At 28.6% G+C, this 72,089-nt stretch overlaps 1 long non-coding RNA gene and 1 pseudogene across 1 annotated transcript; one reads left to right on the plus strand and one right to left on the minus strand.

The window, feature by feature from the left end:
• The first annotated feature begins 33,907 nt into the window (after nucleotides 1-33,907).
• Nucleotides 33,908-35,317, plus strand: LOC132937993 (uncharacterized). The gene is made up of 3 exons (XR_009663863.1): nucleotides 33,908-34,272; nucleotides 34,839-35,013; nucleotides 35,112-35,317. It is a non-coding gene; the product is annotated as an uncharacterized LOC132937993 (long non-coding RNA).
• An 11,001-nt stretch (nucleotides 35,318-46,318) lies between these two features.
• On the minus strand, nucleotides 46,319-48,397 carry LOC132938959 (uncharacterized; annotated as a pseudogene).
• Between the last annotated feature and the right edge of the window lie 23,692 nt (nucleotides 48,398-72,089).

The raw sequence follows: 72,089 nt of genomic DNA on the forward strand, positions 1-72,089 counted from the left end.
CACACATTTTATAAAACCAAAAAAACTGGAAAAAAAGTGTATAAGAATAAAAAAGTTCCGTGTATAGAAACTTTTCATTCTTCCAACTAAATGATATGATATTATTTTTTGTAATTCCATACAATATTTTTACGTCTTATCAAAGTTACCGAAACATGCAACATCAATATTTATAATGAAATTTGTTTTTACATTAATTTAATGTTTAATCGAAAACAATTATTAAAAATTTGAGTGAATAAATAATTAAACTGCTTAATGTACCTACCTAATTTTATTATTTTAATTATAATGCAGATTAAGACTACATTATAATGTATATCCCCGCCAATATTATAACTATGATAAGTAATATCACATTATCACATCATCGTTGACACGTCTTAAAAAAAGATTAATACAAAATTATAAACATAAATTGGTGGCAATTGAAATTGATAACATAGGTACTAAATAATTTTTAAATTCAATTTTTAATAATAAGATAATATATTATTAAGTCGATATTATATTATGCCTACTTTTACAAAAATATTGTACGATATTATTGTAATTTTTGTTTTTATTGTATCATTGACATTCGACATGTATTATTGATAATACCTTTTAATACTAACCAGCATTGAATAACATGACGGTAGAACCTTTTCATACTTACGTAAACTTAACAGAATAAAAAAATTCTATCGAACTACAGCTATAATCATGATTCAGTAATTTTTCATGACAGAACCTTTTCATTTTCTGTATCTCACTAAGTATTGTATGCAGAAACACCGTTTTTGGACTAAAAGATGCACAATTTTAAATTAAACAAATGTATGCAAAACAACGATTTTTGAAAAAAGTGGACATAGAACCTTTTCATTCTCAGCCCGCGAATTATATTTGTCACTACAGAAACATAATAATATTCTGTGCTGTAGCAACCAAATATTACGTCCCGGGAGAAACTTCAAAATTACCTCTTATATGTATTGCAAATTATTATAAATGCTCAATGCCCAAATTTTTAAATTAATAGTTATAACTAGGGCCCGGATTTATATGCAATAAAAATCTATAAAATATGCAGATTCATATCATGAATATGCAAAATGAATTTAATATACTATGTATAAAAATTGTTTATTAATAAAAATGAAAAAAATTAATGACATTGTGTAAGTATAAAAGTGTTATAAATTAATTAAAGTATTACTATTTTCTATTTGTATTAAATTATTATTTATTAATTATTATTATTGGACGAGTACCAGCATGAAGTAACAAATATGGATTTCAAGTTTTCGAATTGGAAACTCATACGATTATCTTGAAGCATACTTTTGTACTTGGAAAAACTTCTTTCCACGTCGCGTCACAAGATACAATTGGTGCATATTTAAAACTTGATAAATCTTCAACTAACAGTTCCTCACAGTTACCTCGCCGTTGATTATATCATCGATTTTTTTCAATGTAGAATATCCACGATTTTTTGACAACACATTTGTAAATTTAGATCTAGCGAAATCTATTCCTGGCCCTCCTTCTTTGAATTTAATTTTAATATTTTCTATGAGCAATAAACTATTTCTTAAAGTAACATTCGATTTCTCTAGTTTTGTTATTGTATCTATTAAACACTGAAAGTGTGTTGTAATAACGGCGAGCTCATTTTTTAACTCTTTATTATGAAATAAACTACGTGCGTTTTCAATACACTTCGCTTCATTTTGGTTTAAAGCGTGAATAACACATTTTACCTCATTGAAATATTTCCCATAATAAATTGCTGCTTCAAGCCATGTACCCCAACGAGTTAAAATTGGTTGTGGAGGTAAACTCAAATTGGGATATATTTCTTTGAAAGTATTTACACGTGAAGGTGCTTTTAAAAATATCTTTTTAGTATTTGAAATTAATCGATCGACATTTTGATATTTTTATCTTATGGCTTCAGCTACTCTGTGTAGTACATGAGCCATGCACGTTGCAACTTTATAACTTATAACATATTTGTCATAAAAAATCGCAAACAATATAGTTAAAATTTGATTTTTGAACGCTTGTTAAAATGATTGAAATATTTGTACTATTAAACACAAATAAAATGAAGGGCCAACAATTCATGAGGAATTTTGAAAACCTAAAAGGTTATAGTGATTGAAAATTAATAATTTTTAATTTTGAGTGGATTGAAGAAGCTAGTGGTTATAAATTAAAAATAATGTCTATGTATTTTCGACATTTTCGTTTAACAGTTATAACTAATAACAATGCATCAGGATATTTGTATTCAATTTTCATATAATTATTTTTATCGTAAAAAAATATTTTATCGACAAAAACCGAAAAAAATATTAAGAAACTCGTAAAATACAAATATACATTAAACATTTTGGAGTTTATACTATTTTATAACAATATAAGTATTCGATAAAAATTTCAAATACCTAGGTACGTTTATTTTTTTAGGATCGCTGCACACGTATTTGTCATACGTCCTAGATCAATAAGCGGTGATAAATTACACATACTCCGGAATGTTTAATTTTTTGTACACGTATGAGTTCTCTGACAAAATATCTAGGATCTTAAGGAAGTTGATTTAAAATTTTTAATTTTTAAAGACCTTAAAAATAAGATTCTGTTTTGAATGTCCCATAAAATAATTGCATTAAATTGGTATTTATTTTGGGCACATCTGATTTTAAATCAAAAAAGTGATTTCTAATGAGGATAGGCTAAAAATTTATTAATTTAACCTTTTTTTCGAAATTGTAATGGAACTTCAGGATTAACCATATTTAATTTACCACAGATTTTATTAGTTTGTATAGTTATGCAAACAAGAAAATATTTCATTTTTAGCGAAGTACCTCCTATTGATAATAATATGTGTGTGCACGTGCGAGAGTTGCGGCGATTGCCCGACCCGGTATTACAGCGATTCTCGGAAACAGGCAATGTTCATAATATTCACGCATAGACATAGTTCAAATTTTCATGTCATGTGAATTGCCTAAATATTACTTCTTAAAACATGATACACTGGAGCTCCTTAGCTCCATGTTTGTTTGTAATAATTACGTATAAGTATAAAATAAAAAATAGCTACATGTTTTAGAGTTTATTTTGGTAATTTTATTGACTATTACCTATTTTAATACAATTTTATTGCGATAAGTTCCAAACCCTAACGACAATTTATGTTATACCGAGAGTATCTGAGCGACAGTTTGATGCTGATTAGTGATTATATAATATGAACACCATTACACCAATACTAGTAAATAGTAATACTATGGAATCACATAAGATTATAATAGAATTATTTCTAAAGTGTAAGGACTTTCTCTGCATTGATAGATTGTATTTTCTACCTAACTATTATTGGTTTAAAATTTTTTATATAAAAATATTTTAACTATTAGATATTATTTTCAACAATTTCTTCAATTAGTTTTAAGAATGTTGAAGTTTTTGTAAATAAACTATTATACCATATTGACCGTTGTAATATTTAACATAAAATTCACATTTTTCACTTTTGCACCCTGTTAGGAATTTCGCCTGGGGTATAGGCACCTCTCCCCTCCTTCTATGGCCATGATAATATTGTTATACACTAGCAATTGGGTTAACTGCTTAGTTTATAAGTTGCAGGTAGCAAGACCGTTGGTAGAGGATTTCTTAGGTAGAGTTGATAAAATAATTAGACTGGTTGAAAGTTTAAGTTGTTTATTGAATTCTTCTGCATAATATATTCTAAGTCTAATTTGACAAAGTTGTTATGTTGTCTTTCGTGAAGGTGCTCGTCTGTACTATGGTGTCACACGTCTGATCTACAGGCCGTTTCGGGTCTGGTTTTATAGGGCCTCCTGCTCTCCCATTTTCCCCTAGTGGCCTAGTCTATCGACTTATATGTGGACTTCACAGGACGTTTTTCAATTAATTATCGATATATTCCCACGCCTGGTTAATCCGAGAATCGTGTCCTGTTGTGTTTGCAATATAATATGTTATACGACATCCGTCAATACTTAGATACTATGCATTATATTTATATATAGGTATATTTCGTAAGCAATTTCTAAATATTATAATCATACATTTATGATTTATGATTAAGGCGAGGTTGTAGAACCTATTGTAATGCGAGTTCAAGATCGCATTGCCCTCTCGTTATATTCCCATAGGTTTTCTAATCGGATATATGACTTTGATTAATTTAGTCGAATTTCTATGTGCTGATATTTATCTAATCTTTATATTGCCAATCACAATTATATATCATGCGTATTATCGGGTTCGTTACAATATTATATATATTATAATATATACTTATAACTTATATTATACTATTATACCTCTATGTATTTACCTATAATCTATAAAATAGTCTTGAACCATCATGTCTGCGTAAAACACAGTAATGTATCTAGTAAGTAGCTAGGTATTATACGAGTCGTATATGTTTATTTGATACTGGCGTTTTCAGAGTTTCATAAAAGATAATTTTCCAAGCTTACGTACTTGTATAATAATATTTTTTATGTAGGCTAGTGTATGAATAGTTGGTACTTTTTGGGACGTAAAAATTAATAAGGTGGGCAAGTGGGTACTGCACTATTGTACGGTAATCATTGAAACTCATCACTGTAACGGATGACGTGTTAAATTTAAATTCAATCTTCTAAAATCATTATATACGAAAAACGATTCTGAGCGAAGACGGTCAGTGTATAATATTATCAAGTATGTATTATATTTTATGATAATATTGTTATTAGAGTAATTTATTATACAATTAGACATTAGTAACACAATAGGTAAGCTAAAAAATATGCATTTGAAAATATCATTGTGTGTAAAAAAGGATAGCTCATGACGACGACGGTAGTTGTATATTACACTAGACGACCAACTCGTATTTAATAACCAGTGTAATTTTACGAAAAATGGTTGGACCTCTCTACAGTTAATGCAGCACCACTCTGTAAAATAATGAACTGATTGACATGAAATTTACTCGGATTGATCAGTATAATATGCTATGTAGATGATACATTTCAAGTTGATCGGAAGATCATAGCTTAAGTAATATGCAAAAATATTAGCATAGTTATTAATCGAAACGCTATTTTTTTTTTTTTACAATTTCTATGTTGTACGCACCATCGCGTCTGTGCCGGCCGCCTATATTTCCCCTACCGGGTCCCAAACAACTGGACTATGATTTCGGACTATGCATAATTTCCGCCAAGCGTCGGTTGCCATTGCTATTTGAACAGTGCGTGGTATCGTCGCCACAGTAATGTGACATTAACGGTGTCTTCACATGTGCCGTTTTTTCCAATTTCCAGAAATTCTATACAATTTTGCAATTGTATTTCATATTTTAGTTTCTACCTTAATATACAGATAATTATAATAATACATTTCCAGCATGATGCCCATTTAAGGGGGTTGATACGGTGTAATATATTAATGAAAATGACTTCAAAGGAAAACAAATATTGTAAGATTTACAAACAGCTAGTGTATAAACTAAGAAAACAGATATTTTTAATTTAATGTTAATTTAATATAAAAATAATTAAAAAACTTTTAGATTTTGAGCGGAGCAATAAATGTTATGATTTTATTTGGATGTTTTATTTTTTTTGGTGTATGTCGCCTCTTAAAACACACAAAAATTAAAAAATTAAGAAAAATCTGAGATTTTACAGTAAAACCAATTAAAAAAAAGGTGGATAAGTGGATGTCGCTCTGCTGTACAGTAGGTTACAAGTGGATCACTGAAATGGATGGTGTAAAATTTGAATTCAATGATATAATATCATTGTATAAGAAAAACGATTCTGAGCGAAAACGGTCAGTCAGCTTATGATTTTACCAAGTATATTTGATGATATTATTGTGAATAAAGTAATTTATATATAACCTATTTACGTGGAGCCTTTATAATTTTTATTTATTAATTATTAATTTATAAATTTTTAACCACAAAATAATTAATAAATTATAAATTTGATAAATGTTGTCAAAATTTGAACTTTAATGCTTATAAAAAAAAATTGTGCCTATGTATTTTTAATATTTTTCAACTGCTATTAGAACGATATATCAGGAGCCTTATATTAAATTTTCACGCTTTTTTACCCAACAAATAAAAATTTATTGATATTTATAGAAAAAAAAAACTAAAAAAATTGAATACTGACAATGTCCGTAAACAGCTCAAAAAGAGTCAAAATATTTTCAAAATTTTATGGTGCAAAAAAAATGCTAATATAAACATTCAGTGAAATTTTTAAGTATCTACAGTCATTCGTTTTTTAATTACAATAAAATAAGAAAATTGTTACATGAGAAATCGAGTGTAAATATCAAATGTTGTAAAAATATAAATTTCAGACGCTCATAAAAATTTAATTTAAGTTTCTTCTAGACATTTTTTTTTTTGATAGAGGTAGACAAACTTATGAGTAATCTTATATTACATTTTCAAATCTTAGATTTAAAAAGAAAATTTTTTATGAATTCTCAACTCAAAATAATTTGCTATTTTTCGTGATTTTTCCGTATTTTGTCAAAATTTGAACTTTAAATGCTTATAATTAAAAACTGTGACTAAGGATTTTTAATTTTTTTCATCCGCCTTTGAAACAATAACCTAGAAGCCTTCTATTAAATTTTCAAGCTTTTTTACTGAACAGATAAAATTTTATTGATATTTATAGAAAAAAAAACTAAAAAAATTGAAAACTGACAATGGCCGTAAACAGCTCAATAAGAGTCAAAATATTTTGTAAATTTTATGGTGTATAGAAAATGCTAATATAAACATTCAGTCAAAATTTCATGCCCCTACGGTCATTTGTTTTAGAGTTACACCAAAAACCAAAATCGATTTTCTCAAAAACAGATTTTGCGTAAAAATTCCCGTTTTTCTTTAATTTTTCTTTTGTTTTTCACGTCGCTTGTGAAAACTACTACGAACCCCTTTTGACCCTCCCAAAGTACCAACTAGATTCACTTTCCTATCAGAAAAGTTACTATTGAAGAAAATCCAAGCACTTTTACTGTCCTAAAAGGTGATGACAGACACAAAAATAAAAAAAAAATTACAAAAAAAATACAATAAAAAAATTAAAAAAAATTAAAAAAAACACACATCATTGTAAAATCAATACATTCATCGCTTCGCTCAGAATCTAAAAAAAAATTGATATTGTTTTTTAGCACTTTTTTAAATTCTAATTAATATTTTTACAAAATGTTAGTTCCCTATTATTTTGTAGGTACTAATACAAACAATAAATTATTATTCAAAAACACAATTTCATATACCTACTTATTATTATATACTAAATCCCTAAAACAAACATATGATTACACATACTGAGTGCATATAATATAATATTATATATGAATCTTAATTATGAATAATTATCGTTTACACAGACCACAAGAAAAAATATTTAAAAATAGGTGGGTGAGTGGATGTTGCTCTACTGTACAGTAGGTTACAAGTGGGTCACTTTAATGTATGGTGTTAAGTTTGAATTCAATGATATAATATCATAGCCTTTGATATTACCAAGTATATTTGATGATATTATTGAGAATAAAGTAATTTATAAATAACCTATTTACGTGAAACATTGTTTTAAATTTTCAATCCTTAGCTTTAATAGTTAAAAATGTTATACATTTTGTACAATGTTATACCTATGTTATACATTTTTAACTACAAAATAATTAATAAATTATAAATTTGATAAATTTTGTCAAAATTTAAACTTTACATGCTTATAAAAAAAAATTGTGGCTATGTATTTTTAATATTTTTCAACTGCAATTGCTGTTGTAACATTATATCAGGATCCTTGCATTAAATGTTCACGCTTTTTTATCCAACAAATAAAATTTTATTGATATTTATAGAAAAAAAACTAAAAAAAATGAAATAATAAATAATAATAATAAAAAAATTTAAAATTATATCAACTTCTTATTTATTTAATATGCAATAGCTTTATCGCGGCAATCCCCGAATGCCACTTGACTTTTTTTTTTAATAAAGGTAGACAAACTGATGAATAATCTTGTATTACATTTTCAAATCTTAGATTTAAAAAGAAAAATTTTATGAATTCTCAACTCAAAATAGTTTGCTAATTTTCGTGATTTTTCCGTATTTTTTCAAGATTTGAACTTTAAATGCTTATAAATAAAAACTGTGACTAAGGATTTTTAATATTTTTCAGCTGTATTTGAAACAATAACCTAGGAGCCTTCTATTAAATTTCCAAGCATTTTTACCCAACAGATAAAGTTTTATCGATATTTATAGAAAAAAAACTAAAAAAAATGGAAACTGAAAATGTCCGTAAACAGCTCAAAAAGAGTCATATTATTTTGAAATTTTTATCGTGTATAGAAAATATTAATATAAACATTCATTGAAATTTTTAAGTATCTTCAGTCATTCGTTTTTTAATTACAACAAAATAAGCAAATAATTACATGAGAAATACTCGATAGTTATCCATATCAAGTGTTTTAAAAATATGATTTGACTTTCTTGTAGACATTTTTTTTTTTTGATAAAGGTAGACGTATTTTGTCAATATTTAATCTTTAGATGCTTATAAAAAAAAAATTGTGACTATGGATTTTTAATTTTTTTCATCTGCTTTTGAAAGAATAACCTAGAAGCCTTCTATTACATTTTCAAGCTTTTTGTACCAACAAATACAATTTTATTGATATTTATAGGAAAAAAAAACTAAAAAAAATGGAAACTGAAAATGTCCGTAAACAGCTCAAAATAAGTCAAAATATTTGAAAAATGTTATGGTGTATTGAAAATGCTAATATAAACATTCAGTCAAAATATCATGTACCTACCTACGGTTATTTGTTTTAGAATTGCACCAAAAACCAGAATCGATTTTCTCAAAAACAGATTTTGCGTTAAAATTTCCGTTTTCCTTAATTTTTCTTTTGTTTTTCACGTCGCTTTTGAAAATTACTGTGAAATTTTCACTTTTGACCCTCCCAAAGTACCAACTAGATTCACTTTCCTATTAGAAAAGTTACTGTTGAAGAAAATCCAAGCTCTTTTACTGTCCTAATAGGTGATGACACACAAAAAAAAGTAATAAAAAATAAAACACACATCATTGTAAAATCAATACATTTATCGCTTCGTTCAGAATCTAAAATTAAAAACTAAATCAAGTTTCATAAATCCACGAATACCCACTATTTTTAAATTACAACAAATTAACTAAAATGATTATTCTTGGTTTTAAAAATATTTTTTTATATTTATATACTTATATAGTTACTAGCTGATCCTGTGCACTTCGTTGCACGTTAAATGTACCAACTCTATATGGCTCAAACTTTGTTCAATTCGTTGCTTAAAATTCGGTGTACGGTGTTCAAAATTTATCTTAACTTTTCTGTTGCCTGGAATAAAAATTCTGATTCGCAGCAGTATATTATCAGGTAGGCAAACTATAGATTGAATTTGCGGTAGATCGCGGACCCAGTGCGGTTTGTACGTAAGTGTATGATTTAACTCTAAAGTATCAAAGTTATATGAAGTTTATTTTGATATAATACGGTGGATTAATGTAATCAATTAATATACATAATCCTAACCTAACCTAACCGTACTAAATTCTGACGAATAAAAAGACCAAATTCAACCCTTTTTAAATATTAAACTATCTTCTTCCCAGAGATCTGCACACAAACATTAATTTATATATAATAAAAGCTATAGCTGATCCTGCGGATTTTGTGGCCCGTAAAAAATGACAACTATTTTGTGATTGTTCAACTCCTTTTTGGTGTAACTCACTGCAGTAAGTGCAACTCAGCCACCCTGGCAGGCAATGTGTGAAAATTCGATTTGATGCATGCTTGTACCTGATCTGTCCAATTAACCAATAGCAACCAATAATAAATAAATACTATTTCTTTTAACTATTTCTCCTATAACCAATAACAACCATTTATAAACAAATATTTCTATCGTAAATCTCAAAATCCCTGTTTGAGCACTTATATTAATTGATCGTAGCGTGATGTTATATAGTCTTTAGCCTTTCTCGATGAATGAACTATCCAACAAAAAAATAATTTTTCAATTCAAACCAGTATAGCCTCTTACAGCCCCTTACAGCTCTTTTTTAGTATTAAAAAGTAACTTATGTTTTTTTCTCAGTGTCTAAACTATCTATGTACCAAATTTCATTTAAATCGGTTCAGTAGTTTCGGAGCCTATTCAATACAAACAATCAAATCTTTCCTCTTTAGATTGTAGGTAAATAATACATACTGTTTAATTGCAATAATCTTACAACTTCCATAACATTATTTTTATTTAAATTGATCTTAACAAATGTAATAATAAAATAACAAGTCCCAGGGCATGCACAGTATACATAATGGTCGGGTCTCTTATCAATACCCAGATAGCCGGGTCTCTATACACAGAGATATTTATATTGGACAAACTAATATATATATACATAGGTTTTTTAATTACATTTATAAAAAAAAAAAATTTAATTTGTTGCAATGATTGATATGAAATCTTAAACTTGTTTCAATCGCTTATCACAAACTGCTAAATTTTAAATCACATTGCTGTTCGCGATAAGCGGCCGACCCAGTTATTTCACTGCAGGTGCCTGAAAATATTTAAATTGAACTAATATAAATATATATTATATATGTATACAAATGTTTCTTAATGACCGATAAAAAAAATATCAAATTGAAATTTGTTGCAATCTATCAGACGAAATTCAAAACTTGATTCGATCGCTTATCGCGAACTGCTAAATTTTAAACTACATAGCGGTTCGTGATAAGCGGCCGACCCAGTTAAGTCGCTGCAGGTGCCTGAAAATAATTTTATTTGGACTAATATAATTATTAAATTACATAGGTACATTGGTATTTAAATTACAATTATAAAAAAAAAGAAATTTAAATTGCTTGCAATTAATCAGATGAAATCCAAAACTTGATTCGATCGTTTATCGCTGTAGTGATCCCTCACTGCTCGCTTATATTTTGAGTTCGTCGACGTTGATGGTTAATGTAGGAGAGAAGGTTGGAGAGAGACAAGTTGTATAAGTTATTTATAGTACTTTATTGTTAAGACAAAATAATAATAATTAAACATTTATAAAGAAATTAGATAAATTTGAGGACAGAGCGAAAAGCATCTGCCCGAGAAGTTAGTGACTGCGTGGTGCAGACTCTGTACTAAATCCTAATTTGCTATAGACTCTATCTTATATTTATATAAAATCTATATGTATAAAAAAATGTACACGGTAGAGCCCAGGAGGTGGATATCTGAAAGGGAACCGGAGCTGGACGTTGTTATTGCAAAACAACCCGAATGTACGATTGGCACTCTTCTTTATTGGCACTTAAATTATTATAGGTTTGTTTTGCAGATATTTGATGTCGAAGTTTTAATTACGTCGTAAAACTCTAGGTACGTACATGTACGCGATTCTTGGAATCGAATAGTTGAAAGTTAATCTCCTTGTTGTTGTTGTCCTACCGCGGAAAGGTACTTAATATATTCGTAGAAACGCAGGTTTACTACATTCCTCCCCTCGAAGATGGAAGTCCCCGACTTCCACTAATTCAAGAATGTTCGCAGTGTTGGGTAGCCGGTAGGGCTGTTTCTTGGCGCGAGTGGAAACTCGACCATGTCGACTCCTCTTAATGACATCACTGGGTTTGCATTAAGTTCCTCTGTTTCTTCCTGTGACTGTGCTACTTCCGTGTGGTTTGTTACTGTTTTTGTTTTAACCATATTTATTATTAATATGATTACTGCCATAAAAATACTACTTGTTATTACATATAGTATATAATCGTTACGTTCCTGTGTGTCTTGTAGCTCGTTAATTTTATTGTCGACTTTTTGTTGTTTTTCTAATTGCTTGTTCGAACCTGACACTTTATGTAGGTCCTCCATGTTATTTGTTTTAACATGGTAGTTTTCCATTAAGTTGTCGTTGTCGGTGAACGGCATATCCCTTATGGGTTCTAAAGCTGATTTTGGGTTGAAATCCATATATTCTGATTTGTAATCGACTTTTCCTGGTAAGAGTACGTCTCTAGCGGCGTATCCTTTACAAGTTTCGTTTAGTTTTAAGATACCTACACCTTTTAGTGTATGGCTGGTGGATTCTTTATCTTCGTCGCAGGTGATGAATACTAAATCGTAGTTAGTGACGTAGATCCACTCGTTTTTGAATCGTTTTTTGTGAAAGATGGATGTACCCATTTGTACGTGCATGATTTCGCAGTTTGTTGGAACTTTTATAGGATCTTGGAGTAATTGTACTTCGCATGCTGGTCTACTAGCACGTGGATGTAACGGATTACCCTCAGGACACAAAAGGAAGTCTCTAGCGTGTTTACAATGTGTGTAATACAATTCGTCATAAAGAGCATAGTGTTCTTTCGTTTTACTTATAGCTAGATACTTATTACTAGGTTTTATATAAAAACAATCGTTTCCGGTGCACACTGGCACAGGTATTAAATTATACAAACTAAAATCATTTTGATAAATTAAAGGTAAAGAAATTATAAACACTAAGTTGTCATTTGCATAGTATATAGTAATGTCTGAGAGCTTTATCAATTCGTAAATATTTTGTATGTCTAAATCAGTTGGTAAATCGGTGCCCCCAGGTAATGATACTTTAACGTCTTTAACGTGTTCTAATAACTCTTTTGGAGATATTAAACTTGGATGAATAATTCCCATTTTAGCTTGTTGTATTACCTCTAATAGTGTGTTTGTTTCTTCTATCTGTTTTGTAATTAATAAATTAACGTGTATAAAATGTTTTGTCAAATAATTTTTTATTTGTTGTTCCCTTGTACTGTTTGTCGTTTCGTTCACCATTAATGTTAAAGGTACCGAAGATATAATGTTGTGTGACACTATATTATTCTGTAGTTGTACTACTTTAATTTGTTCTTTTATTAGTTTAGATTGCGAAGTGCTTTGGCTTTTTGCTATATTAAAATTAAATTTTTGTATGCATTCTAAATTGCATATTCCGTATATTAATTTAGCTGCTTTTGTAACGAGTTTAGTTAAAGCATTACGTTTAGTAATTATGTGACCAATAGAATCTAAGACTTGTGTCTTTTTATTGTGTAAATTGTCAACTATAGCGGTGGCTGTTTTAAGTAAGTTGTTACAATTAAAGTTATTGGTAACTGGATCGTGCATGTATGCAACACACAATTCGTTCGTTTTATCTATTACTTCGTTTATGTATTCGAATTCTTCGTTATATTTAGTAAGATTAATGTATGCAGTAAGATCCCATTGAGATGTTATGAGTTTCAAAGGTCCCCTGTTTTCGTAGTATAGACCAGAATGTTGTTTTAATGGTTCGTCAGCGTATCGAAAAGTTCCTGACGTGAATGGTATGATAAGTAGTATAAGTCTGAAAACCGTTTCAGCTTATTAGTTAAAATATAATTTTAAAATAAAATTCAGCTTAATAGTATTTAATATACCCGTTCCATTTCTTAGAAACTACTAATAAGAATTACTATAATGATAAAAATAAAAAAAATTGATAATAAAATAATATTGTAATTAATACAAAAATATCCCGTAACCCTCATAAATAAATTGATAATAAAATAATATTGTAATTAGTACAAAAATATCCCGTAACCCTCATAAATAAATTGATAATAAAATAATATTGTAATTAGTACAAAAATATCCCGTAACCCTCATAAATAAATTGATAATAAAATCCTAATACTAATTGTATACTATAAATCATATTGGTGCGGGAAGAATATTCCTTTTCCTTTCTTGTTTCGCCCACACCGCTTCGTTAATGATATCCCTATGTTTTTTATATAGTTGCAAAAACAGGCACCTTGTCCATTGGACATCGGCTCGGGGGTCATGAGCTTCAAGCCCCCCGTGAAAATAAAGATCGCTACACATAAGGGTATGTGCCTCGTTGAGTTTAAGCGATCGCCCGTTTTTTCTGTATTTTCCTATCGGAATGGAAGCTATGGGTTGATTGTCCCCATAATCGGTTATAAGTAAAACAAAATTTCCGTCCATATGGAGATCCCACCCACGTAGTGAAAAAATGGGTTTGGTTATGTCAAGCAGCTGGAGGATTTGTTTATCTGTGCTACCCTCCCAGGTTAATATTGCGTCGTATTTGTCTAGCTGTTGCTTAATTCGTGGTTGCGTAAGATTTGGTGAAACAGTGTGGTCAGAATCATAAAGTTGGGCAAGTACTGGATATAGTAAGTTAAGTTTGTCTTTAAATATATATTGCAAGTGTTTCACTAGGTGTTTCCACTCTTGATCGGTTACGGCTCGATTTTCCTGTAAGTGTAATGCGCGCCCCTCTAATTTTGTAATGATACCTGGCTGGTATCGCCCCATGATGGCGCCCGATATTAATATTAAGTGGTCCCGGTTGTAGCTGCAAAATTCGAAATCTACTGTCGCGTACTCGGGTATTTTACTGTAAAACAGATCGATTATATAAGTAAAAAGGAAAGAGAAAAAAAAAACTTCATGCTTAACAACAGAAACCGTATTAGTTATATTGTTAATTTAAATACGTACGTAATAGATATTTAGATCATTGACTGTTAGTGATTAACGGAGATAAAAAAAAATTAGTTGTGATTAATTTATGAAAACGTTAATCGTTTGTAAACGAGTAAGTCCGTTGGGTCCTCCGTGTTATCAATGAATTCCTTTAGTACTAGGCACATTGGTTTCCTAAGTGGTTGTTTTCCTTTCACCAGGTCATGCGAGAAGTGATTGAGCGTACGAGTAATTCCCAGTAATTCTGTGGGTGAGTACGGTTGAAGTAAGTTTTTGTTTGCTGTGTCGATATGACATATCAAACAACTTGGTATTTCGTCATGATATAAAGCGTTAGGATTATGTTGTTGGAACCTGATTACTGTGCTAAGTTCCTTAATGAAAATGTGTTGTTTTATTCTAAAACCATGAAATAGAGAGAAAAAAAAAAATAAAAAAAAAATAAAAATAAGAATAAAAAAAATTATAGTTTTATGATACTAGTTATATATTTACTCAGTATCGTCGTCGTCATAATAGCGTTTAACGTTATTTTTATGAATACGGTATTCGCGACGGCCTTTTTGAATCGTTATATTTTCATTATCATGTACTAATAGTATCTCGAATGGTCCTGACCAGTTGAAACTAAGAGCATTTTTTTTATTTTGTTCTTTAAGTAGAACTTTATCGCCTACGTGTAAATTGATGGCGTTCGACGTTTTATCGTAATATGTTTTATTTGTTTCTTTCTTTTTAATAAGATTTTCCCGAGCTATTTTATGCGTTTCTTGCATAATTCTTTTAAGGTCGAAAACGTAATTATCGTAATTATATTGTGCTTCGGGTTCTTTATGAAAAGCTGATGGAACTGTGGGTTTTGTTCCGAATACTAATTCATATGGTGTAAAGTTAGTCGACGTGTGAACCGTCGTGTTATAACAGAAAGTTGCGTAACATAAAAGTTTATCCCAATTATTGTCCTTGTCTACAAAGCTGCGTAAGTACGCTTTTAGTGTTTTATGTGACCGTTCTAAAAAACCGTTTCCTTGTGGGTGCCATGCAGTCGTCTGAATTTTTTTAATGTCCAACAGCTTACACATGCTTTTAAAAATGTCGGATAAAAAATTGGTCCCGCAATCGGTTAAAATCGATTTTGGAATTCCGTATGTGCATACGAAACATTCGACGAAAGCTTGTGCTACGGTTGGAGCGTCAGTGGATGATAGTGCAATAGCGAGTGCATAACGCGATAACTCGTCTTGTAATGTTAAAATATATAAGTTCCCCATCACGGTTTTGGGTAGTGGCCCTACGATATCGAGACAGATTCGTTCGAAAGGTTTGACTACTGTACTAGTAATCATCATAGGTTGCTTTGTTTTAACATGGGATTTATTTTTCTGACATAGTTCACAGTGTTTAATATAACGTTTAACGTCTTTCTTAATGTTATGCCAGTCATGATTAAGTTTTAATCGTTTGAGAGTACGCGATACACCGGAGTGTCCGCCTAGAGGTGAGTTGTGATGCTCATAAATAATTTGTTGTTTTTCCTCGTCGGTAAAACGTTCACCTGTATATATTTTTATTACGATGTCGGTTTGTCGAAATACGTACCGAAACATCGTACGAATTCTCAAGAAATTTGTTAATGAGGTAGGTCCATTTAATTTGACCGTGGAAAAAGATTTAATTCGATTTGTCATACAATAGTCGCGTATATTTTGTAACGCTCGATAAATGGATTCCGCTTCAAGCGGTGTTGTATGTGTTTTGGTGATACCATAGAATATAATTAATTTTGATCCATTGGTGTGCGTATAGAACCGGTTTTCGTCGGTAAAATGTATTTCGTTAAAATCAACTTTTTTTATGATCTCGCGCACGACTGGATGTGTAATTATTTTATCTTCGGGAATCGTTACTATAATAGTTTCGCTTTCCGTGACCTTGTTAACGTCGCCTTCGATTTCGAGAATTTTAGAATTGAATATTGGCTTACTCTCAGCGGCACGGAATTCGTTGAACTCTGTATCGGCGCTAGTCGTATTCGTTTGTACTACTCGGATACGTGATAAACAATCGGCGTTCGAGTGTTCGGGCCCCGCCCTATACGTAATAGTGTAATCGTAATCCGCGAGCTGTAAACGCCAGCGCATAAGTTGCGACGACGCGTCCTTAATACCAAACAGGTATGTAAGAGGTCGATGATCGGTAATAATATTGAAATGACGTCCATATAGATATGGTCTAAAATATTTCACGGCCCATACGATGGCCAATAACTCTTTTTGAACTACGCTATAGTTACATTCGGCTTTATTTAATGTCCTACTTGCGTATGCGATAGGTTGGTCTTTGGGGACTGCCCCCTGTGATAAAACGGCCCCTATTGCATATTGACTCGCGTCGGTCATCAAGTTAAACTCCCCTTTTTCCCAATCCGGATAGACTAGTAATGGAGGGTTCATTAAAGCTTTCTTTAGTTCCTCAAAGCTATGTTCACAGTTATCGGTCCAGTTGAATGGTACGTCTTTTTTAAGTAAGTAAGTTAGCGGTTTCGCCGTTTTTGCAAAGTTATCGACAAAACGTCTGTAATAATTAAGAAGTCCTAGAAATGATTTAATGTCCTTTGCGTTTTTCGGTTTTGGGTATTCCCGAATGCATTTTAATTTACTAGGATCCGGCGATACCCCGTTTTCGTTAATAACATGTCCCAAATATGTGACCTCTTTCCGTAAGAAAGAGCACTTTTGGGGTTGTAATTTTAGTTTATGTACGCGTAACCTATTGAATACCTGTTCTAGCTTTTTCTGATGGTCATTTAAACTGGAACCGTGTACCACTATATCATCTAAATATGCGGTGCACATTTCCTCAAGACCCATAAGAACAGATTTCATAGCGCGTGTAAATGTTGCTGGGGCTGAACTCAGCCCAAATGGCATACGTAAATATTCGTAATGACCGGATTTTGTAGAAAAGGCGGTTTTGCGGGTATCGGCTGGATTCACATGTAACTGATGATATCCATTTGCTAAATCTAGGGTAGTAAAGTATTTGGATGACCCTAGGGATTCTAGTATTTCAAGTATATTTGGAAGTCCATAGGCTTCATTTTCCGTTACTTCATTAAGTTTACGGAAATCTACGCAAACTCGTAATTTCGGTTTCCCTGTCGCGTCTAAATTTTTCTTTTTGACTACTACGAGTGGAAAGTTAAAAGGTGATTTGGAATCGCGTATAATGTTATTTCGTTTCATTTCTTTAATTTGTTTTTCAATTTCTTCCTGGTAAGCCCAAGGTAAACGATATGGTCGTATATTAATTGGTTTAGTGCAACGCGGTGTATTAATTTCGTGTGTCACGACGTCGGTGGCACTCAAATAGTCCCCCGGTAAATAAAATAAGTCCGCGTAACTACAACATAATTCTAGAATGCGTTCGCGCTCTTCGTGATTTAAATTGTCCGTGTTAATTTCGTTTTTTAATATGGTTATGCGATTGTTAATTTTCGTGTCTACAAAAGAAGCTGTTAAAGCTGTTTCAAGGTATGGTTCCCACTCGATATGTTGAGTGGTTAACTCGTCAATGACAAAAGGTTCCTCTGAAATATTTATTATGTTACTTATAATTGTGTCACTATTGACTGGGCTAATGCTGTTAGCTATAATAACGTTTTCGTTCACGTCTTGTTTTTTAATAGTTATATTTTTATGCGTGATGTGCTCATCGTTTTTAATTAATAGTACGCAGTTGCTACGAGGCGGTAATATAATTTCCCTCGAACTGGTTTGTTCGGGTATGGTCAATAAATTTTGACTATAGTCCATAATGACCTTGTTTTGTTTCAAGAAGTTACGTCCTATAATACCTGATTCTGTTATTGGAAAGTCGCCAAAAACGACGTCGAATTTTATGAGAACGTCTACTGCGTTAATTTGCATCGTCGTCACTATAGTTCCTATTGTAAATATAGGTATTTCGTTTATACCTTTAATTGTGCGTTTTTCGTGTTCATTTACGACTACCTGCCCGTTGAGTGCAGAAATCTTAATAAGATTCATTTCTGCCCCGGAGTCAATTAATAATTTAATGTTATGCGGTTCGAAATTGTGAGACCCACATATTATGTGTTCCTCTTGAAAGTCCGCTACCACTCGTACGTGATTCTGATTAATTTCGGCTACGGTACGGCTGGTGCTAGGACCTTCACCGTCCTTACTACTTGTTTTTTTACTTTCGTTATACATGCGCTTCCTACAATCTTTAATGTTGTGGTTAGTTTTTTTACAGTACGCGCAAAATCGGACTTGACCCTGATATTCGCGTTTGACTATACTAGTTTTGTCATCGCGATTATTTATGGGATTTCTAAAAAATGTGTTGGACGAAGTACCGGTGTTACTGCGGCATTCATTTGCGTAATGTCCTAATTTACTACATTTATTGCATTTAATGTTTTTTTTATGGTTTGCATTGTTTTTTACATAATTTTTATCTGCGTTAAAACGACGGTTAATGTGTTGGAGGTCTTGTTCCTCCTCAATCGCGATAGTAATTGCTTTTTCGAGAGAATCTACGTCACGCGCCCTTAAAAATGACCTGATTGCTGGTTTTGCTCCGTTAACGAACGCAGTAAGTGCTCCTGTTTTATGGGATGCGGCTACCGCGGCGGCTGAGGCTGGCTCTAGTCCTAATGTTAACGCTCCTACCAATTCGTGATAGCATTTTTCGGTTCGTCCGGCGAAGCTACGTACGTCTTCGTCGGTACGTTGCCTAATGTTACTAAGTTGGGACTGTAAATAATTAATTGAATGTGGTGCCCCAAAAACGTTACGAAGGTGGTTTTTAAGCTCTGTCCAGTCTGTGAAGTTGCGGTAACGTGTAGCCTGATATGCGTCTCCCTTTAATTTAGCTAAAATATTTTGGAATACTACCGGTTTAATATTGTCATGGATATTGTCCATTACATAGTTACATTCTGTTATATATGAGGACAAATCTGCCTCAGTTCCCCCGTTAAAATTAGGTATGCCGCGCAAGGCGGTGTCTATTCCTAATGTTACACTCATTATGGTAGTATGTAAAGTTCGCGGGTTATATTTAACTACTTCCCAACACCTATTTGGACTCTCAGACATATACTAAATAATTTGCTTAAATAACAACTTACAATGTAGAATTCATTGCGATTTTTGTCTGGTCCTGTCTGCTCTGCGTGCTGGCGGCTCTGCTGGCTCGTCGTTGATGCTCCGCTTGGCTATGTTGAGTGTAGTTGGTGGCTTGGCTCGGTCGTTCCTTCCTTCCTAGGTTTCAGCAACGTAGTTGAACTCGAGGTCCGCTGATGTACTCGATTCTGGGTTGGATACCAAAATTCTTCCTTCAGGTGACCCCACACCTGACACCAAAAGACGTGTAGTGATCCCTCACTGCTCGCTTATATTTTGAGTTCGTCGACGTTGATGGTTAATGTAGGAGAGAAGGTTGGAGAGAGACAAGTTGTATAAGTTATTTATAGTACTTTATTGTTAAGACAAAATAATAATAATTAAACATTTATAAAGAAATTAGATAAATTTGAGGACAGAGCGAAAAGCATCTGCCCGAGAAGTTAGTGACTGCGTGGTGCAGACTCTGTACTAAATCCTAATTTGCTATAGACTCTATCTTATATTTATATAAAATCTATATGTATAAAAAAATGTACACGGTAGAGCCCAGGAGGTGGATATCTGAAAGGGAACCGGAGCTGGACGTTGTTATTGCAAAACAACCCGAATGTACGATTGGCACTCTTCTTTATTGGCACTTAAATTATTATAGGTTTGTTTTGCAGATATTTGATGTCGAAGTTTTAATTACGTCGTAAAACTCTAGGTACGTACATGTACGCGATTCTTGGAATCGAATAGTTGAAAGTTAATCTCCTTGTTGTTGTTGTCCTACCGCGGAAAGGTACTTAATATATTCGTAGAAACGCAGGTTTACTACATCGCGAACTGCTAAATTTTAAACTACATAGCGGTTCGTGATAAGCGGCCGACCCAGTTATGTCCTTTTACTAGCCTGAACAATATTTTAATTTGAACTAATATAAATATACATAGGTTCATAATATTACATTTTTAAAAAAATAACCAGTTCAAATTTGTTAAAATCAATCAGGTGATATCTAACCTAACTGTTAAGAAATTCTGTCGTCATTATTATAGTCTATAGAACTATGTGTTAATTATTAGTACAGCTTGTGTAAAAAATAATTATGAAACTATACATAACAATTACTGGTCCAATTTACCAATCATATAATTCTAGAATATTCTCCCGTGGAAAAACGTTTGTGCTAGGTACACACATTATTGGAATAATGCAGTGTGGGTGGTGATGCCCACTATCAACCGAATCTTAGGAATAACACTAAATAGTATTACTTCAAATGTAGTTTGTTGTCCTAGAATCACGAATTAACTTTAAATATTTAGTGATTTATTTTTGTATATTTAAGTATACGGTTTTTTTAATATATTTGTTAGTTATTATAGGTATAACTGTATAAGTGTATAACAAAAGGTACCTATGTTTAAATTAAAATGTTGTGTTTGATTTAGCATGGCCTAAAATGTAAAGTGGTATATCATTTAAAAACAATTGATTACAGTCGGTTTTAAAGTTTCCAAATGATAAATATAACGGTCGTAATGAATTTATTTCATATTTAAAGGATATGATCACGGTATATTTAAATAAAACATATTTTAATCTATTAAACATTAAGGCTGGTGCTGTTTTTAACTAGTTATATTTGTTATAGTAAAATAATCAGATCAACGCGTTTTTTAAATAGTATAAAAAAATATTAATTAATTATAAAAATAAACAAAATATATTACATAGATATCTCTTTTAATATTTTTACAATACAAATTAAAGTTTTGCTCCCATAATATAAGTGCAACGTAGTACAACCAAAATGTATCTAATCTAAGTACGAATACATAAATTGTTTTTCTTAAAATTACTTTCTTAAAAATATATAAAATCAAAATCAATATTGTTGCTCATCAATTTTTAATTTGATTTATTGCAATAATAATAATATGAATACATAATATGTCTATCTTATAATTATTTTCTTAAAAATATATTAAACTGAAGCGTTGATGGCAGTGGTGTGTTTACCTTAACTTCAACTACCGGTTTAAACGGGTTCTATATGTTAATATATACACATAGTAATTCGTGAAAAACGATCGTCGCAGTAAGGTTGTCGACGTTGATAGTATTATTGTATTTGAACTGATCCAAGGTCGACAACAAACATAATAATATAAGTATTATAGTATATTGTGTATATATTTCAAAATCAATTTTTTTTTATTCTACCTAAAATAAATATATTCTTTAGGTACCTACTTGTTATTTATGTATGTGAACTGGTCGCATGTCCCTAAACTCCGCCGCAAGTACCTTTTTTTAGTGTTAACTCTGGCAGAAAATAAAACAGGCAAAATAGGGTTCAGGTAAACTTTGCCAGTGAAGAAAATCAAGTAACAATATAAAATACATATAATAGGAATAAAGGTACCCATTATTTTTTTTTTTAAACCATAATTGTATTATAATAATAATTAGGTATGCGACACTATGCGTGTATGCCAAAAAATATATAAAACTTAAAAATAAAATTAATAAATGTCCGAACAAATCATACAAATTGTAATAACCAGTATTACGTTAAAAAAACATAATAGATAATTATAAATTGTAAAAATCACAAAATATGTAGGTATGTTATATTGTAATATGACATAAATTTATGTGATACAATTTGTTGATAGGTATTATATAACTATTAATTCCAATAAAAATCCAGTATTATAACTATCCATAGGCGCCCGCAGGGGGGGGCAAGGTGAGGATTGCCCCTCCTGGCTTTTTCAAAATAATTTTTGTAAATTGAATGTTTTAAGATAAATTACTACATACTATACAACAAATTTTAAGTGGTTATATGAATAATAGGTTACCATTAAAAAAACATTAGATTGGATTATATTTTGCAGTCGATTGGTAATTGTATTTTTAGATCAGGCCTTTCTATAGCTAAATAACTTTCTACATAATAGTCTCTATCATAAAATATCTACCTATCTAATTCTATCTATTATATAAAGTGATTACTGATTAGTAATTGTTTACCCATATAATATTTTATCATCGTGATCATAAGTCAGTCGTTATTTGTTAGTCGATGTGTTTTGTAAATCTATCGGTCCATCGAAAATATTTAACGGTTGTTCGAATTTGATATAAAATGGATTTGAGAAGGTACTTTAAAATACCTCGTTTAGAACTAGAACCCGACAATGCTAAAATAAACGAAAATGAATAATACTTTTACCTTTTACCTATAAGTATACTTATAATAAAATAAGTTGTAACATAATAAAATATATTTTGTATTCGAGTATAATAAAAAAGGTTATTATTTTAAAATACCTATTAAAATTAAAATATTTCTCCTCAAATCCAAACATTGCCCCCCCCCCTCCCCCCACTAAAAAAAATTTCTGCGGGTGCCTATCTATCGATCTCTAACACCATAATTTTTTTTCATTTTGAATTTTTGTGTTTATTTATTGTTTAGTATTACATAAGCAAGGCCTTAACACTAGTGGAGTTTTCATATACCCATCCAGATAAGAAAATAAAACTGGTGGAGTTTACATCAGACCTTTTTATTACGTTTTTATCCATCCGGCATTCTGGCAATGTTGATCCGTGGTATCCATGTCCAATCTGACAGTATTCGACGTAAAAGACTGAAAGTTGTACTTCCAATCCTCGTAGACTGCAGTTCTGTGACTGTTGACTGAGGGTCGATGCTCGTATTTGTTAATATTCCTATTATATTAAGCCAACGCAGTTTTTATCTAGGTACTTATTGGTACCACTAACATTATTCATCAGTGATCACTGATGTGTGCACCTCATCATGACTGATGAGTGTTATATTAAGTACCTTTTTTTTTTTTGTGTTATCGAGAACAGGGAGAGGGACTGGTTTTGGCATTGCTTCTCCCCCATTATATTAAGTACTTCCTACCTAATAAATGTTTTTAAAACAATTTTTAACTGATCCAAAACTGACTATAACGAGGAACTAAGCAAATTTAGTGATAGTAATAACAAAAAATTAATTAAGAAAAATTATTGATAATTATAGAATTTAAAAAAAATTTTAATCGATATGGAAAGGTATATGAATATATTAATATGGAATATTGAATTTATATTGAATAATCGAATCATAAAAAAGTACTATCCACACATATAATATCAAAACTGTAAATAAATATATACAATAGGTATAAGAAAGACTACCCAGACAGCAGAAGAATATTCTTGTAATGTTATAAGAACCTTAATTACAAAACAGTAACATTCAGTAAAATATTTCACCAATGTTATAATAATATTAGTCGATGTTTCTGTAACATAACTACAAAATTATTATTTTATAAAATGTAAAAAATAACTTTTGCTCGGAAAAATTCACATTTTAGAAAATAGTTCAATACCTATACCTATACCCATTCAAAAATATTACATTTTTTTGACTGACTTTAGCATTGATAATTTATCGAAATTTCTAAACAAATTTGTATTATACTACCTTATTACATCCTAGTTTTTAGTCATCACAATGTCATACCCACATACCTATATTATAATGGGCCTAGAATATTATGACGTTATAGACTCATAGCCAATAATGGAAAATTTAAAAATTCAGGAATTTTAGTAAATATTGCAAACACTATGTGCTGTAATTGACCGAAATTTTTTTGTTTATTTGTTTTTTTTTTGTACAATTCATACTTTTAGTTAATTATTTATAATGCTATATCTATTAATATAAAAATGAGATGTTGTTTAACAATCGTACAAATGTACAATGTACATGACAAATATAAAACATTTGTTTAATCATGTAGTGCTATTTTAGATTTACATGATAGTACACAATAGGTTTAATTTTCCATCTATTTAATCAATTGAGAATTAAATAAATTACCATACTTTTCATACGTTTCTTAAGATCTAACTTAAAATTAAATAATTGGCTTTATCTAGTATAGAAGTACAATAAAAATTAATTTAAAAAAAACAAGAATAAATAATTTACGTCTGATCAACAATCTTATATTCAAGCATTACACTCATATTTTCTATTTAGGTGTTATCAGTTAATTCCGATGAATGGAGTAAGTATATTTATAATTATTCTTCAGAAATTATTTTGCACAGCATGAATTTGAATTTCGTAAAATTGGCTAAAAATATTTGATGATTGTTGATGTTGTTGACTATGATGTTAATTAAATAAAATTCAACTTTCCTGTTTTAAATAAAACACGTGCCTTACTTAAATAATTTGTAAAGCAAAAAGTATGTGTTTTTAGTTGTTAGATATTATAAAATATAATTACATACGTTTTAAAATTAATAACTTGACTCTTGAATTATACAAATAATGTAACTGAATACACTTGTAGTTTTCGATTGCATTTACAAGATTTTTTGATTGCATAAATAATGTTTTGTTCATATTATATGGATTTTGTTTCTTTTTATTGGTCGAATCACAAGTAGGTTCAATATTATACTGTGAGCAACTCGGGGTTGAATGTGTTTCCAACTTTCCAAGAAACAAAACAATCAAAACATTTTTCTGTATGACAAATAAAAAATATAAAATTTTACTGATATAGGAATCCACTATTTTAATGTAAATATAGATCACTATAAAATCGATGTATAATATACTACAATGAAATTTCATAATCTACGAAGTTTCATGGACAGTAAAAACATTCATAATACAGAGAATTTCGTTGAGTATAATTAAATGAATTTGGTTTGGATCTCAAAAATATTTCTTTAAACAGAACATTTTGCCAAAATAGAAATTCGTTGTATAGATGGTTCGCTGTATAGGTACAGTTGGTAAAAACAATATGGCTCAACATTAATTTTAAAAAAAACCAACTTGTTAAATAAAATATAATAAGTAGGTATAGCGATGTACTAACGCTGTTCCAAATAGCCATTTATCGTTTAAGTATAAAATATGAAAACTTGAAAACTTCAATCTAACTGTGGTACAAATCAAAATATTCTTGAAAAACGAATGTGTAAGTTTTTTCTTGATATTTTATAATTAAATGTATACTTTACACACACTCAAATACATACATACATACATACATACATACATACATACATACGTGACACATTGTTGCTGTATGAATGATGACGTCAATATTAATACGATGGATTATAAACCCCTTTGTGTTTTCATTCAGACATTTATATTATACTGAACCTCGTAATCTACGTCCCGGGCCCCTCACTTCTACCACATGCTCCTCTTTGTTTTCACCCTAGAATTTTCAGCTGCCTAGCTCCAAGGGACCCGGTCTTCCCCACGTCAATCACGCGCGTGCCACCCTTATTATTAAATTTTTCCCAGGACTTATTTCGAGCGTTGTGCGCATGGCGAGGCATATGCCGTAGGGCGTAGAAGAGTAACTTGTAAAATATTGTAATATAATATATAAGTTGTGCTGGAGAGATGAAATAACTAATAAGTAATAAGTAATGTGCATTATACAACATTTCAAAAATATTCGTAAGTACATGAACAAAAATGTAAAACTATAATGTGTAATAGTTCCAAGTTGCGTGACGACTTATACCGGTCAAGATTCTTAAATATGGATAATATAATAATAGGTTGTTTTGTTTTTTTCAAGATTTGGACACACACATAATGCGTGACCCATAACTACTATTACTTAAATAATTGTATTCTTTTTACAATAATAATTGTAGTTTTCAAAATAAAGGAAAAAATAGCGAGTACATGTATGTCGTTCTGCTGTACAGTATGGTTCAAGTGGCCAGTGGGTCACTGTAATGGATGGTGTAAAATTTCAATTCGATCATATAAAATTATTGTATACGAAAAACAATTCTGAGCGAAGACGGTCTATCAGGACAATATTACCAAGTACCTAGATACAATTTATGATATTATCGTGATTAAAGTAATTAATTTAATTAGCCATTAGTAGGTATCTAATAGACCAGTAGGTAGGTTAAATTCATTCTTGCCAAAAAAATTACATATGCATTACAATAGACTAAAAATTGCATATATCCACGAATAATATTTTTAAATCACAACAAAATAATTAAAATCGTAATTCTTGGTTATGTTATTTTCATCCAAATCTGAACATAAAATAACTATTAAAAAAACTGCGTTTTTGTATTTTTTGGTTACAGAATAACTCATTTAAGTGGAATCTTGTTTTAAATTTTAAATTGTATACATTTTGCCGAAATTTTAACTTTAAATTCTTATAAAAAAAAATGTGCCTATGAATTTTTATTATTTTTTAACTAAAATTATAATAATATATAAGAAGCCTTGTAATAAATTTTAAAGTTTTTTGTCCCAACGAATAAAATTGTTTGACATATTTTATAGAAATAAAAACCAAAAATTGGAAATTGAGAATGTGCGTAAACAGCTCCAAACAAGTTAAGATATTTTAATGAATCTACGGTCAATTTGTTTAGAGTTACACCAAAAAACAAAATCGATTTTGTCAAAAACCGATTTTACGTAAAAATTCCTGTTAATGCTTTATTTTTTTCCCAGGCGCTTTTAAAAACTATTTTAAATTTTGACCTCTTGTTTGTCCCAACTATATTTACTTTCCCATCAAACAAGATACTGAAGTTGAAAATCGAAGCATTATTTTAATTACTCATCGTATATTTTTTTTTTTTTTTTATATCGTTTATTTAAATATACACAATCTATAAATGTTGTTTTTCAATAAGTGCATGTGATGGAGGTGAAATGGCTTGAGTGGCTGGAGATAAGAAGCCGCCCATTGGAGGCACTTAAGGTATCTCATCGTATATAAAATTAAAAATACAAAAATACACATCGTTGTAAAATCAATACAGAATTTAAAACATAATTTTAAAACCAATCAAATATAACGTACGTTTCTAATTGAAATTCAAATTCAAAATATTTTGTACTGATTTCGGAACAACAGATATTATTTTTATTCAGATAATTTATTATTTTTTATTTAATTATATTATGTGTATAGAGCATGTGGTTGTATAAATAAAACAATGATACCAATACGTATTAAGCTATATATATCGTATTATGACATTACTGTTAGTAACATAATATTATATTAATTTCACTTTTTATCAGCGTAGCTAAATAAACATGTACAGAAATAAATGACGTGTGGGTTAAAACGAGTCGATAATATGATAACGAGTTTTACGACCCTCGTTAGAAATATGATGTTGTTTGCTCTCCGGAAATTCGAGACCGAAGCGTGGAGTAGTGTACAAGCTGTGGGTGAAGTGTGTATATAATAGTAATAATAATATGCTAAGGTGTGTAGTTGGTGGCGAAGTGTTTGTCGTAGTGGTGGTCGGAGAGGAGGGTCGCTACAGATGTTTGTCAATACCACTCATCTGTCCCACCCGCCCAGCGCCCACCCCCACTACAACAACGAACGCTGAGTAATGTGTTCAATATTATAATTAACTTATGGCGGGGCGGTGTAGACTTGTAATACGCAGCGGATCAATTTTGTCATCGTCCTTAATATAATGAAATATTACCCGAGGTGCGACGTTGCCAAGAAAAAAGGACAAACTATACTGGCGCATTAACATTGTACGCTGGTTTTATTGTATTGGCTCCTTTTTTTAAACGTAATTTATCGGTGAGGTGATCTTTTTTATGAACACGTTGAAACCTTTGTACATTTTTACTTTATATAAATGGAACAGGACCGCACCCTCGCAATGTTATTAGTGTCACTGCGTATATTAATTGTGTACCTATACCAATTAAATAAACTATAACATGACGCAATGAATCGGCGTAGTGTTTTAACGTTTGTAATTTGTATCTCAATGATTATAAAAAAAAAAAACTTTTTACTTTATGTGGATCACAATAAACATTCACTCGATCGTCTAACGAATTTAAATGAGAATAGTTAGAGGTGTGAGAGAATTATTGTCTTCAATTATATCAGTAATATTAGTGTAATACTTTATACTAAAATTACTGTTAGGTACTAATTTCTTTTGAATAGGTAATAATAATAAATGTGGGTTTATTATTATGGTTGTAGCTAAAAATTATTTTCTGTAATAGGTTTCGTTAAATATTTTTGTTTTTATTATGATCATATAGATATATAATACATCTTGTTTTAAAGTGGCTTAACATAATATTATTTACTTGATATATTTATAACTTATATATTATTATTCAATATAACCAATATAACGTAATTTATTTTAAATTACTTCATAGGTCGGGATGGTGATTATAATAAATTATGTACCATATATAATTTATATTATAAAATATTTTTTTAGTGCTATTTAATATTATTTCATATTACTTAGTGCAATAGTAATCAAGAAAGGGATTCACGCAAAATTAAAAAAAAATTATAGGAACTTTTAAAAAAGCCTCAATCGATGAGGACTTGAAATGTAATCATAGTAATTTGTAGTAATTGTGTAAGTATAAGAATAAGATTAAATTGGTATCAAGCTAAAATAGGTATAACAAAAAAATTATATTATAATGAGACATTTTATATTTGTATATTATTTATATGATAGATCTGAAGGAGGTATCATGATATTCTCGTTGTCATATGATTGCATAATTACAGCTTACAGGATGATTTTTTTTTATAAATCAGGCATTATGGTAGGTACTGTACTTATTTATAATTTAATTTATGTTTTTTATAATTTCAATTTTATCATTTGAATAAGTCCTCTAAATTTAAAAAAAAGTTAATTTTTTACCATGTTACCATATTACCTAGTGCAGTATAAATAAAAATCACTCTGTATAATAATAGTACTATTAGTTTTATTCTAAACAAAGTTTATATATTTGTTTGTTAATCATAATAAATTATAATAGGTGTACCTGATGGTTATTGACGGAGCTCTTCTACCACTGTGTAAATGTTCAGTTCAATATTCTAACCATCATATTGTATTCGAAAAAAATTAAGTATGCTATGTACATACAATAGATGAGGACTTTAAACGACCAAACGAGGTCTGTAAGGGGTCATGAACCGTGATCAAATGAATGAAGCGACGAGCTGCTCGGTCACCCCATTACCAAAAGCAAAGTTTGGTGAGTTTTTGCAGCTGCAACAGCCTAAAACTACACGGTTGCTATGGTAACCGCCAGGGAGTAAAATCAATAATGCTAGTTTTATCTGTAAAATATAATCTTGCCAATGCTTAGAAAAAAGAAAATATCACCTGAAGCAGTCATAAGGATAATATAAGAATATTCAGAATGGCATGGATAGTAGGTACAGTAGGTAGTGTTGGGTAGTAACGTAACGCAAATTACTTTTGCAGTAACGCTGTAGTAATTTCATTATATATTTTAATTTAATTGTTTACAATTATACAACTGTAACGAAATTACTTTTTAAAACGTTTATTAAAATTAAAATTAAGCAAAGTTATGAATGTAGAACGTATGACAAAAACTAGGGGCTAAGATATTTGAGAGAAATTAAAATCAATACAATTTATTTACGATTCTGATAGTTTTTATAATAAATAATAATCAATAATATTATTAAAGTTCCCAGGAATTAATACTTTTACATTTTGTTCATATATAACATTAAGTCATTAACAAATAATAATGTACCTGCTACTTATTATTCGATATAGACTGATTTTATAGTTAATTTTAGAGTCTGAGCGAAGCGATGAATGTATTGATTTTACAATGATGTGTGTTTTTATTTTATTTTTTTTTACTTTTTTTTGTGTCCGTCAACAAATTTTAGGACAGTAAAAGAGCTTGGATTTTCTTCAACAGTAACTTTTCTGATAGGAAAGTGAATCTAGTTGGTATTTAAGAGGGTCAAAAGTAAAAATTTCTCAGTAATGTGAAAAACAAAAGAAAAATTAAAGGAAAACGGGAATTTTAACGCAAAATATGTTTTTGAGAAAATCGATTTTGGTTTTTGGTGCAACTCTAAAACAAATGACCGTAGATACATGAAATTTTGACTGAATGTTTATATAAGCATTTTCTATACACCATAACATTTTTCAAATATTTTGACTTATTTTGAGCTGTTTACGGACATTTTCAGTTTCCATTTTTTTTAGTTTTTTTTCTATAAATATCAATAAAACTTTATCTGTTGGGTAAAAATGCTTGGAAATTTAATAGAAGGCTCCTAGGTTATTGTTTCAAATACAGCTGAAAAATATTAAAAATCCTTAGTCACAGTTTTTATTTATAAGCATTTAAAGTTCAAATCTTGAAAAAATACGGAAAAATCACGAAAATTAGCAAACTATTTTGAGTTGAGAATTCATAAAATTTTTCTTTTTAAATCTAAGATTTGAAAATATAATACAAGATTATTCATCAGTTTGTCTACCTTTATTAAAAAAAAAAGTCAAGTGGCATTCAGGGATTGCCGCGATAAAGCTATTGCATATTAAATAAATAAGAAGTTGATATAATTTAAAATTTTTTTATTATTATTCTAGTTATACAGAAGTTTGTATCATAGAAACTATAGGCCTATGATAACTAAAATATGAAACATAAGTTTGAGATTTAATATTCTCCAAATATCTGGAAAATACGGCGTCGATGGTGGTCCCATATTTTGTAGTAGATTCTTGTGGATCATTATTTATACGTAAATTTAATTTTTCTAAGAGAAACGTTGTTAGTCTCTCTGATTTTTTATCAGCGAAGTTGATGTTGAAATCGCCAGCCAAGATAAGTGGAAATTTATGGGAATTTCCACCAAGTATTTTTGACCCTTCTACAGTGTACTCCAGTAAAGTGCGATGAATAAAATATTCTACCTCGTCCAATTTTGGATTTGGAGTAATGTAAATGACTACAATGACTATTTCTAGGCCATTTTGCAGTTTGCATAAGCACGCACAAATATCTCCAACATTTGAGCGTCTAACATTTACATCTACAACATTTGCCACATTTATATCAATATTCGGAGTCATAATATTGGTAGTATCATTATTATTATTTTGGTAAATGGCTACCCCACCTTTTGAAACAGTATCTCAATTCAGTATTTATCTTTTATATTATTATATTATATTATAACACTACCCTGGCGTGCACACTGCACGCGTTGTATATAGCAACTATATATCGTCGCTGAAACTGCAACACCGCATATCTCAAAATTTGACAAATGAGTTTGTTTTGTTGGTAGATAAGTGAATAATAATAAAAATAATAATAATAAAAAAAAAACGATAACGCAGCATGTCTCATACACTGTGTAATTTTATCATATCCACTATCCAGATATAAATATATAAATGTATATTATATAATATAAACCGTATAATTATTAATTATAGGTACATTATTATTCCTTGAAAATATATCTGCAAACAATAGCCGCCGACAGCCGACCTTCGATCGCAGATAGCATTGTATGACAATACGGGTCGCCGCTCGGAAGACAGGAGGGGGATTACGGGATTCCGCAGGTAGTGGTCACGCTTTTTCGTTACGAAAAATTTTTTTTCAGTCACCACACCAGGCCTGCGATAAAAGCTATGCAATAGCTTAAAAACGTCTACATGAAAGTCAAATTAAATTTTTATGAGCGTTTGAAATTCATATTTTTACAACATTTGATATTCACTCGATCTCATGTAACGATTTTCTTATTTTGTTGTAATTAAAAAACGTATTACTGTAGATACTTGAAAATTTCACTGAATGTTTGTATTATTAATTTTGAAAATAATTTAACTCTTTTTGAGCTATTTACGGACATTGTCAGTTTTCAATTTTTTAAGCTATTGCATAGCTTTTATCGCAGGTCTGGTGTAGTGACTGAAAAAAAATTTTTCGTAACGAAAAAGCGTGACCACTACCTGCGGAATCCCGTAATCCCCCTCTCTGTCTACCGCGCGGTGAACCTTATTGTCATACCGTGCTATCTGCGGTCGAAAGTCCGCTGTCAGCGGCTATTGTTTGCAGATATATTTGCAAGGTATAATAATGTACCTATAATTATACGGTTCATATATAATATACATTTATATATTTATGTCTGGATATGATAAAAATAAACAGTGTATGAGACATGCTGCGTTATCTTTTTTTTTATTTATTTATTATTTTTATTATTATTCACTTATCTACCAACAAAACAAACTCATTTTGTCAAATTTTGAGATATTCGGTGTTGCAATTTCAGCGACGATATACAGTTGCTATATACAACGCGTGCAGGGTAATGCTCAAAGTGTTGTTATAATATAATATAATATAATATAAAAAAAATGGAAAGTGAAGGAAGTGCATCTGGTGAAGAAATAGTGCAAGAAAATGTGTGCGTATTTTATAAAAATACATATATACCTAACCTACACATGGGTGTCCCACAGAGATCTGACATTCTGACAAATGAAATAACTTTTGTTCTAATCAATATTTTTAAAAAATTTCTTTTGAATATAATTCATAGACACTTGCGCTACATTTTTAGAATACATTTTTTATTTTATTTTATTTTTTATTTTTTAATACTGAAAATAAAAAACTTAAAATTGATAAAAAAATTTTTCGAAATATTCAATATATAGCCAATTTGTAAATCTGATTTTTAGAAAAATTTATATGGTAAAAACACTTATTAAGTAAAAGTAAAATGGCTGATTTTTTACAATTGTTTTAAATATCAATATTTTCGTTAAGTAAATTACGATCTAGTTTATGTTAGAAATCTTGTAATTTCAAATAATAATAAAGTTTTTTAAAAATATTTTATAAGAACATTTTTAAATAAGTGTGTCGCCGCCGCGACAATAGCAATGTACCCACCGACCGACCACACACAGTTATTATTAAGATTATTAATTATTATGTAATATGTAGATTAGACCGCAACCAGGTACTGTCCAGCAAGGGCGAGGCGCGGTGCGGCAGTGAGTTCTGTTCGTTCGTTCGTTGCACACAGTCAACGCAATAATTGTACGTGGGCACACATCGCCGGCATTTTATTAGATACATTTTTGGCTCGAATAGCCAATAATATTATTATACTCTTTGTAGGCGCGAATCGCCGTCAGTGTCTTTTATTATTATTTTAATAATTCATTGTGTATATAGGCGCGAATCGCCACAAATATTATATTGTTAGCATCGGCTCTAATAGCCGTTTGCATATTTTATTATTTTGTTGACATATACCGCAACGCTAATCGTCGGGTTATTTCAAACAGTATTATATTATAACATTGTCACAAGTGCGATCGTAATTTAAATCATATTTTGAATTATCATATTATAACTTTACTGTACTTAGTTATTGCTATTTAAATTATTGTCTGGCTTGAATAGCCAGTGAATTTATATTATTATTGTTGTGTATCTATTATAAAACTATTATACAGGCAAAGGTAGCAGCTGGCCAGCCGTGCACCGACAAATTGTAAGTTTTTTTTAACAATTTATTTATTATGTTATATTGCATTGCCGAGCCAGTGGGACAAATTTATACTTTTACGAGTAACAGCTCAAATAGCGGCTTATATTATTTTATCGGTTAGGCCAAAAGGGCCATATATTTACACTGTGTATTATTTAAACAATTATTATACTATCGCAATTTGCTACCATTATAATTTTAGTTTTCATTTATTTGAGTTAGGTACCCGTCCAATATTATTTAAGCACACACATCACATTATACACACATTTACACACCCACCCACACACTAGCACTCTCTGGTCTTGCTCGGCGACCCCGTCCACTTCCTTTGAGTCGCTACACACACATACACATCTATACACAGGTCGGTCGGTGTGTGAGTACAGCGCGCGAAGTAATTAGCGATCGGCCCGTACGGGCTAACTATTGTTCCGTCCCCGTCGCAATCAAAGTGCATGTTAAAATCTATTTATTTTTTTATTGTATTTATTTTAATAATATGTGATGTATAAACTATAAATTACTATAATTTACCTAACGAAAATATTGTTTCATTCTTATCGCAGTCAAGAAAAAAAGAAAAAAAAGAAAACGTGAGAATCAAAATGCATATCGTCAGCGTCAAAAAGTTTTGAAGAAAAATGAAAAAAAATATCCAAAATCAAATGTCGATCGTCAAAGAGAATTCCGTCAACGTAATGTAAAAGAAATTGCCCAAAAAAAATTGGATGATTTACAAATGTAATTAAATTTCGTATTTTAAAAATCGAAATTGTAATTATATGCCTCAATATTATTATTTTATTACTATATTATGATTTCTTCATTTTGTTTTGCAGAAAAGGACAGAAATTGGACAGTCATAAAGACCAAGAGAATGTCGTGCAATACAGTGCTATCGAAAATGTAGAAAATGTACACAAGAATCTACTACAAAATATGGGACCACCATCGACGCCGTATTTTCCAGATATTTGGAGAATATTAAATCTCAAACTTATGTTTCATATTTTAGTTATCATAGGCCTATAGTTTCTATGATACAAATTCCTGAATAACTAGAATAATAAAAAATTCAAAATTATATCAACTTCTTATTTATTTAATATGCAATAGCTTTATCAGGCAGTCCCCGAATGCCACTTGTCTTTAGGTTTAGTTTTTTTTCTATTAATATCAATAAAATTGTATTTGTAGGGTAAAAAACTGTGAAAATTTAATATAAAACTCCTGATATATCGTTCTAATGGCAATTGAAAAATATTAAAAATACATAGGCATAATTTTTTTTTATAAGTATTTAAAGTTCAAATTTTGACAAAATGTATCAAATTTATAATTTAATAATTATTTTTGAGTTAAAAATTTATAAAATGTTCAACTTTTATAGCTAAGGATTGAAAACTGAAAACAAGGCTCCACGTAAATAGGTTATATATAAATTACTTTATTTACAATAATATCATCAAATATACTTGGTAATATCATAGGCTGACTGACCGTTTTCGCTCAGAATCGTTTTTCTTATACAATGATATTATATCATTGAATTCAAATGTAATACCATCCATTACAGTGACCCACTTGTAACCTACTGTACAACAGAGCGACATCCACATGCCCACCTTTTTTAATTTTTAATCGTTGATTAATAAAAATAAAAATTGTGTATGAATAGTTTTGCTAGCACCAATCTTTATATTTGTTTTAGTAGATAGTACTATAGTCTATATTATCTTTAATCGTGGTATAAGGCCTGTGCTGTAAGCACTTTCGTGGCCGCTTCTTGAATCTTGCCTATACATTATCATACGTCGTCACGAAACCATACCACAGAATAATTTATTCTGTGACCATACTATCTTTAATCGTGGTTGTCAAGGTGGATATAATATTATAGCGTCTAGGCCCCGTAACAGCTTATCACTTTCAATCGACAATTATGATAATAATGATGTTGATGCATGGTTCCAGGATAAAACAGTGAAAACATTTATTTCAGGTAATTTTATGTACGATAAACTAAGCTAATATGAATCTCGAATTGAGATGTACCAATCCCAGAATATATTCAGAATTCAGATGTTTCAAGTAACCGTCATCATACTACTTTTAGGGAATAATGAAATAAATCGTTTTCAATTGTGAAACATGTTCTAAAAGGTGTCCAGCAGGGCGATTCTGTATCATTATCATAAAGTCGACTATTATACAGTCGACTAGAAATATAGTCGTTCATTTTATGAAGTGACTATCAAAATGTGATTCTGTAAATTTAGTTTTAAGTCGTCTGAGTTATTCAAGGACTTTTACTGTGCTTTAATCCTTGCAATTATTTCCCACTTAATTGGATCATACAGATTAGCATATTATTATAATATACGATGAAACTACTCGTTGAATATAAGAAGTCCGAAAAATAGTTATACATTTACATTTGGTTAGATCTTGAACGCGAATTTATTATCGTATCAAATATTAATGCAGTGAAACCTCTGAATAGCGGACACTCTTGGTCACCAACATTTTGTCCGTTATTCGGAGGTGTCCGTTATTCAGAGGAGATACATTTTTGAAATGTATTTGTATAATAATGTACTATGTATGTACATATATGTAATGTTTTTACTTATTATTTATTGTAAGTTATTACATTTTTATATTTTTACAAATTATATATTATTATTTAAAGTATATTTTTACAATCAAAATCAAAAATTATTATTTATTATTTATTATTACATTTTTATATTTTTACAAATTACATATTATTATTTATAGTATATTTTTACAATTAAAATTAAAATTATACAAAATTTTCTGCGAGTGCACGAATTCCTACGTTTCCGTTGTTTTTACGGTAATCTAAAATGTCAATTTTTTCGCGAAGCGACAACCGCTTTCGTTTTAACGTAGTCATCGCGTCGAAAACCGTCACTAACTGACATACTTTTGTCATAACACATAATCGCTTCACCGATAACCGAATTTGTCATAATCGTATCGTCACATAACGAGTTTGTTATCGTAATTATGTTACATTATTACAAGAGTGCATACGAATGTGAATACGTATTACAGATAGGCATATTACAGATTCTATTTTCAAATAATGATTAGGGATTTATACCATTGTTTTAAAAATTCTTTAATAAAATAATGTCTGTTATTCGGAGAGTCCGCTATTCGGAGGTTTTCCGATTGAAAAGTAGTGAAAATGTCCCCGTTCCCCAAAAAACGTCCGCTATTGGGAGGTGTTCGTTAGTGGAGGTTTCACTGTATAATATTGTTGTTATTATTATGTCAACGTAGACGTAGTCATCGGTGCTCACTGGCAGCACAGCTGATAATCAACAGACGCTTTGTAGTGTTTTATTTTGTGTTTTTTTTAATATTTACGATCAATATTATTATCAATGTTAGTGTTATATGTTAGCTGACATCTGAAATATATTGAACTATATAATAACTATAAGGGACGGGTACAGTTTCCCCGATTTTGATAACAATTGATAACAGTGAACTTGATAAGAAAAAAAAAATAATGCTTATGCCAACCTACAAAAGTTAGAAAAAATCCCAATTCCCGCGGCGTTGACCAGCGAATAAATCAAAAATAAAAAAATCTGTTTCATATGATTGAAAAAATGTATAGCGAGAAATTTTGCCTTCTATAAAATAAAACCCTGTTTAGTTAGCTTTTAATCGGTGAAGTTAGGTTTTTATCATTTATTGATCAATGATCATTAATCATAATATATAATATTCATATTTTAAATTTAAATTTTAATACATTTAACTTTATACTTTATACTTTATACCAATACTTTAATCTCTATTCTATGCTTTATACTTCACACTTTCACAGTAGGTACATACTCACGATTACTAGTAATATTATTTAAATTTTTGGAGTTAAATGCAGCTTTAATATTAGTGAAAGTATACTTACTGTGCTATAAGAAATAAATTTAATATATAATAATATGTTAAAATATGTGCCAAACAAACCTAACTAAATTTATTGAAAAGGTATGAATGTATGATGCCTATAATTATTCTCAGATTTAAATACTACTTTGGATATTATTGTAGTAAATTTTTAGTAGATATTCATAAAATAAATTTAATTTGATTATTTTTAACTTTACAATTCCACAATTTCATATTGGCGCAAGAAACTAATCTATTTATTTATATAATATTTAGAAACAAAAATAAAAATTGATATTTGTTGTTACGTATTAGTTATTACTTATATCTATATGTTTATAGTTTTTTAAATACTTTGTAAACATAATTATTTTTTGGGACAAGTATTTCAGTAGGTAATAGGTATATTCAATGATTATTATTAACACTTCTGTTTTTATTGAAGATAAACTAAACTTGTAATAGGTATTATGCAACTAAATGGCAGATCGCTACATGCAATAGGCAGTTTCTTCACAGTTTTATTAAATCTTCATTCTAATTATATTTATGTACATATTCTTACTGTATTAAATATATGATTAAACATATTAGGCCACTGAATCATTCAATTTTATTTCTGTTTCAGCCTGGATTGTAGTACAAAATCGACAGTATTATTTCAACAAGATATTTTTCTTTACATTATTAAAATGATTTAAATGGCAATGAATGTTTTTAATTTTGGTTTTTTTTTGTACTAATAAAATAAAATAAGTACTTTAAATTTATTTTAATTCCTAACCTTTCAAATTATTCATAGTTTTTAGTTGTTTATGGTTTAATTTTGTTGTGTGACAATTTCTTGTTTTTAAAATGTATTAACTGTATCAATCTATTCAGTATTTATAATTTATTGGTATATTTAGAAAAAATAAATTTAAGTTTAATGCAATTTGCAATAATTAGGTGTTATAACATAAAGAAAGATAAGTGTATAAAATATTTAACCCTATAATTTCGATACCTTTATTGGATTTAAACATGTACTCCAGACTATACTATTTAAACACACTTCCACGTTTGGTGACTATCAACAGACCAAACAGACTACTTTATTCACTCAAATAAATATACAATTAATAGAAGGTACTACATAGGGATTTTCTAGTACATAATAAAATTGGTATTCTTTTCTCCTTATAAAGATAATGCTGTATAACACATAAACAATATAGTCCATATTAAGGGACAATGTATAAAAGTACCTATATTATGTGAGCAAACATAAATTTACTGCCACTTTTTCAGTAATATTTGTGTTTGTAAGAAATATGGACAATGGCTGACCCCTGTTAATTCATTTTTTATTGTTAACTTCATTCCAACACAATGATGAGTAAATATATATTTATATAATTATGATATTTTGACAAATTACAATAATACTATGAAATATTTATTATTTATCAAACTTAATATTATATTACTTTTTTATATTAAAAAATATTATTGACTTTTGTTACCCTTCAATGTTATACCTGTAGCTAAATGCATGTCTGCATTCTCCTTTTGCATCATCATTGATGTACCTGTTCTATGCATAGTTAGTTTATAGGTGTATGGTTTAAAGTATAGATGAATTTAAATTTGAAAGCAATGATGAATTAATAATTGTTAAAATATAAGTTAAGTCTCTAGGTAGCACAGTTATTTTTGGAGTTGCAACTAAATAGTAAATAATTAAAATCAATTTCAAACAAGTTAAACAAATTATTTACTATTTTTTGGCAGTTTATCCCAAATTTTGGAAAAACTATTGAAAATTTCGGAAAATGACCTCTAGAGAACCTAACCAACCTCAAATAAGCTCAAATTATTCAATCGAAGATTCAGTTTTTATAAATGCACTGTGCCTTAGTAGGTACTTTGAAACTTGAAAATTGAAATTACTTTTCTAATTGTTATCTAGTGACGTGTATTTTATTTTCCTTGTACTGTTACCTAGGGTGGTTTTAAAAATTAAGTACCTATTATCTTTTTTTTTTATTATTTTATATTACATCATATTTTGTTTATAAATATTTTTTAAAAACACTTTTACTGTTACCTAAGTGGTAACTAAAAACATTTACTACATTTTTCGTAATCTTAGTACTATACTTGATAAAATACAATTGAGAATAATTTATATTTCACTGGTTCAATGAATTATTACTTATGGTATTGAGGGTTTGCTTATGATGTTCACTTAACATAACTAAAAGTAACTATAAATTAATTAATTTAATTTCTATTAAAAATACTAAACTGTGCAAGTATTCTGATATTATGTGTATAATTTTGAAAAGCTATTTAAATAATGTTTATTATTACTTGTATTTAAACATAAAAATATTGTTAATACTAGATTTAGAAAAATGTAAATATAAATATCATTTAAAATATGCCTAGATGTTGTAAATCTTTTGGTCTCAAAAACTTGTTAAATAGGAAATACTGATATTATTAAAGAAATGACTTATATTGAATATATAATATATAATAAGAATTTGAAAAACATATTAAAAAATTTAAATCCTTCAGTAAAAGTCCTCAATTGTTAATGGGGTAAATGTTGTGATCGAAATTTGAATTTTCAAAAAAAAAAAAATGGCGGGAAATTTTGTTTTGCCAATTTCTCAAACTTAAATACGAGACGCACCTTTTTTTATAACAGAAATTTGATCTAGAGGTATCACTGCATTGAACCTCGGAGATTTCAAGACGATACGATCGATATAGAAGTTTTTAGGTTTTCTTGATATATTACGATTTTGAAAAAACCAAATCCTTCAATAAAAGTCCTATCTTTATGAAACCTTCAAGGTTCGAAGCAGAAACGATCTTAGACCAGTTTCCAGTTTTTAAAAGATTATTAACTCAATTATTAAGGGAGTAAATTACGTGTTCAAAATTTGAATTATTCAAAAATGAAATTGGCGGGAAATTTTCTTTTGTTAATTTTTCAAACTTAAGGTCGGTACGCGACTTTTTTGAGAATAGAAATTTGATCTCGAGGGTTGACTGCTTTGATCCTTGAAGGTTTCATAACGATAGCACTTATATTGAATGATTTAGGTTTTCAATAAAATAAGAATTTGAAAAACCTATCTAAAAACCTAAATCCTTCAACAAAAGTCCTATCTTAATGAAACCTTCAAGGATCAAAGCAGAAACGTCTCTAGACCAGTTACCAGTTTTTAAAAGTTTATTAACTCTACTATTAAGGGGTAAATGTTGTGATCAAAATTTGAATTTTTTTTAAAAAAAAATTAGCGGGAAATTTAGTTTTACCAATTTCTCAAACTTAAATACGAGACGCGGCTTTTTCGAGAACAGAAATTTGATCTAGAGGTGTCACTGCATTGAACCTCAAAGATTTCAAAACGATACGACCCATATTAAAGGACCTAATTTTTGAAAATGTACATCCAATTTTGTGTTGTTACTTGTTAGCTCAAATATTATATTAGAGTTAATTGACCTATTATTTTATAGGTTTTAATATTTTATTCTTATATGCCTATCGATTTACATTGATAAATAATGAGCAACATGCCTACTAGAATAAGTGTGACAAAAAAGTTCAAAACAATTATTACTTAAAACGTCATACATACGTATACTATAAGGAAATGTCTGGTTATACGAATAATCACATATTGCGTTTTTCAACTTTTTGCTACTCCAATTACGGGTGAAATAATGGTCGCACGTACTTCAACCATAGAGCCTTTTTAAATCCTCGTACACCAAAAGACAGGAATCTCGATTTTGAATGAATTCAAACATTTTGAAATTTGATTTTGATGATATCTCGCTGTTATATTATAGTTCAATGGCTGAAATATGCATACGGTCATTTTTTTAACTATTGTAAAATGTACAGTGATGACAACGTTAAAAAATAAAATGAATTGATTTTTTCAATAAAACCATGTTATCATTTTATCAATTTATAATATTATTATTATTATAATACAATTATACAAGACTGTTAAGACTTCAACTTAGTACATACTCATTCTAAAAGTTTTTTACAAAGCTATTATAAGTATATATAGATATATGTTTTATATAAAATAGATGTGGCGAAAAGCTTGTGCTCGAAAAAAAAATTCAATGAACTGAATGAACTTGGTAACTTCAAAACTGCAGACCAGTAGAAAAAAGTAGGCAAACATAACTATTTTATTCACAAACGTATTATAAATTATATTGCTGGACGTACAAATTGTTGGCATAATAACAAGTGTTGACTGTTTGTTGATACAAAGCTATTGTAGTTAATATAGATATATGTTTTATATAATATAGATGTGGCGAAAAAAAAATTCAGATTTAAAAAAGTACCTTGGTCAGACTGGAAATAAAACTACTAGAATGCCTCCAGAATCAAGTGAAAGGGAGAAATTAATAATTTCTGGTAAAGGAACGTCAGAAGGTATCGGTGTAGCTGAAGCTGGATTTGGGCAGGCTACATTCAACCCAAATATCGATGACTACCAATTTGAATGTATCGGACTTGAGATAAAAAAAAATTTATTGTTAATTAATTATAAACAATTTTTAGTTAAATATGAATTATTAAATGCCAAAAATATTTTGCAGGATCACAACAAATTAATATATACTGTAACTGAAGTAGAGGATTTAAGTGAAACTATTATTAATGCAGAAGAGGTATTTTATTTCTACAAAATGTACCCAAGTTAGTAAGTACATATTATTAGTAATTTTTTTTTAATTTTAGGATCTTAATGTCATTAATGGTGAAAAAAGGTAAAAATTTTAGTTTAAATTATTGTTTTAAGAAAATGTGTTGTATCTTCCATAGGATATTATGTTGTGCATAATCAATCGAGGTATACCTAGGTCAAATCCAGAAAACGTTTCTTGAATTTTGTTTCCAAAAAATGAGGAACTAAAAACTAAATTAATGAGAGCTATACCTTGCTCCAACTTAAAAGTCACTCCTTATACCGTAGTTTGTGAAAAGCATTTTAGAGTGGAGTAAATTATCAGGATTTGAGAGTCAGGTACTGGTATTACAAACATTTTGGTATGTATTATGTATAAATAATGTTTTTAATATTTAGTTGTTGCAATAGTATCAATTATAATATTATGCAACATTTAGTAGATACCTACCTAATTGAATTGTTTTTTCAGATAAACCTGAAACATTTTAAGTAGACTAGTGAAGTCTCCTTCTATATTCCCAGGGCTTCAATACCTGTCCAAGCCCACCAAGAACAGAAAATCCCACACAAAAAGAGTGCTGTACAGTTCAATAGAACAGGTAATAGCAACTTTACCATTTTGTAGCTCATAATATTTGAGATTTTATTATTAGATAAATACTGCTCCTACCTAATCCTCTGTAGTCTGTACCATAAAGTACTCCTGGTTTGATGCTTTGCGGCTACAATTATGTACCTCATATTATGTCTGGGAGCTAATAGAGAGACATAGAGGTTCTCGGGTGTTGCCCGACGAGACACCCTACAACCCATGATAAATCATGACTTGCATATTGTCTCCTGTACTAGTCCATATTCATATAAACCATACTCCATTTGCGTATTCTACTAACTATTTATTTGAATACTTATATTTTATTTCATATAATAATTTATTATCTATTATGTTTGTTGCCGGTCAATGAATCTAGGTAACATGTAAAATATATAAAAACATATTTGATTTAGAACAATTTGGTTACAAATTCCTTGTTAAAAATTAATTTAAAATATCAATAGTATTTTACAACAGTTTAATAATTTTTATCTGTGTATTAGGGGCCCATTATGACATTATAACACCAACAACCAATATCCTAGTATTCATTACATTACGGCAAGTGTAGGACTTAATGGACGTTGGCGACATGAACAGTGACCATATCTGTTTGATTATAAAGTACCACAAACACAAAGCTGTTTGCATGAAAACATATAAAAAGAAAACGGATGTCAGAAGGTAAAAAATGTATTTGGCTTTTGTCGCTTTATAAGAAGAAGCAACTTAACACTGTTAAAAAGGATAAATAATAAATAAAAAAAAATATATTAAGGTCCAAATTAATATTAGAGAGAAAACTAAGTACTGCAAAAGATGATTGAAGGGTGCCGGTGCAGGTTTTTCCAATTTTCCGGAATTCCACAAAATTTGAAAATTATATTCTATATCTTAGTTACTACCTTAATTATAATACTTTTTCACTAATCTACAGCTAGATACCTACTTATTTAAGGGGGGGGGGGGGGCAAGCGTGACCGCAGGATAAAATCTTACCAGGGGAAAGATAAAAATTACTTAAAATATAATATACTCACTAATTAAATAATAGTAGAATCAAATTAATAGTAATATTTAATAATAAAATAATAATATTTAGATGTTTAATAATTTGACTTAAACAATATTCTTATATTTATTAAAGTTTGTAGGTACATTTAAACATTATTAATCATTAAATAAAAATTGAACTCTTCTCTCTTTTTTTTTTTTAACAATGTCTTTATGAATATACAATAGAGCTAATTCAGTAGTACATTTATTAAGTACATTTTACCAACTTTTTGCGACAGCAGTATCAAAGTTGGAAAATTCCTAGTTGTAAGTTCATTATATCCATACATATTTAAGGTTTTTTTTCATATTATATACATTACATTCTTAATGCATGTAACCATTAAAATTCTTGTTACTATGAATATTTAATGAGATAACTGTAGTACGATAACTGACGATAATATCTTATAGATATGTACAAACGTTGGAGTACTAGGATGATTGTTTGGACTGATGCCTGACGAACTATTCCAAGAAATTGCCAAAAAATATTCTATTGTGAAATATTTATGAATATAAATACTTTAAAATCCTCAAAATTTTTTCTTATACCCTCGACTGGGAATTTTCTGTTTAATGCATCAAAAATATTAATAAATAAATTTGAAAAATGTTCAGTCTTAAACTATTTTCGAGTTCTGGTACTTTTTGATACTCTCTATAATATTTTAAGCCAACTGCAATTGAATTACTAAATATCTGTGAAAACAAGTATGAGATATAAAACTGATGTAACATAAATATAATTATAGGCTTAGGTAGTAAAAAATAAATATTTTCTTTAACAATCTAACCTGATCCGCTAGTTTTACGCAAGGCTGGGCAAGTTAATGATTTTTTTAACTCAGTTAAGTTAAGTTAATATGCACCAATAACAAAAAGTTAAAAGTTAATACAAATTTTTTTTTTAACTTTTTATTTATTTAAAAATTAGTTAATTTTTTTTTAAGCATACTTTATTTTTTTACAAACCTTGAAACCCAAAAATAATTTTTGGACTATGACTATAGAACAAATGTTTATACTTTATACAGTATACTGTATTTCATTGAAGTTTTCATTTCTAAAGTTGTTTAACTTCATTGAACTTTAAGAGGAGGGTCATTTTAAAATTTTTATCTGCTATTGATGCTCTTCTCTTCTCGAACAACTGTCCTCCAGCACTGAACAAGGGTTCTACATGCGCAGATGATGGAACTGCAGTATCAAAATTTAAGTATAGCTTTTTAAGAATTTGTGGTAAATCATTAACATTTTTTATATTATTGTTTGTAAAATAATCATTTATGATAGTTTTAATATCATTATCATTATTTTATATTACAGTTTCATTGAAACTAAAAAAATCATCCTCAGAATTGTCACCAGAAGAAGTATCAATATTTTGAAAAGTTGAACTTAATATTACATTACTTTCTTGTGAATTTTCAACACATTGTTCACTAACATATCCATTATCCATATAATGCTTCTTTAATATAATTTCTCTTATCTGGATCTGTCCAGTGAAATTTAAACTTGGGTTTTAAACAAGCTGCAAATTGACATGCTTGAGATTCAGTACATTTTTGGAATCTATAAAAATTGATTAACTATAAAATATAATAGCAATTTACAAAATAATAATACACTAAAAGTAAATTTTTTTTCGCATAATTAGATGACACATTTGAATGTTTAAATATTTTGGATTAATGGATGGGTATATATATTTCACATTCACAACTAAAATTCATTACCTTTTGTCTGTACCTTTCTTTAATGCATTAACAAGCGGTCTACAAAAAAATTAATTGTTCATCTCGTTTAATGATTTATTTATTACACTTATTGTAGGGAACAGGTATCCTAATGACGCATGTTTATCTCCCTGTAGTATATCCAAGGCCTGAGCTATAGGCTTCATAACCTAATAATATTTAGAAAACAATAAAATTCATGTTATAAAAAATGATATTATAATAACTACATACAAATTATTAGATTAAATTAGTCATTTACTTTGCAATATTCATTTAAAAACGCAACTTCACGAGGTTTTGAAATAATTGGCAATTGCAGCTCAATACAGATCATTTAAATTTTTTCTATATGATTCTCAACACATTTTATGGCGGCATAGTAAGAATTCCACCTGGACATACAATAAAATGTTAATACAATTAAGACAATTATTTGTATATGTTTCAATACTTTTGTTCAAAACAAAAAATTCTAATTTATAAATAATAAGTAATAAACTTGTTGCATTAGGTGTAATAAGATATTGACCAAGGTATTGTTTTATTTGATCAGCACTAAGCTTTGACTGATTTTGTTTGTTAAAAAGTTTTCGACACTTTCCGAACACTCTCTTACTCATAAGTCTATATGTAACATCCTTTGCAGCTTCACGTATATCGTTCACAGCAATAAAATTTAAGGTGTGTGCTGTACGCATTTGATGGGGAGGCAATGAGAAATCTAAAGACATTTCTATGTTTGGGGATTCCAAAACATCGGTTAATTCTATCATTTCAATATTTGTTGGATCAATATCCGTTTCTGCTGTTTCTGTGGCATCCATTTCATTAACTGTATGATCAGTTTCAGTTTCATTTTCATTTTCATTACTGAACACTCTAAAGTATAAATTTACATATACAATCAATTATTTTAATCTATAGTTCAAATCTGTTTAGAATACGTCATTATTCCATTAGTTCATAACTGTAGCAATGTACTTTATACACACATACATAAATATAATGTCCAATATAAAACAACAATATTATTATATTTAAAAAATTAATTAATTAATTCATACTGACTCAAATAATACATTTTGAACTGTTGTGATATATTTAATATTATAACCTGTATGTGTTATGTAGGTACTTTATTTGAAATGCAAAAAGTCTAGAGAAATAACAATATACATACCTAAAAGACTCTACGAAATTTGCAGCATTGTCTGTAACAACGAGGGTTGTTATTTTTGAATATTAAATTCATTAAGCACCTTATCAATTCATTCAGCAAAGTTATCATATGAATGATGCCCGATCATGCGTTAGCATGCAAGTGCTTTAGAATTGCGTTCCAGTGTGCTAGGCTCAATCCAATGCACCGTAAAGCCAATATATGAACTATGACCAGAAAATAAATAAAAGTAATAGTATTAAAATCATTACATATTAATATTATGTGCACAATAATATAATTTAATTTATAATTAAATTTACCTATGAAATATATTCCGACAGTCTGCAGTTATACAAACATAATTAATATTTAAAAAGTCATCCTTCATTTGTTGTATCATCTGGTTATACATGAACTCCACATTGCGCATTAGGGTTCTTCTCGAGACTGGAACTTTGTTTGATGTTATTTGACAATACTTAATAAAATATGTTCAATTAAAGAATACGGAGAGACAGTACTAATAATTATGAGCTGTAAATTAGCATTGTCAAATTCAGCTTGACTTAAATTTTTTGAACAAATTTTGCCTACTTCGCAAAGTTTTAACTGTTTTTTTTGATTCTTGAACAGAAAAATCTTCATTTGATCTTTTTTTGGTGCAAATATTGAACGCATTTAAATGATTGTAATGTACAAGCTGGAAAATATATTATTTATTAGGTATTCATTAGTAATATTTAAATGTCCTGTCAGCATATTTTATTTTAGTTTTAACTTTAATATGTGTTCTTAAATTTGAATTGGATGTTTGGGAAGTAGAAATCTTTTTATTTTTTGGTTTGCATAAAATGCGCTTGAAATATAAATTTGGTCCATCATATTTGCTTGATAATTGAGGCGTTGACATGGAAAAGGTACTAAGTCATAAAAACCAAATTTTACAGGAGAAGGAAAAAACTGATTTTAGCATATTGTATGATTTACAACCAGTGCCATCTTGTGTTCAACGTAATTATTAATATTTAAAGAAATTTGAGTTAGTTCTTTTTCCAGGCCATTGGCATATGTATTTAGTACCTTTTCAACGAAAAAACGAAAAATTGATTTTTTTTGACTTAGTACCTTTTCCATGTCAACGCCTCAATTGTTCAAAGTAATCGTTTAAGAATGGCCATCGTAATGTTATTTCCGTTTCAGTCATGACAAAAATCTTAATGCTGAAGACATTAAATACCTAATAAGATACAATTCAAAATAATTAAACATCTATTTCCACTTTAATATTAGTTGTCACTTACCTTATGTCAATGTCCTTATATTGATTTAAATTGTTGAATATGATGAGTAAGTATTTTTAATTATTATATTTTAATTATAAACGTGCATACTGTTTGTGTCATTTGTGTGTAACCAAAAGTTCATAACTGATTACTAAATATTACTGATACAGTTAAAGGCCCATATCACACAAAATCTTAGTATCGATTATTGGTTTTTGTTTATTTTTAGACTTGTTGGATTTATTAAATTCTTTTTCCGAAATGACGACTTTGGTCGTCGATAACAATAATATACCCATATAGGTGTAGCCATAATGCCATATAGTCATAAAGGGTCTATATTATTATTGTTACTTGATATAATTAATTTAATAATATAAAACCTTTAATTATAAAATATTTTCTGATGTATACACTATACATATAGGGTGTTCCTTTAGAGTACAGGGTGATTGGAAAAATTTAAAATTTTTAACTTAAAACAAATCACGGTAAATATTTTTGACATAAAAATGAAATAGACTGAAATAGTGAAATGTAAAAAATTAACTTAACTTACTCCGTAAAATGAAAATCAACTTGTTAATTTCACGTTAATTAAAAAATAAATTTAATAAGTTTATAGTTAAGTTAATGAATATCCAAAAGTAACTAGTTAAGTTAATGCCCAGCCTTGGTTTTACGTTCATCTTTGAAAAACTGACCAAGCACAAATGTCGTTTTGTTAATTTTGGACAAATTCTTTTTGAAATTTGTCTTAGGTCATAATAAATTGTGCAATGATTCATAATGAGACCAACTAATTGATTCATTTTCAGGAGATACCATTTGATTGTAGAAGTAATTAACTACTGATTACTATAGTGTGTTATTGTACATGTGTTTTAAACCTACTCTTAATGTTTTTTTTTTGTATAATCTATTTCGTACTGTTTTTAGCAAATGTGGAGCATCTAAAAAAAATAGATTCTACGTTTCCTATTCATTGGGTGTATAATACTATTTTCAAGAATTATCATTTGTTCCATTTATACCAAATTCTTTCTAATGTTCTATTGGAAGAACCAGCATCAGAAACAATACTATCTATCATAACACCAGCATTTTCAAGCAATGATATTGCCTTTATAACTACCTAATTGTGTGAGAACAATACCTGAAAAACATAGTAATATACATATTATTAAGTTTATATAATTATGTTTTAGTTATCATTCACTGGTCCTTTTGAACAAAATACTGCAATAAGCTGAGTAATGTTTTACCCAAGACTTTGAAACATCATCACAAGCTCGTGATCTGCCTTTTCACCTGTATTCAAAGAAGGGTCATCGTTACCAAAAAAGAACAAGCAAAAGGGCCGTTGGTTAAATTGATCATTTGATCAATTTTATGTCTGACCATAAGGAGTTCAGTCTGGCAGATTTCTCGGTACCTAATGCTTAATGGGAAGACCTTACCAAAGAAACTGAATGAACTTGGTAACTTCAAAACTGCAGACCAGTAGAAAAAAGTAGGCAAACATAACTATTTTATTCACAAACGTATTATAAATTATATTGCTGGACGTACAAATTGTTGGCATAATAACAAGTGTTGACTGTTTGTTGATACAAAGCTATTGTAGTTAATATAGATATATGTTTTATATAATATAGATGTGGCGAAAAAAAAATTCAGATTTAAAAAAGTACCTTGGTCAGACTGGAAATAAAACTACTAGAATGCCTCCAGAATCAAGTGAAAGGGAGAAATTAATAATTTCTGGTAAAGGAACGTCAGAAGGTATCGGTGTAGCTGAAGCTGGATTTGGGCAGGCTACATTCAACCCAAATATCGATGACTACCAATTTGAATGTATCGGACTTGAGATAAAAAAAAATTTATTGTTAATTAATTATAAACAATTTTTAGTTAAATATGAATTATTAAATGCCAAAAATATTTTGCAGGATCACAACAAATTAATATATACTGTAACTGAAGTAGAGGATTTAAGTGAAACTATTATTAATGCAGAAGAGGTATTTTATTTCTACAAAATGTACCCAAGTTAGTAAGTACATATTATTAGTAATTTTTTTTTAATTTTAGGATCTTAATGTCATTAATGGTGAAAAAAGGTAAAAATTTTAGTTTAAATTATTGTTTTAAGAAAATGTGTTGTATCTTCCATAGGATATTATGTTGTGCATAATCAATCGAGGTATACCTAGGTCAAATCCAGAAAACGTTTCTTGAATTTTGTTTCCAAAAAATGAGGAACTAAAAACTAAATTAATGAGAGCTATACCTTGCTCCAACTTAAAAGTCACTCCTTATACCGTAGTTTGTGAAAAGCATTTTAGAGTGGAGTAAATTATCAGGATTTGAGAGTCAGGTACTGGTATTACAAACATTTTGGTATGTATTATGTATAAATAATAATATATATATTACATTCTTAATGCACGCAACCATTAAAATTCTTGTTACTATGAATATTTAACGAGGTAACTTTAGTTATGCCCTTTTGATATCACTTGTTCTGACATATGCCCTTTTTGTCCACGACTTATGTCTTTTTGATTTCACTTATTTTGACTTATATTTTTTTGTCCAGGCATAAGTTCGTAGAATCGGTTATGTATAGATATGCCCTAATTATTTCTCCAATGATATGAGTAATATTTGTTACTGACTAATGCCAAAGTACCAAAAAAAAAGCAAAAATTAAGCTTTATATCTGCGGAATAAAATTTTTTTGTGAAAAATTGACCTAAGCCCCGTCTACCTGGGAGCAAAGAATTACGGATCCAGGTTTTTAACCTTTTTAATGAACTGTAAAATAATAGTATAATAGTTTAAAGATTTATGTCATAAATTATAGAATAAAATAAATACAGTGGAACCTCGATTATCCGGGGTAATGATGGGGAGGGGGTCACACGGATAAATGAAAATCACGGTTAATCGAGACTTTTTATAATAATGAAATTTTTATTTAATTTTAATTAGAAATACATAGGTACAATTTTATAATAATGAAATTTTAAAAATTTGATTCAATTATAATTAGAAATATGTATACATACATAATATACATACAATAATTTTATACAACAAGTTATTAGGGCTTAAAATATGAAGTTATCAGTCTTTGTTTTTTTTGGTTTGAAATAATTTTCCTTACTTCACTTCTAATTTTTCTTAAGCCAATAATGTCATGGAAGTCAAAATCGATGTACAATATTGCTTATCTTCATATTATTATCGTCAAAAATGTCATTAATATAATTGTCGATATCGTGTATTATGTAATATAAAATGTTCGATTATAACTACATATATATCTACAGTCCATACTTATTTTTAAATTTTTGGAAGAGTGAGCACGGTTAATCGCAAACACGGATAATCGAGTCACGGATAATCGAGGTTCTACTGTAAGTTTTTTTATCCTGAAAAGTAAAACAATTTAATTTAGATTTGAAATAACTTTCATTATTTATAGAACATCTCTGAAGGTAAAACCATGAAATTAAATTGTTTATTTTTATGGTTTTTTTTATGAATACAATAATAATAATACATCTGAAAGACCTTTCAACACTGCAAGTAGTTTCTGGAAGTGAAATCGCTATCATAGCACACATTTGTATAGAAGGAAGTAATTCAGTTTCCTTTAAAACATCAATGAAATTCATCGTATCTGACACTTCTTTTGAACTCCACATATTATAATACCATACTAAACCTTCTTCTACAATATTCTCCACAAATTCTCCATAAAATTTTTTGATTCGATTGAGATGCTCAGATATTTCCTCTTGAAAACTTTTTAAAACTTTTTGAATGTAGAGAAAATATGCAAAAAGCATCTTCAATTTTTTTTTTTGAATCCGAAATGTTAAAGATGATATTAATGAGGCCAATTATGGAAAAATAACTGATATTTTGTAGTAGTCTATTGTATTATTTGTAGAATAATTTGATCTTAAAGTCTGTTTTGAAGTAATTCTTGGTACCGCAAATTCAATACCAAAATCATCAGCATACTGTTTAATATATTTCATTAATATGTTAAAAACCTGTTCACTACTACTTCTATCAGCTGAAATAATATCAGTCAACTTTTGTACATGCTTGTGTACTGAAAATAAATCAATATCTACACCTTGTAGTTTGTTAGTGACTGGTTCAATAATAGCTGGATATTTTGCAATTACCCTTAAACAAACTGAAAACTGTAGAGTAGTTATTGAATTAAAAATATATACTGATTTAATTGATGTGTTCTTATTACCATTAATTTTAAGATAATTAAGAGCTTCATCAATATCAATACACTTTTCATAGAACTTCTTCAAAGCCTTGTGGGATTATGACCATCTTGTTAAACACAATTTTGTCAAACTTGGAGCAACCGAACTTCGAAGAGAACTTTCTTTAAAAATATTAATTGTTTCTTTAATAATTGCGATTGTATTCCTAATTTCTGGAATAGAATTTAATTTATTTAGAACTAAATTTAATTTGTGACTAGAACAATGTATCAAAGTGCTTTATTACACTTATCTTGAATTCGTTTTTGTACCCCACTAATATGACCAGACATAGTGCTGGCACCATAATATCCTTGACCAATTAATTAATTAAAATCTAATCCCCAATCAAGCAATGACTTAATAATTACATTTGAAATATTTTCTGCATCTAATTTATTAAATACTATAATTCCAAGAAAATCTTATCTCATAGTTGGGGATTGATTTTCGATAAATGTATTCCTTATACATATTGACATTTGTTCTGTTCCACATATATCCATTGTTTCATCAGCAATGATAGAATAACATTCAGCTATCTGGTGTTGTAATGATAGCTATACAATTTTTTTTTTTAATTTAATATTTGTGTACAATATATTGTCATGTTGACATATAATCAATTTTTACATATTTTGTTACTTGTCCTATATATTCTACATAGTTTTAACTTTAAACTACCTAATCTTTGGTGTCCTTATATAATTATAGATTTTTCATATTTAATTTGCTTACAATGTACTTAGGCCATAGACATTTTTTTTATAATAACTTAAAATTTAAACAAAGTTAATTTTTGTTACTTTTTTTTTTAGTATTTCTTAGGCTTAACATTTATTTTCTTACTTGTACTAGCTTAAAATTTGGTTTATTCTTTGTATTCACTGCTTTAAATTGATTATACCTTATACTAACTTAAATTAGGTTAATCATTTTACATTTGTTTTCAAGCTTATGCTGATTTAAATTAGGTTAATCACTCACTATGGTATTTACTTGCTTTTACTTGCTTTACAGTTTTTTATATATCTTATTCTAACTTAAATTAGGTTAATCAATTAAAATTTTTTTTTTTAGCATTTATTTATTTTAACATTTATTTTTGTGCTTATGTTGACTTAAAGTAGGTTTAATTTATTTTAGTACTTAGGTAAGTAGGTTATTTGTATTTTTTATTATTTTTCTGTAACTCTTGTACAACAGTTATATAATAGTTATACAGGTAGTCTTAATAGTTCGTGTTTTTTTTTTTTTAAAGTTATGTTAGTAAAACAAAACATTTATTGGGGTTTTTATTTTTAGTCTTGTAAGAGGTTGAGTCTCCCATAAGATTTGGTAATAATATTTTTTTTGTTTTCATAATATATAGTTTGTTTGACTTTTGATATTATTTATTTTTTTTTTTGTGTGTATACCAATTGGTTTGTTAGGGTATTTTGTTAATTCCTTATTTCTTTTTGTATGATTTTCGCTCGAAGTGATTTATATTTTATTTTATTTAATCGTTGTGTTTTTACCATAGTTTATCGTATCTTTAAGTTTTATATTGTGAATCAATGAAGCGAGTGTCGGTATTTCTTGTATGTGAACTATATTGTTGGGAATTTTACTGGACATTTTTGTTGTAACGGTGTACAATCTACAATTCCCATCGTTGATGACGTTTTCTCCTGGTTTGAATATAGGAAATATATTATTGGCTTGATTTTTAGGTTGTACCATGTCTTTTATTTTTGTTTTATTCTTATTATTATCATTAAAAAATGTATGAATGTTATTTATTATGATTGCGTGTACTTTTGATTTCCAATTGTGTGTTATGTTTTGTTCATCTTTATGGTATATATGTATTTAATGTTAGTATTTTGAAATTCAGAGTATATTAATTGTTTTATTATAGACCAATTTAATTTGTCTATCCGTGAAACTAAGGTGGGTATTGCAATTTTTGAAATATTTAGTTTTGTAGCTTCAAGTTTTAGATTGTGAATTGAAGATTTTAGATCCTTATATTTGGGCTTGTGATAATGTACATTTTTTGTTATTAAGTGAAATATAGTTTTATAGTTATTGATCATAGGTATTGTGTTCCCCACATTTATTTCTTGTAATGCAAGTTGTGGTTTAGTATCACTGTATACTTTGGATATTAAATTTGTTATCCCCTTATTCATTTTGAGATCTGCAGATATACAGTGAGCTATAGCAAAGTTATGTGGGCAATTAAATATGCTACCTGTTAATTCTATAATATTATTGGTATTATCTATACTATTGAGCGCATTTATATTAATGATTTTTAATTGGATATTTATATTATTATTTATAATAATGTTACTGTCTTTGAAATTGATCAGGGCATTATTTTTGATCAAAAAGTCATTTCCAAGTAAGATTGCGCTGCTTAATTGTTTTACTATGTGAGCATCAATATTGAAATAGTTATTGTCAATTTTGATTTTAATTTTGGTTATACCTACTACGCATAGTGGTTCATTATCTGGTTCTGATAGCTGTAGTGTACTCGGTGTTATTGTATTATTACTGGATAGTAGTTCTTGTCTAATACAACATATGTTTGCCCCCGTGTCACTGTGTCAATTGTTATTGGTAAGGTAATATTATTAAATTGAGCTTCAATATAAATAGCATCGGGTGTACAGTAAATTTTATTTATATTTTGTTTCCGTATTTCTCTATTTAAAGATGAGCATTTATCAGAAGAGCTTAACCTTGTATTTAATTTTTTTGGCTTTTTGTTAGTTGAACTTGAACGACAAGTGATCGCGGAATGTCCAAATATTTATTGCAAATTGACATATTATATTAGTTTTGTTTTTAAAGTAACATTCATATTCAGTGTGGTTATTCTTCGAGCATATCGAGCATTGTTTTGTGTGTGCTGAATTATTATTATTATTAAAATAATTACTATTTTTTTTTTGTGATATCTAAAAATTGGGTCATATTTAGTAAAATTGTTTTGAAAGTTATTATCATTGTTTATCTGAGATAGTTTTAACTGATCTATAGTTTCTTTTAAGTTTTCTATTTCCTCTCGTAATTTGCTATTTTTGTTGTTTTTCATTTTATGATTTGTATTTATTTACTGGATTTTATTTTCAATTATCTCTGTTTCATTTCATATGGGTTTTTATCTATACTATCTGCTGTCATAAACTCTATAACTTCATATTTTCGAACGTTTTTTTTAAATTCATCAAGCGTTTTATTTCCTAATATTCCTATACATCTTAATATTTTGGGTTTTAAGCCTTTCATTATACTTCGTACCTTTTCTCCTTGTGACATATCTTTGTCAATTCGCCTACACAATGACTCTACTTCATTAATGTAAGACACACTTTGTTCATCAGGTTTCTGTTTCAAGCATTATTCGAATTTTCATGTATCTACAGTGATACGTTTTTTAATTACAACAAAATAAGAAAATTGTTACATGAGAAATTGAGTGAATATCAAATGTTGTAAAAATATGAATTTCAAACGCTCATAAAAATTTAATTAGACTTTCTTGTAGACATTTTTTTTTTTGATAGAGGTAGACAAACTTATGGATAATTTTGTATTACATTTTCGAATCTCAGATTTAAAAAGAAAAATTTTTATGAATTCTCAACTCAAAATAATTTGCTAATTTTCGTGATTTTTCCGTATTTTGTCAAAATTTTAACTTTAAATGCTTATAAATAAAAACTGTGATCAAGGATTTTTAATTTTTTTATCCACTTTTGAAACAATAACCTAGGAGCTTTTTATTATATTTTCAAGCTTTTTTAACCAACAAATAAAATTGTATTGATATTTATAGAAAAAAAAACTAAAAAATATGGAAACTGAAAATGGCCGTAAACAGCTCAAAATAAGTCAAAATATTTGGAAAATGTTAGGTATGGTGTATAGAAAATGCTCATATAAACAATCAGACAAAATTGCATGTACGGTCGTTTGTTTTAGAGTTGCATCAAAAACCAAAATCGATTTTTTTTAAAAACAGATTTTGCGTAAAAATTCCCGTTTTTCCTAAATTTTTCTTTTGTTTTTCACGTCGCTTTTGAAAACTACTGTGCACTTTCGTTTTACTTTTGACCCCCCAAAGAACCAACTAGATTCACTTTCCTATTACAAAAGTTACTGTTGAAGAAAATCCAAACACTTTTACTGTCCTAAAAGGTGATGATTGACACAAAAAAAAATTTAAAAAAAACACACATCATTGTAAAATCCATACATTCATCGCTTCGCTAAAAATCTAATTAATTATAATCATTAAGATTGGGAAATTCTATATTTTGTATCCCGCGAAATATCCTAACCTAACCAGATACTAATTAGAAAATATTACAATAGTTCGTGATACTATTGATGATAATTTGTAAGTCCGTATTTTGATTACTGTTGATTATATTAATTAATTTTCATATAATTACTGATAAGCTCGAAAAAGTTTTATTCTATATGACTATATATTATTTTATATTTTTGATGGTAAAATGGAATACTATGCATGATATTAAAGTACAGTTAAAAATTCCAATGGGGGGCTATGGCCCCGTTGCCCCCCCCCCCCTGCGGGCGTCATTGGGGGGGGGGGAGGGTTGATACGGTGTATTTTATCAACAAAAATTACTTTGTAGGAAAAACTATCATGTTCTGTAGAATAGTCGAATTTTGTTAATTTTTTTTTTATTTAAAAGGAACATTTTTTTGGTCAGATTAAAGGCAAAAATTTCAATTTACTTTAAATAGTGGTAGAAAAATACATTTGAAAAAGAACAAATATTGTGCATTATTCAAATGTATATTTAAGCTTCTAAAATTATGATTTTAAAAATCGGCCTTGATCCAACCTGAAAAATGTTCTCTTCTTTTAAATAAAAAAAATTAACAAAATCTAACTATTCTACAGGGAGTGAGAGTTTTTCTTGTAAGATATATTTTTGTACTAAAAATGAATTGGCTCCGACACCCTTAAATAAAATATCATGTAATTTAATAGAAGATATAATCAATAAACATCAGTTGAATGATTCCCCAATCAATAATGTTAAGTAATAAGTAATAGCTGAAAGTAAATATACAAATCCCAAAAATTGACACTACTCTTCTGGTGCTTACAAGTCTTGAGGGACCAACAATTAGTACCTACTTACATTGTCTTGTACTACAACAATAAGAAAATATGTGAGCATTATAAAAACTGACCGGGGTTTTGATGATCAATTTTGCTTCATTTGGTATAGTTTCTAATGAGTTATTATTATTTACAAAGTATTTATGCATATTAATGAATTTATGATTTATTTTTACTGCAACGGTTAAACTGGTTTTAAAGGCAATTGTTTGTTTACAAAATTCAAATTAAATAATTGAGGGAATTATTTGTGGTGAGCATCAACTAATAAATGTAGAAGGAATTTGGTATTAGCGGAATCATAAAGTTAATTGAAAAATTATTTTACCTATCATTTGGACAACAATAAAATATTTTTTGCATTTTTTAACATTCCCTATATTTGTAATAGTATTTTAAATCAATTGCATGATAAATAAATTCTCCGGGTAAATATATTTGCTAATCTATTAAATGTTATACATAATTTTTTTTTCTTGTGATTACTATAGGTGAATGCAGATCAAAATCCAATTAGATGGTCATATTATGTTGATGTTTTCAATGCCGATACAGACGATACAATGCATGCTAGTGTTGCAAAAGACTTCCAAAGTTACTAAAGACCTTTATTCTTGTATAATGTTATAAAAATGCATGTGCGTTTAACGAATAGTAAATTCTAAAAGTTTCATTTTATATTGATAAATTGACTATATAAATTTTAGTTGGTAATCAATTTTATTTATTTAGTCATTTCATGGCATGTGGATTAGAAGTATATCTATGTGGACATAGAAAAATTCAAACTTTGCCTGACAGTGATAAAATTCAAAAGTTTTTGAAGTCTAAGAAATCTAATCATGATTTAAAAGTAATTTATTAAAAAATTTTCATTATAATTTATCTACTTAATAATTTTTTGATTATATAGGTAATGGATAACGTGGAGATTTGGTTGAACACTTAGGAAATATGTATGCATGAACAACTTCTTCATCAAAATTAATTTCTGACCACGATAACAACCGGAGAATTGAGTGACATTGAGATTGGAAATTAAATTAACAAATCATTTATTATGGGATTATGGATTTGAATTTGTGTTACAGTGACATTTGGTGCTTCTGTCTTACAAGTGCGTGACATACCAAATTGTATGCTCAGTAGAACACAATTATCTCCGTTAGTTTAAAAATTAGAGCGAATTGAGCTCTTATAAAATTTAAAGGTAAGACTATTATCTAGAAAATGACGTGAACTTTTTATTATATTTTAATTTTAAAGCGAGTTATGAGTATTTTAAAATGTACAAACTGTTTACAATTTTAAAATACACATAACTCGCTTTAAAATTAAAATATAATAAAAAGTTCTCGTCATTTTCTAGATAATAGTCTTACCTTTAAATTTTATAAGAGCTCAATTCGCTCTAATTTTTAAACTAACGGAGATAATTGTGTTCTGCTGAGCGTAAAAGTTTCTATGTAACGCACTTGTACGACGAAGACAACAAATGTCACCTTAACTGGAAAAATGAACCAATGTTCCTTGGAAGTTTGTTTGCATTACTTAATATTTTTATTTCAAATATTATTGATTACATTTGTTTTGCACCTGCTAATGCTATAATTTATTTTTTCAAAATTTGTTGGTATGATAGCAGCAGAGTTGGACAACATTTTATCTAGATAATTATTCAAATAAATATATATTCAAAAAAAATTATTTAAATATTTTTATTACAATTATTTGAATAAAAGTGTATTCAAATAATTTTCAAACATAATTATACTAGTACAAAATATGTATTATATAATGATTATAATTCTTCTAGTATCAGTACACGTATGCAGTATGTACCTCAGTAGTAACTATTTATCAATATTGAAGACGTTATCGTCTTGTATTATTGTACCTAGTAAATAGTTCAGTTTCAGTTTTATTTACTACTACTTATAATTGTTGTAAATATTTTTGCATTTTTCCGAATAAAATAAGATTTACAATTGTGTAACTTAAAATACAATTCCAACTATTGTTTATAATATGTGCCTGTTGTAAATTACCAAACATATGATAACCCAAATAAAATAAACAAAAATTATTCGAATAACTATGTTTGAAATTAATAATAATGTTTGAAAATTATTTGAATACATTTTTATTCAAATAATTGTGAAAAAAATCATCCGAATTAAATGTTAATAATCATCTAAATAAGATTTCATTTGAATAATGTCCTACTCTGTCTGGCAGGCAGCCGGCCCTACATTTCTTCATCTTTATCGAATTTCATCTTTCTATTTAGTATTAAAACCTCCAAAGTGTGTACAGTATCGTACAGTGTGTGATAAATAACCAGCTATTTATAACTGTGTTCTGGTGTAATCTACATTTTTCTGTATTTTTTTTCAGGTAAAACTCTAGCAAAAAAAGAGTAACCTAATCTGATTTTAACTTGGATATGTCAAAAAATAAATGTATATCAGTATTATTGTCTAACCATGATCGTGTGAGAGTCCAAATAGTTGAAAATGTAAAATTTGCATAGGTAGTTTATTTGTTTATTTGTCTGGAGATGTAACAATGTTATTAGAAATCCTTTATTAACACTTAATAATAAATTGTATTATCCTAATATTTTAGACTGTCATAATTGTAATAATTTTTAATTTAAAATTTATTTATTATTATAGCATGACTTTTATCTCAAACGTTGGAATTTTACTGGGAATTTGGATTATATAGAATATAGATCATTAAACATCAACATACTCCACCACCATGATGACAGAAAATTGCTTATTGTGTTTCAATGTTACTCAAATTGATGATTTATTATCTATTTGCATGACCTCATGACTAAATAAATAGACATGTCACTATGTCAGCATAAATTTCGTTTTTGCTATCATCACGCGTGTTCCTCAGACATGCAAAGAATAATACAAAATATATAATGTAGATTTTTATTATAGCGTACAATATTTTAGCGTTTATTCTAAGTCTGAGGAACGTTTTATCACAATTTTATGCTCAGTGTTATAGAGCTTACGCCTGACATGCCTATTTATTATTTTAGTCATGCATGAACTAATGCATTAAATTATTTCAAGGATAAATACTGATGAGAAAAATAACATTTTAATGTGATAAAAATACTTATTGTAAAAATTATTATTTGTATTGAGTAATGAATAATAAAATATTGTAGGTGTTTGATGAGATTATAACCACTGTCCATGTACCACTTGAACTAATGCTGTTACTTTTGAAATAAAAAACTCAGATAATGGCAAAGATCAATTCAAATTTTAAAAAAATAAATGAGAACCTACTTGATTTAATAAAACATAACATGTTTGGTAAGTAACAAAATATAATCATTGTAAAATATATTTGCCAGTTCTAAATGTTGTATTATTTATATACTCTATGTGGTCAAATCTTATAGCTCAACTGATAAAAGACAAATATGTCGTATGATATTTGTGAAGAGGACACTACACACATTGTTGGTTCTGTTGTACACGCGCCAAAATTTATTTACCATCAAATCCGTAAACCAAAAATAATTTATATAATCTTTTTTAAAACAAATGTATGGAACAAAAATTGAAGATCAGAAATAGTTTATATTCTCCATAGTAAATTTGCTCTAATATTAACTATAACCAAACTATTCTAAGAATTTGGTACATAAACTTGATATGTTTCATTATGTAGTCAGTGATAACAATTAATTTGTGTTTGGCGTTATAATATAAAGTAAATAAAGTTGTTTGAAGATTTAATGATAGATCAAATTCATAAATAAAAATTAGATAAAATGAAGTAGAAAATAAACTAATTGACTGTGATAATTAATAATATCCTGAAATCTATTTATGATTAAATAATTATATAGTAAATTGGTATGTTTTTAACACATAAATATTATAATTGTGTTAAATATTAATATATTGTGTTTCTTGTAAGGGTCAAATGTATATGTAAATACTAAACACTTGTTTTTTTTATCAATCACAATCACAAAAAACTTTGATAAAAGATTCAAAACATACCAACATTACAAAATGAGCTTACTTTCATTTTTACATTTTTTTTTTATAAAAAATAAAATAAACTACTATATTCAATAATTTTAAATAAAATTAGTAAAATGTCATGTGTTCATTTTAAAATCTTCAAAACCAGTATTTTCTAAAGAGGGGAGGGATGCTAAATATTTCAAAATATGATAATTAGGTACCCTAACAAATGATTTTTCATTATAAATTATTATAGTCATATATTATATACTTAATTGCATTAAATTAAATATTCAGGGTTTCCTACGAGAATTTATACATTAATGTAACTCAACCTTATGTAATAATAGATTAATTTAATTTTTTCCATGTACAATTTAAAATACTAACAAAACAACATTTTTATGAAAAAAATGTTTACTATTTTTGTCTACGTGATTTTTGATGTTTTTATTTAATTTTTTTTAACTTTTATTTTTAAAAAATGTTTTGATATATTTTGTTTTGATTGCTTGAGTTATAAATTATACAATTGAAAATATTCTTCTTGAATATTTTTAAAAATTATTTGATTTTAATATTGTTATTTATTTATGCATATGACAATAATTATTATTAATATTGTTGAATAAGTTTTATTGATAATTTTACTTTTATTTATTTTTTTATTGATCAAGTAAACGCTTCAACAACAATGGTTATTACTTATTAGTATGTGTGGTTACATATTTTGCTTTTTTTAAACAGTATTACTATGAAGATATTTTGCTAAACATAAATCAGACATTTTTAGAAAATTGATTATTTTGTTGTTTGCATCTGTTGGGTCCCAGGATTTTGGATAATTTTTTTCAGATTGTTTTTTTTCTGAGTTCTTCGTATTTTAGACATTCAGTGAAGATGTGTTTTATTGTTTTGCGTATTCCGCATGTGGTGCAAATTGGGCGGCTTTCTTTAGCCATTAAAAACCCATGGGTGATATTTATTTTTATATTTCAATTATTATAATATTTATCCTGTTCTGTTCATAAATAAATATGAAATATTATTTTACAGCATTATATTATCAAAATATACCATATTTTAAGTACTTACCTACTTTTTACTGTATATTACTTTTTTTTATATTAAATATAATATAAACTATACATTTTATGTATAATATAATTAACTTATTAGTTGACTCAGTAATTGTACTTTGTAGGATGGTCATTTTTATCTTTAGATTTTTATATGAGGATGCTACCCTTCATGACAAATTAAGAATTATTGTACACATTTATACAGTTTTATACAGTCACAATATATATAAATATATATATATATATTATATACCAATAATTAATTATATTATAATTGCATCCTTCTTACCTTCTCATAAAACTTCTTTATAATATGTTCATTAGGTATCAATTTTGTTAGATAAACATTAATTCTAGTTTATAATTAAAAAAAATAAAGATTACATAATATATATTAGAATATCTTAAGGAGGAATTAAGATAAATTAAGGAGGGCTAATCCCCCCTATTAACGTCCATGGGCACTGTGCATAGGTATATCCAGGTCTGATTATTTTTTTGAATACACCATGAATCTATGGAAATACATTTTTATTTCATATTCAATAAGTTAAGCCTTAAAGAAAATGTTAACTTTTTCTAAAATCACATGATGGTATTTTTAGTTTTTACACATACATATACAGACATACCTACAGTTTTAAAACATAGATTATTTTTCCTGTATAACCTAGTAAAAAAGTTATCAAATACAGATATTTTTTCAAAATTTAAATCAGGTCACGGCCCACGGGAAATAACAAAATAAATCTTTCCCGTTATCTAACCTAACCTGTGCATGCGTGTACTTTTTAAGCGCTCGTTAAATTCTTTCAAAAATTATTATTTACTTGGGTATTTGTAGATGCTATAATATTATGGTCTTATTACTTGGGTTATTCAAAACGAGACTCGTAATTACGGGAAATAGCTAACCGATGAATCACATCCGATAGAGACGTCACCGATCGGTCGTGTCATTTGCCAGTAGTCTGGGACATTGATTTACGATGATTAAAATAGTATTAGCGCCATATGTCAATATAATAATAATATATTTTATACATTTAAGTGGTCGCGTTTGTGCTATAATAATAATAATTCCATGAAAAATAAAAATAAAATGTTTATTATATCTAAAAGTTTATAGTCGTCAAATTCCAAGTGAACATTTTTAAATGTTGTACGAAACAAAGAAAATATGTAACATATTTACATATAATTTATAAGTTGTTTAACAAATCTATAATATAACAAATTTAAACATTGCCTTTTAACTCTTAAGTTACAAACTCATAAACCAACTCAACATCATAACATATTGTTGAGAGCCATGGCTCTACGAATACATATTATACTATATTATAATTATATTATATTCACAATGTATATAGACATAAACCACTTTTATAATAGCCGTAAATCATGACCTTTAACAATATACAAAATATGATCTAAGTATTAAATAAAAATGTGCCCAGAGCACCTTCACATAATCACATCAATCAGTCACATACACACACAATACGACTTTTGTACAACTAATAATTTATTACTGATAATATACACTATTATTTCATTTACTGGTTGAAATTGACTTCAACTTTATTTCAAACCATTATTTTTTGGATCACTGACCGTCCGCATACAACAATATTTTAAAACTCATAAAAAATTTTTTTTTAAATATATAATTGCATATTTTAATGATTTTTTCGTATTAATAATGCTTATTTTCTTAAAATGTTTTTATTTTGTCGGTCTATCTGTTCTAAATTGGTCTAATCGTGCATATGCAGTGGCATACTCACCACTGGTTAAGACTGCCCCCCCCCCCCCCCTATCAGCCGTATTTTCTTTCATTATTTCATATGCGTATTACAATTTCATATTTTTTTACCAACAATATCACGATTATTGACTAAGTCATTAAATATGATAAATAAAAATGAATTAATGTATCGAATTTACAATGATGTGGTTTTTTTTCATTTATTTATTTTCAATTCTAGGTGGAACGATGAATGTATTGATTTTACAATGATGTGGGTTTTTTTTAAAATTATTTTTATTTTTTTGTCCGTGTACACGATCAGTAGTCGAAATAATGATTGGATTTTCAACTTCAGTATCTTGTTCGATGGGAAAGTGGATATCGTTGGTGCATTGGGGAGGTCAATTTTAAATGTCCAATAGTTTTCAAAAGCGCCGGGAAAAACAACATAAAAATTAAGGAAAAACGGGAATTTTTACGCAAAATCGGTTTTCCACAAAATCGATTTTGGTTTTTGGTGTAACTCTAAAACAAATGAACTTATATACATGAAATTTTCACTGGTTGTTTATATTTGCATTTTCTATACATGATAACATTTTAAAAATATTTTTATGTGTTTTGAACAGCTTAGGAACATTTTCAGTTTCCAACTTTATTAGTCTTTTTTTCTATGAATGTCAATAAAACTTTATTTGTTAAGTAAAAACACTTGAAAATTTAATACAAGGCTTCTACTACATTGTTACAATAACATTTGAAAAATATTAAAAATCCTTAGTCACAGTTTTTTTTTTTATAAGCATCTAAGTTCAAAAATTGACAACATATGGAAAAATTACGAAAATTAGCATATTATTTTGAGTTGAGAATTCATAAAATTTTTCTTTTTAAATCTAAGTTTTAAAAATGTAATACAAAATTATCCATAGGTTTGTATACCTTTATCTAAAAAAAAATGTCTACAAGAAAGTCAAATTATATTTTTATGAGCATTTGAAATTCATATTTTTACAACATTTGTTATCTACTCGATATCTCATGTACCGATTTTCTTATTTTATTGTAATTAAAAAACATAAGACTGTAGATACATGAAAATTTCACTGAATGTTTATATTAGCATTTTCTATACACGATAACATTTTGAAAATAATTTGATTCTTTTTAAGCTGTTTACGGGCATTGTTAGTTATCAATTTTTTTAGTTGTTTTTCTATATATATTGATAAAATGTTATTTGTTGGGTAAAAAAGCGTGAAAATTTAATGCAAGGATCCTGATATAATGTTACAACAGCAATTGCAGTTGAAAAATATTAAAAATACATAGACACAATTTTTTTTTATAAGCATTTAAAGTTCAAATTTTGACAACATTTATCAAATTTATAATTTATTAATTATTTTGTAGTTAAAAATGTTTAAAATGTTTAACTTTTATGGCTAAGGATTGAAAATTTAAAATAAGGGTCCACGTAAATAGGTTATATTATATAAATTACTTTATTCACAATAATATCATCAAATAATAAATATACTTGGTAATATCATAGGCTGACTGACCGTTTTCGCTCAGAATCGTTTTTCTTGATATTATATCATTGAATTTTTGATGATTTGTTTTAAACTATTTAGGAACATTTTCAGTTTCCAATTTTATTAGTCTTTTTTTCTAAGGATGACAATAAAACTTTATTTGTTGGGTAAAAAAGTTTGAAAATTTAATACAAGGCTCCTACTATATTGTTACAATGACATTTGAAAAATATTAAAAATCCTTAGTCACAGTTTTTTTTTTTTATAAGCATTTAAAGTTCAATAATAATCACGAAAATTACCAAATTATTTTGAGTTAAGATTTCATAAAAAATTTTCTTTTTAAATCTAAGATTTTAAAATGTAATACAAGATTCCTAATAAGATTATCTACCTTTATCAAAAAAAAAAAAAAAATGTCTATAAGAAAGTCAAATTAAATTTTTACGAGCGTTTGAAGTTCATATTTTCACAATATTGGATATTCACTCAATTTCTCATGTAGCGGTTTTGTTATTTTATTGTTATTCAAAAACGAATAACTGTAGATACATGAAAATTTTACTGAATGTTTATATTTTCATTTGCTATACACCATATAATTTTAAAAATATTTTGACTTTTTTTGAGCTGCTTGCTTATGGACATTGTCAGTTTTCAATTTTTTTTGTTTTTTTTCCTATAAATATCAATTACACTTTATTTGTTGGGTACATGGCTATATTTGATAAAATTTTCAAAATATTTTGACTTGTTTCGCGCTGTTTACGGACAATTTTAAATTTCAAATCTTTAATTTTTTTTTTATAAAAAACAATAAAATTTTATTTGTTGTCCAAAAAGCAAGGCTGGGCATTAACAAGTTAATAAGTTAAAGTTAAGTTACTTTTAACTAAGTTAACGAGTTAGGTACTTTATATTTTCTTATGTTATTCAGTAACTTACGAGTTAATTAATTTTATTGGCACGTTAAATAAATTTTTTTCCTAAGCCACAGGTTTAAAATAAATTCAATTTTGTAAAAATGTATTTTATAAAAAATGATTCAGAAATATTAAATATATATTAATTAGTAAATAATAGGTGATAATAATAGTTATTATATTGCATATTCACTGAAAATATTATATAACTATATTATAGATGGAAATGTTATAATGGTTACTGTTAATATTGCTTTCTTACAATATTGTATCGTAACTATTGTTTGAAATTTTGAATAAAAATATGGATAACTATAAACTATTAACTTAGCTAATAGTGATACATCTCAAAATGGAGTCATTTAAATAAATATTTTAAAGAAACGTCGCGGGCCGTGATAACAAGCTGCGGGCCTATGTACAGATAAGTTTATATTATAATTTATAAGTATAAAAAGTAGGTATACAAATCAAAAATGTATAGGTTAATAATAAATTAATTTTAAAAAGAAAAAGATTTATTATAAGTAGTTAGTAGAAGTAGTTAGTAGTGTAAAACTGTAAAGAGAATGGATAGAGATCATTGACTAAAATTTGAAAATATTGTGTTTAATAATGTTTGGTAAATTATTATGGTTTTATAATGATTATTAAAGTATGAATGTTGAAAAGCTTAGTTTTTGGTTGCATTATTTTACTTTTGATATTCATATGATATACCAAATACAGCTCACTAGGTACTGACTACTAAAATGGTAAAATGCATTGGGAAAATGTAAAATTTGAAAATGGGAAAATTCCTGAGAACGCCACTGTGCATATGTGATTATCATACTTGTTTACGTACCTATTACTTATGATTTATAATTATCACACACAAACTGTAGTGCGTTTATTATTTTTGAAGCGCGCGTTAAATTCTTACAAAAATTATATTAACTTAGATAGTTTTAGATGCTATAACATTAGGGTCTTCTTAAGTGGGTTATTCAAACCGAGACTCGTAATTGCGTGAAATAGCTAACCGATGAATCACATCCGATAGAGACGTCACCGATCGGTCGTGTCATTTGCCAGTAGTTTTGAAAATTGATTTACGACGATTAAAATAGTATTAGCGCCATATGTCAATATAATAATAATATATTTTATACATTAAAGTGGTCGCGTTTGTGCTATAATAATAATAATATAATTGTATGTACAACGTCCATACGTTCGGTCATTGGAATTTTCGACACGTCCCCTACGGCCCTACGGCCCTATCAAAGTAATATTTTTGAACACGGTAAACATGATGGCCAGCAGGTCTTAGGTAAAACCGTGGGTTAGTATCCTACCTATATACTGTATATAGGTAAATTATATTATTCGCGATCCTTATGAACAACAGCTGACGCAGTGAACTATAATGGTTTAGAGTAGGTATATTTGAAATTTTTAAATATTTAAAAAGCCCGTATTCGTGTGTGGGTATTTTATCCTTGTAGCAGGTGTACCACGGTCCACGGAGTAATAATAATATATACCCCTAGTCATAGTTACCTATAATACACGTTAAGGTCGGTTGGTTTTTCGGAGGGGGGAGTTACACACTAATTTTGGCTGGGTATAATACTATAAATAATATATACCCAATATAATATTATATTATAAAAATCTCCGAGAGTGACTCCGCGTACAGATGGCGTTTCGATTTCGTGTAGCCAAGCCGTCCGCCCGCGATTAATAGTGCGCAGAAGTGTGTAGATACCCCCATCCTTTATACTGTTCAACCGATGCTAGATGCGCGGGGGAGAAGAGGAACCCTGAGTCACCGTGCTGAGCCGACCGATACATTCGTTGTAAGTTGTAACTTGTACCCAGACGCGATCGGTCACTATCGTTTTCCTCGACGAACCGGCACATAACGTCCTAACCCTTTGCAGTTGGCCCAGCGCAAGTCTTCCCGGCACAGAGCATTTCACAACCGTACATCGCTACGTGAGTATACGATAATTATTTATTCTTTGTACAATTTTTTATATTATTATTATTACTATTATAGTGGTTATATATTATCATAATATATTATAGTCGTCGGTCTTGATTTTTAATTTTCGTCAATTTTAGAACACGTCCGAAATTTTTTTTCTCAAGCTTTGATGCATTTACATTTTTTTTTGAACACAGTACTTTTAGGAGTAACCGACCGATTCATTAATTGTTGCAGGTACATATCGAGACACGATCGGTCACTATCGTTTTCCTCGACAAACCGGCACATAACGTTCTAACTGTTTGAAAGCTCACAGTTGGCGCAGTGCACGTCGTTCCGACACAGAATTTCATAACCGTACATTACTACGTGAGTATACAATAATATTTTTATTCTTTATACAATTTTCTTCTTATTATTATTATTATTATTATTGTTATTATTATTGTTATAAGTATTACTTCTATTATTGTGGTTATAATATTATAGTCGTTGGTTTTGCTTTTTGATAAATTATTTTAGAAGACGTCCAAATTTTTTTTTCTTAAGCTTTGATACATTTACATTTTTTTCGAACACAGAATACTTTTAGGAGTAACCGACTGATTCATTAATTGTTGCAGGTACATATCGAGACGCGATCGGTCACTATCGTTTTCGTCGACAAACCGGCACATAACGTCCTAACCATTTGAAATCTCACAGTCGGCGCAGTGCACGTCATTCCGGAACAGAGAATTTCATAACCGTACATCACTACGTGAGTATAAAATAATATTTTATTCTTTGTACAATTTTTATATTTTTATTATTATTATTATAGTGGTTATATATTATTATATATTATAGTCGTTGGTCTTGCTTTTTAATTTTTAGAACACGTCCGAAATTTTTCTTTTCTCAAGCTTTGATGCATTTACAATTTTTTTTCGTATTAACGAGTATTTTTACGCGACGAAGGGTATCATACACTTTTAGAATCTGATGGGTTTTTGTCTGAAGTGACTTTTTCTGCTAGACATAATTCCCGAGCGACAAATTTTAGAAAGGTGTCTGCTAATAAGTTGGATGTATTTTATAGACACAGTACTTATAATTTTTAAACTTTCAGGGAAATAAATAAATAAATTACGAACATGTTTAAAATTATAATAGGTAACTGTTTAGTTATTGGTTACCATTAGTCCATTTTTTTGTCCATTTCCGCTCTGAATAGTTTTTTGTCGTATACACAATGATTTATTAATTAATTAAAATCAGGTTAAAATTCATCACATTCCATATTAATTACATTCACTTACTCAATGACTGAGGTATAGGTATAGATAGGTATCGATATCTACAGTATAGCAGAGTGGTTACCTACATTTGGCAGGTTTTGTTTATTTTTTAATTTCACATCATATAATATTATCATAAGTGTTTCTATTACTTACGTTGGACTGTAGGTTTTTTTTTAAAATCAAGTTAATTTTGTTTGAACTTGATAATATTTTACATTGACAATTTTCTTTATTATTGATTAAATAACATAAAAAAATATGTCTATAATATGACCATGTCGAATAAAATTAACAGTACATTTATCGCACTGCTATACGCACTATATTGTAAAATGTAACTAATATTATTATTATTTTATAAATTTGTCTCTTTTCGTCTCTCCTTTGTTTAATCAGCCAATAAAAAGACACAATTAAAAATCTCTGAAATAATTTTTTATAGGGGGACGGAGTGGCCGAGCGTACTAAGACGTCGGCTGCGACGCAGCCGACCCGAGTTCGATACCTCGGTCGTGGGTGGCATTTTTCTTCGGGCAAGTCACGGTGTCCGGAGAACAAGTGCCGCCGTCCCCCACCCGGGCATGGCAGATACCTACGGGTGCCCAAATTAAAAATTCTGCCAAAACAAACACGCACGTGTAAACTAATCTATAGTACCTTCCCCTACAGTACCACAGGCTAATGACCTAGTAGTCGAAGCCTTAACCCTAATAATAATAAATAAAAAAAGGTTTTTTATACATACCTATTATTATTTATGAATAATGGAAGACTCGCTCCAACAGCCAAGCTAGTCCAATTTTCTCGAAAATCATATTTTGATTGTTTCGAATGCACCATATCATTACCGTTAATACAGAATAGTGTCAGGGTTATGATACACACAAATATTTACGTTTGCATAGATGCGCGCATAATCGACAGCTTTTTCTGTAAAATATCTTGAAATGTTCATCGATTTTCATAATTAAATAATTATAACCTTCTATTTTTTTTATTATTATTACTATTGTTTATGACATGGGCTAATTTGACAAATACCAAAGCAAGTCCCCTAGAAGGATTTGAATTTGCCAGTCAAGCGGCTTTTTGCAACATATTGTGAGACGTCCACTCGACACGAGTCTTTTATATAATTTTTGTGGTGATATATTTTTGAACAACCGATATAACTCGAGTAGGGCATGATGACATGCGTGGCCTTTTTGAAAATTTTCTGGGCATTTGCAAACCCACCTTTGAATGATACAAATGCTAGTTTATTAACGGATTTAATTTATCTTTTTT

The sequence above is a fragment of the Metopolophium dirhodum genome, chromosome 2 (genome assembly GCF_019925205.1).
Source record: "Metopolophium dirhodum isolate CAU chromosome 2, ASM1992520v1, whole genome shotgun sequence".
NCBI lineage: Eukaryota > Metazoa > Arthropoda > Insecta > Hemiptera > Aphididae > Metopolophium > Metopolophium dirhodum.